This window comes from Tenrec ecaudatus, chromosome 14 (assembly GCF_050624435.1).
Source record: "Tenrec ecaudatus isolate mTenEca1 chromosome 14, mTenEca1.hap1, whole genome shotgun sequence".
Lineage (NCBI taxonomy): Eukaryota > Metazoa > Chordata > Mammalia > Afrosoricida > Tenrecidae > Tenrec > Tenrec ecaudatus.
The window spans coordinates 27,982,266-28,052,969 of NC_134543.1; the positions used below are offsets into that span (position 1 = coordinate 27,982,266).

At 53.6% G+C, this 70,704-nt stretch overlaps 1 protein-coding gene across 4 annotated transcripts; it reads right to left on the reverse strand.

Moving 5' to 3' along the window:
- Window positions 1-2,987: 2,987 nt before the first annotated feature.
- Window positions 2,988-41,236, reverse strand: ESRRB (estrogen related receptor beta). Of its 4 annotated transcripts, none has more exons than XM_075531404.1 (6): window positions 40,830-41,236; window positions 28,227-28,343; window positions 19,153-19,203; window positions 18,447-18,698; window positions 10,412-10,681; window positions 2,988-3,232 (listed from the first exon to the last, which is right to left on the reverse strand). In XM_075531404.1, exons 1-6 carry the CDS (start codon window positions 41,224-41,226, stop codon window positions 2,988-2,990), a joined length of 1,332 nt encoding a protein of 443 aa, XP_075387519.1. In that variant the 5' UTR covers window positions 41,227-41,236. The 4 variants fall into 4 exon arrangements, with proteins under 4 accessions (XP_075387519.1, XP_075387520.1, XP_075387522.1 ...); XM_075531405.1 differs by having other exon boundaries at window positions 18,447-18,608; window positions 19,093-19,203; XM_075531407.1 differs by having other exon boundaries at window positions 18,447-18,608; window positions 19,051-19,203.
- Window positions 41,237-70,704: the final 29,468 nt, after the last annotated feature.

Here is a 70,704-nt window from a genome sequence, read left to right on the forward strand (position 1 = left end):
AGAAAGGCTTGTGGTACTTAGACCCTACCCATGGCTCCATGGGGAGAAGTCTAGCAAGCTGACCCAGAAAGCCTACAGCCCTGAAAGCCTAGGAGACAATTCTCTCTGTGATGCATGGGATTGCCCTGCCCTAGGAGGGGACAGGGGTGGGGTGGGGGTCAGCACACCAGGACCATCTCCTCAGACCTGCATCACACGTTCTACTTTAAATGCCACGTGACCCCACAATGACCTCTGCTAGCATGCCCTGTGTCCGGGGAGCCCAAAGATGTTAAGAGTCTCCAAGTGACCTTTCCTTATTTATTAGATTCCAGATACACAGGACCAGGGTGCTCGATTTACACGGGGGTCTTTGGGAGGACATGTACAGAGGCAGGGACAAATACAGGAGTGATGCTATAAGGGGGAGGAGGGGCGTCATCTTAAAAAATATATACATCTAAGAAGCCATTCCAGCTGTATCATTATCAGAAAATAAAACAATCTTTCCGCATAGAGCTTTTCTTTGGTGCTGCTCCGTGGGCATGGGCTCTGGGCCCTTCCGGCTCTGCAGAAGCATGTCACTCTCTCCTTTTCCACCTCTAACGAGGGGGCAGAGTCCGAAGGCAGCGTTGGCCCCTGATCGGAATTTCAGGGTCTGCTCCCCCTAATCCTGCACAGCCTTGTCCCACCCTCTGCTCCACCCTCCAGAGCCTCTGGCCTGGGAGACACCAGTCTCCTATATGCAAAACATGGAAGACGCTGCTGGGGATCAAGTGACAAACCAGTCTGGAACCTTCAGGAGATGGGGGTGAGAGGACCACACAAAACACAGCCAGTGTCATCATCTTTCTCCGTGGTTGGAGGTTGAGATCTTATTTCCTGGTTGGTTTGATGGGCGGCCTCGTGAGAGTTCAACTGAGAAAAGTCAGTTTTCGCTTTACATGGGGGTGGGAGGTGGGGAGAGGTGTGTGAATGGAAAGAACTGTACCAACTCACTTCCCTGTCTCCACCTAGGAAGTCAGTCCCTCACCCTGCCCCAGGGGTTCACACCTGTTTCAGCTTCCTCCTTCTTCTCAGGATGCATTCCAGGTCCCCCCCACCCCCGTATTGGCCAACTGTCCCCAGCACTGCCAGCGTTTGCTGTAGGGGTGCTGTGTGTCAAAGTAGCCTCCACCCCACACCTCCAAGCCGCGGGACCGCTGCACCCTCTCTGGTAGAAGCCCTCAGTCCCATAAGGCTAATTTGCCCAGTGCTTGGACTCCCACCGATGCCACCCTACTGACTGGGTGAGGACGGATAAAGATGGGGCCAGTCTCATGTTTGTGTCGAAGTGGTACTAGATCCTACCAGCCCCAGACCTAGGCTGAGCTCAGGTCCTTGGTGCTGAAGGCTCTGCCTTGCATGTGTTCCGCCTACTTGGGGACTAGGCGCTTGTGGGGGCTACAGAGGAGCTGGGGAAGGAGGCAGCATCCTGGGCTGTGGTTCCGTGTGGACTCCCCACTTCTTCGGGCCTTTGGTGGGTGAGAGGAATAGGGAGAGGCCACCTTCCCAGCAGTGAGGAGTTCTTGAGGTTGCTGGCCCATCTAGCTGGGAAGGCCTTAGTATGAAGCTCATGCCCAGTGGGCAGGACCAAGAAGACAGCTGGGAACTTGGAGCTTCCCCCCTGCTGCCCACATGCGAGTGGGGTGAGGATTTCCCTGGAAAACTGCTCCCCCTTAGGCTGTTCTGATCCGGGTTTGGGAGGCATCTCTCGGAAGAGATGTTTTCCTAACCCGTGGCCTGGTCCCCCTTCCTAGGCCACCTTAAGCCTCCTCAGTCAGCCCTTGACTACCTGACTGGGAACCCCGAGCTCCTGAGGGGGTGGCTAACACTGGTTTCTGAGCTTCCCCCTGCAGCGCTGTGACCAGGGCAAACCAGAATAACTCTCACCCACAAATTCACCAGGATGGTGGGTCCAGATAGGGAGCTGTGCCGACCCCTAGCCCAAAGTTCCACGGGCTGACAGCAGCAGCACACCCTCCCTAGCACTCAGGCCAGCCCGCTGGTGTCCCGTCTCCACATGTCAGTGTGGAGCAGGCAGACTGGTCAGCGCCCTCCTCCCCTCCCCGTTGGTCTCTGCTTCTGGACTTGCGTGTGCTCCTCAGAGACTGGTTCGGACCTCACTTAGTCCTGCCTGCCTCCTCTGGAGCTGAGTCTCCACCCGGAGCCCCAGGGTGCCTCTGGGTGGGGCCAGGCTTAGCTGACCTACACTGTCCTGGGACTGGGGGGCTGAGAAGGGGAAGAGGTAATAGGGCAAGACAAGAGCTCTGAGCCACCCCAGTTTGAGTCAGCTCTGAGGTTAAGGGTGGGGAGCAATGGGGGTTGGCGTGGGGAGGGGGGTACTCCTGGGGGTGCAGAGGATGACAGGCAGGTCACCAAGGAGTGGCGTTCCAGGGGAATGGGAAGGCCCGTAGGCCTGGATGGGAGCTGACCAAGTCAGGGAAGGGTCTTGCTTGGACTGGAAGGACCAGGGCACACCTCCGGCAGGCAAGTCCGTTGGGGACTCAGGCTGCTGGCCTCTGAGAAGCCTTCCACGTGGTACCCGGTGGAATTCGACAGCATCCGGGGCCTGAGCACACCCCTCCCACCCACCCCCACCCCCAGCCTTGGATGGGGAGGCGGCCAAGGGAGAGAGGAAAGGTACATGCTGCCTCTCTCAGCTGTTTATTGGGGGACCGGGACATCTCCTCCATGTGGTCACTAGTCCCAGGGGCGTGCACCCTGGCGTAGCGCCCCCGGGAATGCCCACGGAGAGGGGAAACATACCAAAGAAAAAGCAGCTTACAGATGAGCCTCGCCCCTGCCCCCCACCCCCTGCCCCACCCCCTGCACCAGGAGTCTGCACACACAGCCGAGCCAAGCGCCCTTCCCTGGGGCTGCGCTGAGTCTCCGAAGGGCGGCGCTGGTGGCTGTGGAGGTCTCCTCGGTGGGGGCCGTCTGCCCGTCCGTCTGTCCGTCCGCCGCCGTCAGACCTTGGCCTCCAGCATCTCCAGGAAGAGTTTGTGCATGGGCACCTTGCCCTGCAGTTTCACGCTGTAGAAGTGCTGCACTGCCTTGGCCGCTGTCTGCCGCAACAGGGGCAGTGTCAGCAGCAGCTTGCCGGTCCTCCGCGGCTCTTCGTGGCGCTGGCTCAGCTCGTAGTCCTGCAGCGCCTCATGCAGCAGGTCCTGCAGCTTCTGGACGGCCTCCAGGTCCTCGATGTACGTGGAGTCTGCAGGCGCAAGGGCGAGCGTGAGCGGGACAGCCAGGGAGGTGGCCGGGGGCCTCTGCTTCCATGCTCCATGCCCACTTGAAAGAGGGGGGAAACCCGGACCCTGCGCGGGGGGAGGGGGGGATCTGCCACATGGAGGCCCCAGGCTAGTGGGAGAGCTGGGCTCAAACCCACAGAGACCTGCATCTAGGGTGAGCACTTAAGAAACCACCCCAGATGGCAATGAGACGCACACACCCCCAGGCCCCTGAAGGGCAGGAACAGGAGCAGACCAGTGGGTCACCCTGCAGGGTGGGGGGGTTATCGAATCCTGCTTTCCTCACAGGCTGTGTGGCTTTACATAGTTTAACTTCTCCCTGCCTCATTTAGGAAATGAAACCATAGCCACCACGCCCCAAAGGGGTTAAATGGTGTAACAGAACACAGGTGGTCAGGAGAGTGCATGGCCAAAAGTCGATGCTTGGCCCATGGTGGCAGCAGCACAATGTCCCCGTGGCTGCTCCTGCCACATGCAGTGAGGGCACTGAGGTCCCATCGAGTGCCCTCTGGTGCCAGTCACGGTGCTGGAGGGGGCTGCTGGTGGTTCTCGGGAACTTAAGGGTGGGCTAGACTCAGGCCGACAATTAGGGGTCTAGGTCAAATTTACCTAGACCTTGGGAGGGTGGGAGACACCCACGACAAATGGGTTACAATGAGGTTTGAGCCGGGCAAGGTGGGTGAGTGATTGAGCGAGCCAGCCAGCCAGCCAGCAGGTAATACACATGCGCACTACCAAGTAGTCTATTGCCATTCTCTAGTGGTCCTGCAAGGCAACGCCCAGCGCCGCCCCTGCAGAAGGCGGGGTGTGGGTACGTGGGAGTGGGGAGACTTTGAAGCAGGAGGGTTGTTGCCCGAAACCCTGGCAGCGAAGGGGCTGCTCCTCTCTGCCTGCTGGGTTGGTGCAGTCGCAACCCCTTTGGGGGTCGAACGACCCTTTCACAGGGGTTGCCCAATTCCTAACAGTAGCAAACTGACAGTGATGAAGTAGCAACGAGAATAATGCTGTGGTTGGGGGCTCACCACCACATGGGGAACTGTATTCGTGGGTCGCAGCATTAGGAAGGTTGAGAACCACTGGTGTAGAGGGATCCCTGGAGACCAAGGGCAACTACAATGAAAAGCCCCAGGTGCCCTTGCTGCAGGTATGCCTCCGCCCTACACATGCCTCCTCCAGCTTCTGTTGCCAGATGGAAACGTAGTCTGGCTCCATCCCCAGGCGGCGACCCTTTCCAGAGAACTCACTTAAGAGGGTCCTACAAGGCCCCCAGTGGCCATCCCCACCCCCTGACCTCCACCAGCTCCCTCTCCCCGCCCTCCCACACCTCCTCAAGTCAGGGCCAAATTGGCAGCTGCCTTCAACAAAAATGAAATAAAATAACATCTCAAGATTAATTTCTTTGTGATCCATCAGCGAGTTTGTATCGATGGCATTGATAAACTGTTAATTACAAAATCAATGGCTATGAATTTTTCAGCTGTCAGGGAGCCTTGCGATAGGGGTGACAGACGGCCAGCAGGCTTCCCGAGGGGCCAGGTGGGGGCCATGGCCTGTTTCTGCCTGCTGCTCTTCCGTGGAGTATCAAGCACCTTCAACCACTCTGTCCCATTCTTGCAACCTTCGCAGTGGCTCCCACAGGACCACCTCAGTGGTCACTTGCTCCACCACCCCCCCCTTCCTCCAGCCTCTCCCTCCAACTAACATGCTCCTTCTTTGACGGCCTGGGTGGTGATCTTGCCCCGGACACAATCCTATCCCTTATGCATCGGCCTCGGCTCCCTGGCAGTGGACAACCTCCCTGCACAGCCCTGAAGTCCCGGGTCTGACAGCAAACTGCTTGTCCAGAATGCTCTCTCCACGCAGACACATCCCTTCCCCATTTCCTGCTGTAACTGAATTATTGACTGTCTTTTGAATTTCCGTGGATCCCATGTGTGTTCAATAATAGAAGGCATGCTAAAATCAAGAAAAAAATTTGAGGTAATATGGATTTTCAGGGATATATATGTATGTCCCAAGGGGGCAGACTGATGGAGTGAGGCTCTTTTTCCCCCTTCGATTCTTGCAGGACCTTGCCAGGCAGTATCACATGCTACAACCGGGACAGCTATGTCCTAAGAAAGCTGCAGGACTGAAAGTGGTCGTGAGTACCAAATGTCCACTGGGTTATGAAAGGGTTAAATGGGTGACTCCATTATGAAATCTGGCCCCACTCTTCCCTGGCACGGATCGCCCTTGCTCTAAGGTCCAGTTCAGCATCCATCCCCTACCCCATGGCCCACCAGCTGAAAACCATTACTCTCTCCTCGATGGCACCTGGACCCTGACCTGAGCCTCCCTTCCAGTTCAATTCGCTGCCTGTCTTGCTGCTTATGTTCATGCTCGTGTCTTAACCCCTACCCCAGGGGCCACCAGCACGTCCCACAGGCCACCCAGCATCCTGCCTGACAGCTCCAAAAAGTTATTTTTGGTAAATTCCACTCTTTGGAATTCATATAGTTGTGGAATCATATGGTGGTAGGCATTCCAATATACCGACTTTTCAATGCTGTGTGCATACTCATGGAATGTGCACATGGGGGCCAGTTACAGAAGCTACTTAAGTCATTGGGGCTGAATAACTGGCCTTGAAGGCCAAGGGCCACAGTCTCAAGGGGTCTCTAAGACCAGTGGCAAGACACAGCTCATAAAGATCGTGTAGTCTGGCGTGTGCTCTCTGAGGTCTAAGTTTGTGGGTGGTCCCGTCTGGCCTGCAGCAACAGGCAATGAGGAAAACCTACTCTCATGGAAGCAATGAGTCCCAAGCTTCCCTCTCTGAGAGCAGTGGGGCCCAGCTCCTGCTGCTGACCACTCTGAGCTGGACCAAAACCCAAGGTCCCTGTTAGAACAGATAAAAATATATAGAGAGAACAAAATTCAAATTAAAAAGCTAAAAGCAGACTGATTGGTCTGAAAGAGACTGACGCCCAGGGATGATTACCCGAAGACAAGCTTCTACCTCAAAACTCAAGAGGGTGCAGCGGGGAGGTGGGGGGGGTGGGTTGGTGAGAAACAAAGAGGGCAGGCGGGAGGTGGGGGGAGCAGCTGATAACAATGAGTACAAGAAGGAAGAAGATGCTCCAAGACGGACTATGACGATGGTTGTACAACTCTTCTGGATGTGACGGAACTACTGACTTGTTGGATATGCGAATGAGAGGCCTATAAAACAGGTTACAAAAATGAAGATACTTCCAGACACCACCATGCAGCCAGTTACTGGATGGGCCTGAAAAATAAAACACGGACTCCCAGGAAGAATGTGCTCCTTAGAACGATCTAGTATACGAGACAAGAAGGGCAACATCTGCCCCTACCAAAGATGAGGAGGAGCAGGGAATCCAGAAGAATGGACATGGGGGACCCCGGGAAGAAATGGGGAGCACACTGGTATATTGCAGGGATTGCACAACCAGTGTCATGAGCAATTGATACACGATTTTTCAATGGAAAACAAATCTATGTAAACGTCCACCTAGAGCCGTCAACTTTCACCCAAAGCATAGTACAAAGTTGAGGGAGGAGGAGGAGGAAGAAGAGTCAAACCTAACCTCCCACTGAGGCAGTGAGTCTGGATTCCTGGATGGTTGATCCCCACGGCAGAGCATGACCCCGGCAAGGCTGGACCCTGGCTAGAAACCGCTGGTGAGTTCGACCTACCCAATCCATGTGTGGCATGTGCTGGCGGGAGAGGGAGAGAGAACCAGAGCTAGAGAGGGGTTGGGAGGGGAGGGGAAGGAGGTGCCCTGAGGCTCAGAGGAAGAGAGCTGCTGGTTGAGCCAAAGAGCCATGGGAGAGCTGGGGCAATTGGTGCAGGCAGGGAGGGGTGGGACAGAGGGCCTGCCTGGCCTCCTGGGTCTTGATTTTCTTTGCCAGTCTGACCTTATCTGGTAAGAGTTGAACCTAACCAAACCAAACCACTCTGTCCCCGAGTCCATTCTGACAGGACAGACCTGCCCCTGTGGGTTTCCAAGGCTGTCACTCTTCACGGGAGTAAGAAAGACTTGTCTTTCACCTTCAGGTGGCTGGTGGTTTCAAACTGCTGACCTTGAGGTTAGCAACCTGTGTGACCACTTGCAGGCCTCCATTTGCCCGCCCCTGGCTTTGCTCACCCTGCCTCCTCAGCCGAACTGCCTGCCTGTCCTCCTGTGCCCCTGAGTCTCAGCCTCTCTGTGACAGCTGGCTACAGCATCCCTGAGGCTGTGAGGGAGAGGGGAGAGATCTGTGAGGATCCGCCTAGGATGTGCCACCCTCAAGGCACTGGCAAGTGGCGGCTGACTCATAGCAAGCCTTGGTGAGTATAACTGGATTCCTTAGGGAAGCAGTGAGCCTGGTCTTTCCCCCAAAGACTCCCGGGGGCAGGCTAGAACCACCAGTCTCTTTGCAGTAGAGAAAGCAAAGACAGACTCCATGCAGACGACAGGCTTTTATTGAAAAACGCATCGCTACGGGCTTGCTAACTGTAACAAATGCCTAACACGAACTGGAGCTGTTCATGAAAAGATGCGCACATACAAAGTGTGCCCGGGTGGGGAGGCAGGGGGAGGCGGTTATAAAACTCATGTACTATCTGCTCGGTTATTCTGTAAATCTGACACTGAGCTTAAAAAGCCATGAGTCCATTACTAGCACTCTCCAAGAGCGAACACACTACCATTTCCTTCCTAAGAAGGGAGACTGAACACCAAACCGAACTGACTGCCCTCAAGTCAATGCTGGCTCAGCGACCCTACCGGACAGGGCAGAATTGCTTCTGGGAAGTTATAGAATAGAAAGCCTGTCTTTCTTTGTGGAGCGGATGGAGGCTTAGAACTACGGACCTAGCGGTCAAAAGCCCAGCTTGTCACCACAGTGCCAGCAAGCCCCCCTAGAGAAGCAACTTGTCAGTTACCTTGTTGTGGGCTTTGCCTTGTAAAAGGATTTGGACCTAAAACAATAGTTCCCTCTGTGGACTCAGTCCGGCCATGGGCAGGAGCAGAGCCTGCCCCCGTGCATGTGGTTTATTGAGGGCGCTCTCTAAGGAAAGGGGGCCTGAGGGAGGCTGGGTGGGACAAGGGACGGGACAGCAATGCTGGGGTGGCGCCTCGGCATCACAAGTACTTGGCCTTTGCTCTGTGTTGGTTGAAGGCATGGAAAGGGGCCCTAGGACCCATGGGGCAAAGCACAGCACGGAGGCTGGATGAACAAATCCCAGAAAGAGCAACAGGGCTGGACATCCTGGTGTCCCTGTGACAGGTGGAACCATATCCCCAAATCTATGTGCAGTCGATCCTAAACTCCACCTGGAGTTTAGAGCCCATTTGGGAAAGGATCATCTTTATCATGCTGATGAGGCAGCTTGGTGGGGGCAGGGGAGTGTCTTGGAGTCAGTCTCTCAGAGATATGAGAGATTAGCCGGGAGATGGGGGTCCGGTGCATGCCAAGGCACTGGTCGACCTCAGAGACAAGGTCAGAGTGTGTGTGTGTGTGCTTTTCCCCTCCTTCGCTGTGAGAAAATAAATGTGTCTGCTAATGCCACCCACTTGTGGTCCTTCTGCTACAGCCGCCCTAGACATCTCTGCCAGGTGTGTACAGGTAGCTACCTTCTTTGTGAGCCAGACATTCTGGTCTCCTGGGGACTGAGGGTTGTGCTAAGAACAGGATAGTAGTGGACAAACCAGTTGGCTGTCCTACCTGCACTGTTTCCATCTGGAACCAGCTCTCCCATTTCCATATGCAGCGAACCAGGTCCGCTAATATTAATATTGATAATAATTAATATTTATGGGACATTTCCTCTAGGCCAGGCACTAGGCTAAGTACTTTATCTCCAGTCAATCGCTGATTACGCTGGGATAGCCTCATTTCAGGCACATGGACATGGAGCTAAGAGGTGAGCCAATGTGGCCAAGCCATAGTATTTGGGAGTGTCAGAGTGAGAATTTGAACTTGGGACCATCCGATCCCAGGGCTGAGCCTGCAGCAGTGCTGAGTGGGTACATCCTGATATCTATTTCAGGGTGGGAATATCCCCCCACAACCGCCCTTCTCCTGCACCCCACACTCCAATACCAGTGCAGAGCCCAGACTTGATGCTGAAGGCCATTCAATTCAAGCTCAGCCCAGTCTCTCTCTCCCCAGATAATCAAATATTGGTGCTAAAGATCTGCAGTGAGGGCCCCCTTTTTATACCAGATTAAGTAAATTTTGTTTAGGAGAGAAAAACATCAAGGAGTAGGCAAGTCTGGGCTTAGATTGATTCAGGTTTGAGTCCTAAGCTCTGACAGCTTTAAGCTGTGCTTTCTTTCCCAGCCGCCGCTGCCACATCTGTGCTGCTGGTAGGAACTCAGTAACCTCATCGCCTTGCCACGGTGGTGATTCCGACTCATGGCAAGCCTGAGTGTCAGGCTCGAACTGTGCCCCGTAAGCTGTTCAGGGGGGCTCCGTTTTAGATGGCCAGGCCTTCCTTTCAAGCTGCCTTGGGGTGGCCTTATCCTTCAAACATTCCGTGAGCAGCAGAGTGTTGACTGTGTGCACCCTATGAGGGACCCCAAAATAAGCCCATAAAACCAGCTCTCAAACTCATTGCCATTGAATCGATGCTGGCTCATGGAGACTCGATTTGACAGGACAGGGTACAACTGAGGCTGTAACTCTATGGGAGGACAAAGTCCGTCTTTCTCTCATGGGGATGGCTGGTGCAGCCCCATCGGTAACTGCTTCGGCGCCAGGCTAACCCTTACTGACCACTTACTAGGTGTCAGACATGTTCTATGCATGTTATCACTATGTAGAAATAAGACCCGCTTCATCTTGGGGGCTACTGAGGACGTGAGGCACAGAGTGAGACAACTTGTCCAACCAAGCGGGAGTCGCCTCTGGCCGCCTGGTCCCCGAGGGCCCTCCTTCACAAAGTGCTGGCCTGCACCCGCAGGGCACAAGCAGGTGCCTCGTCAATGAAGTACTTAGAAGAAAATAGTCCACCCACAGTGGCCATCCTGGCCACCTCGGTCACTCCAGTCTGGACCCCGCATGTCCGTCTGTGTCGACACCTCATCCGGCAGCGCCACTACTCTCCGCGCCCCTCCCCCTCGGACTGCCCCCCACCCCCCAGCTGCCCTCACCTGAGTTGGCGAGTGCCAGGGCCTTGAGAGTCACGAACTCCTCCTTCTCCACTTTGAGCTTCTTGTATCTTCGGACCAGCTGCAGGATGGCGCGGTAGAGTTCTAGCAGCCCCACCAGGCGCGAATGCTCCTCGTCCATGATGTAGTCCTCCGCATAGACCAGCTTGTCCTCGTAGGGCAGCGAGCGGTACACGATGCCCAGGATGAGGATTTCCATCCAGGCGCTCTGCAGCAGGCTCATCTGGTCCCCCAGCGTAAGGTTCGAGAAGCCTGCGGGGAGAGCAGGGCCGAGGGGTGACGGTCATGTAGGCGGGCCGAGGGAAGCCCGGAGACAGCTCAGGAGTCTGCTGGGTACCCTTGCTGCTCCTGCTGGTGAACTGAGCCCGACCTGGAATTCCCAGGAAAGGCTTCCCTAACGAGAATACAGTCAATGTTTACAGTTATTATATTTTCAAATGTCAGTGATGACACTCTGATGAATTAAATACTCGTGTCATTAAGCAGCTCCTGGATTCTGAATAGCATCAGGAGACGGTGGTGTAGCCCCCACCCCTTCCCACTTCCACTCTGAGAGTTCCCAGGCCCCCCGCCATTCTGCTCAAACAAGTGACACCTGGACCTTAATGCAGCATCTCTGTTGTACTGAGACCCTGGTGGGATCCCAAGGTCCAGTTGGGTGTTCTGGGCCAAGGTGGAAGGATACATCACCACTAAGCAAATCCTGAGACTGTTAAGAGGGCCTCCTCCCCAGACAAGCAGCAGGCTCACCCAGCAATCAAAAAGGTTGGGGTAGGGATGACACCAGATAGCCACAGTGCCCTGTCCAAAGTGCTCTGGAGAGGACATAGGTTTGGGTCCCTACTGCCCCTTTCCCAGCTGCAGGCTGACTTTGTCTAAGTCGTGAAACTTCTCCAAATCTCAACTTCCTTGTCTGTGAAATGGGCATAGCATCAATTTGGGGTTGAACGTGAGCTAATTTAAGACAAATCAAACTCACTGCCATCAGTGGACGTCGCTAAGTTCTACCGTATAGGACAGGGTAGAACTGCCCCCTGTGAGTTTTTGGGAGTAGAAAGCCCATCTTTCTCCCTGGGAGTCGCCGCCGGTGGCTCCGATATGCTGGCCTTGCAGTTAGCAGCCCAACGCCCAGCAGCTCAGGGACACATCCCGACGACTAGACAACAGAGCTGACCTTGGGCATCCTGCTGGATTTCCAGAGTCAAGCTCCCCAAGTTAGACTTTTCTTCCACGCACTGGCTGGCTTCAGACCTCAGCCTATCTGCCCCATGGGGGTGGTGGGGAGTGGGGGGTGTGTGAAGAGCATGCTCAGCACAGCCCGCCCCCCTCAACACACACATCTGAGCTGGTGTGGCAGGAACCACTCCTTCTGCAATCCTGTCCCCCGGCCCTGGATGTGCCTGCAGGCCATCCAGCCTCTCACCTCTCACCCTGCGGTTCCCCCTTTTCCAACAGCACATGACTGGTCTACTTAGGGGTATATCCCTGAGGTCCAAGCCCTCTCCCCTCAGCTGGCCGCCCTCCTAGTCTGACCTGACCTTGTAGCTCCCTGGCCCACGGTGCCCCACCCGGGGCTTGGTAACCAGCTGGCAGCAGCTACTGGAGAGATGGCACCGGCTGGGGAGGAGGGTCTGGGGAGGTGGATGGAGGTTCTTGTCCTGATTTCACACGTGGGAGAGAACGTGTGTGGCTGGTCATGGTGGGGGAGCCGGAAGGTAATAATAGATAGAAACGGACATCCAATTTCTGTTATCAGGCCTCTGAGGGAGCGAGGGGCCTGGGGCAACATTAATTAACAGATACCAATCAGCCAGCACGTGTGTGTGTGTGTGTGTCCGCGCACACACACAAGCGACTTGGAAAGTGGTTACGAGGAAGGGAAGGGAGGACCCAGCCTTCAGAAAATGAAGAAAGACCCCTGGGGGTCCCGTGGTCCCTTAGGTGAGGTCGTGGGAAAACTGTTACTGGTGCGTCTGGCCCTGCAGTCACTTGGCAAATGCTCATCCAGCACCTGCTCTCGCCGGGCTCCGTGCTGGACGCCGGGATGGAGAGGGCCTGCCTTCAGGAAGGTTAGGATCCTCATTCACTCCCAATTACACCCGCACGAAGAGCCACGGTAGAGGAGGGGTCCCAGAACACACGGCAGGGCACTTGAGATTGGAGGCCTGCAGGGCCTCTGGGGAATTGTTACCTGGCAACTCCTGTCCCTGTGCCCTGAGCCGTGGGGCAGGTGGATACCAGGTATTGGGTCTTGATCCCAGAGGCCAAGGAAACATGCTCACAAGACTCAGAATGAAGCAGAGACCGAGGGCTCAAATAGAAAGGAAATGTTTGGAACATGATGATGGCAACATATGTACAATTTTGCTTGACACAATTGACATATGGAATGTTATAAGAGCTCCCAATAAAATGCTTAAAACAATAACATCAATAGGGGAGATTTCCAAAAGTACCCTTACTGACTTTATTGCTATACTCATCAAAATTTGAGATATAACACAAAATGTTTTAATATTCTTACAACTTGTAGAGTGTTCATATTTTTTAAATAAAAATTTAATTAAAAAAATCTCAGCATGACCCTCTCAGGCCCTGGGCTCAGCTTGGGCGTAGCTACCAATCGTACGTACTATGGATGCATCTGTAAGAGGCAGCCCTGCTCTCGGAGAGGGGTGTGATGGAGAACATGCCTGTCCCTGTCAGGCGTGTGGCGAGACCTCTTGGCCAGCTGGTCTAAATACCTCTCTCTCCCACCTGACCATCTTCAATCAACAGGAGCTAGAAAGAGCTTTGAAAACCCAATGTCTGCTCCACTGCACTGCCTAGTGGCTACAGCCTGCTTCATTGTGCGCCAGAAAGGGGGGAGTGCTGGTGTTTCCCACTACCTTACATGAAGAGCCCGCTGACCCTGGGCGAGTGGACCGCTCTGTGCCTCAGGTTTCTCATCTGTCCTATGGGAGCAGGAATAGCACTCGCCTCCTGGGTTTGTTTGGACTACGCTGTGGAGAGGGTACCAGTGATAACACAACACCACTTAGCACAGACTAAGTGCTACCACCTGATCTCATTACGGGGGGGGGAGACAGGCTTTAACAGTGTTTCAGTATGACCATACCCCCACTGGGGGGCAGGGGACGGGGCACAGGACCAGGAGCCCTGGTGGCGTAGCGGCTATGAGTTTTAGATTGCTAACTAACTGCAAGGTCAGCAGTTCTGAACCACCAGCAGCTCTGCAGGAGAAAGATGGGGCTTTCTACTCCGTGCAGTTTCGGAAACTCACAGGGACAGCTCTAGCCTGTCCTGCATCCATCTGATGATGGCAGCCAGTTTGGTCCTTTTGGTTGTGGGGTGGGGAGGAGGTAGAGAAACAAGCAGACGTGTGCTTATAACGAAATTAAAGGCAGCTCCACTTGTCAGAGCACACCTGTGCTCCATGGGGTTTTCAAAGCAGGGTGCCGGGCCTACCTCCTGAGACACCTCTGGGTGGATCTGAACCTCCACAAGTGCCCAGGAGCTCCATGCACCTTTCTTCACTAGAAGCACATGTTCTCTTATTTCTAACCATCACACAGGCATGCACCCTTCTGGCCAGCACCCTCATTGTGCATGGCAGGATCTCTTTCCCTATCCAGTTCCTGGCATTTCTGGGACAGTGGGGCCCCTCTCAGAGGCTGACAGGCTGCCCATGCCTAGCTGAGCGCAGCCAAGCTGGCTGCTGTGTCCCAATGCGTGCCCCCCATGGCCTGCCTGGGCCCTGCTGCCCCAGGAATACTGCCTTATCTGCACCAGCTGATCTCCTAGCACCAGGCCCTTCCAAGCCCACCCCTCCCCCAATGGCTCGGCAGCAGGAGCTCCTAGAATTAAAAAAAAAAAAGGCATGTAATTTGTGGCAAGTGGAGTTCATAATCTGTTAATTTATTATCGTTTCTGTCGACCTGGAGGGCCATTAGCAGAGGTAATAAAGGGAGATGTAATTATAGGATCTGAGGCCACTCCAGACACAGCTGCTGTCACTCGGCACCCCATATTTCATCGGCCGCTGGCGGTCCCCTCTTCCCAACATGAGCCACATAGTGGCTACCTGGGACCCTTGGTGAGGAGGCCGCTGGGTCCCCTGACAAGGGCCATGCCAATGTCACCCAGACCTGGCAGGAATGACAGAGACGCTCGGTTGGACAGCCTATGGGCTGCCCAGGAGGACAGCGAGCTAATAACGTGAGAAGCCTGCAATTCAACACGTGACACCCCTCACCTCGTAACAGGCTCTGGGTGTAACCCTGCGCTCTTGGGGAACAAGGCTAAAGAGCGGGGCCTGCCCTCTGGGTAATGCGGCACTCCTCCCTCAGCAAACTCAACCTGAGGACAGGGCAACGTCGGGCTGGCTGGAGCGGAAGAGCAGCTGCTTTCTGGGGAATCACGTGAGGCCCACGTTCCTGTGGCCGCACCCTGTGAACTCGGGCTCAGAACTGTGGGTCCCCAAGACAGGAAATGCATGGGTGCTCACAGGGTCCAGCACGCTGACTAAGCTGGTCCTCTCAGAGCTCATTCACCAAGACCCTGCCATCTTCTGTGCAGAAGCACCAGGAGCTGCCACCCACAGCGTCCGAATGTCCTTCTGGACTTCACGAATTTGCTCACTGTCTACTAGTCTAGACTCACACTCTGCTCTTTCTTCCTGCAGCCCTCTGAACACCATCCTGTGTCTTATCATGTGTGGGGGCCGAAGAAACCCACCAGTCATCTGTGTGTCCGGATGACAGTGGTGGCTTATGAGTCACTATGATGCCTGAAGTCATGCCAGCAAATACTAGCAGGGTCACTAATGGTGGACAGATTCCAGCGGAGAATCCAGACTAAGAGAGACTAGCAAGAAAGACCTGGTGATCCTATTTCTGAAAACGAGCCAGTGAGATCGCTATGGACCATACTAGGAGATGGTCAGATAACCAGGATCGTGCCAATGGATGATGAGTTCTCCAAGTTGGAAGTCCCTAAGACACGCACTGGCCATGACCACGAGACCTGAGCTTACAAAACCAACAAGCGTGAAGATGGTGGAAGCCCAGCAAGGTCTTATTCTGGTGCACACGGAGTTGGTGTCAACTGGACACTAAACAGAGAGGGGTCGAGGCTGGAGGCCTCGCGGCGCAGTGATGAGAACCGGCACCACGAGTTCTTCGATGCGCTGAGAAGTTGAGTTTTGGTTTGTGTCCGGCAGCTTGTTCCCAAACTGGACCCTTGGCACAGACACTGTCTAAAACTCTTCCTGGCAACTGCCACTCCTCACAGGGCACACTCGGCAGAGGCGTGCCCAGACCGAGTATGGCCGGCCCCTTGTGAGCCAGGCCCTGGTTGGAGGCTGGAGGAGGCTGTGGTATGGGAGGTAGCCAAGGTCCTCCTGGAAGTTCGGTCCCTTAGCAGTCAGAAGAGATAAGTCCTGTCTATCCAGGAACCAGGGCCAAGCAGAGCCCACACAGGTCCAGGGCTCAGGCCACCTTTCCCTATGCCACCTGCCAAAAGGCCTTCCCCTGAGCTTTCCATCCAACCTGGGGCCTGATTCATTTATGAACATCAGGCACTTGATGTATCGCTGCCCTTCGTGTGAGGCTTACATGCAGTGGCAGGAGACACTACTAATTACTTTCACCTTAAACACTGAATTCCATATGCAGATTTATGCAAAACAGGCAAATTAGCACTTGAGACAGACAAAGCCCCCATATTTTGTTTCCTTTTTAAACAAAAAACTCAGCTTTGGACCAGGAAGAATGATAAACCCTGCTCCCCTCCGACAGGAGGCTTTTTCTTTGTACCCGCCTGGGCTACTGATCAAGCACTCCCTATGTGCAGGGAGGGGCGCTAGGCCCTCCCCCCAGTCCTGGGGACACACAGGGCTCCACAATTATCCCCATCTTACAGATGAGGCCACAGAAGCTCAAGGGAGTGACGCCATCAGGGCAGAAGTTAGGTAGACCAAGCCCAGGTCTGCAGGTCCCCAAGCCTGTGTTCTGCGAGCTCACTGCTGAGAATGTGCTACTTGGATGATGGGGGGGAGGGGACGATGGGGGAAAAGAGGCAGTGACCCAGAGGCCCACCAGCAGCCGCTCTTGAGCCATTGCTGGGTCCAAGGTCGGCTTCCCCGGGCGGGCGGGCGGGCCGGTAGGGGAGGGCTGGCTCTACCTGATTTGGCCCTGGGTCACTGGAGCAATCCAGGCTGAGGGGTCTTAGCAGTGGCCTGACCCACAACTGTGCTGAAGCAGCACGGAGCAGATTCAGAAAGTACTGAGTGCGTAATCCTGGGAGACTGAGCTCCTTAGTGAGGGAGGGCACACTGCTGCTCAGGTCCAGGCGCCCGCCCCCAACCCAATCGGAATGCCCAGGGGCCACTAGGGACTCCCTGCCAGCGGAGTTTTGCCAGTCCCCTGTAACTGTAAGCCCGGCCACCTGGTCTCTCTGAGCAGGTCCCTCTCCACGCAGGCACCCCGGTCCTGTGCGCTAGACACACAGGAGGAATTCTTCCAGACTTGCCCCATCAACCACAGGCCTTGGCTGGCACCCAGCTCGCAGCATGCCTTTGTTTCATGATCACGCACCCCGTGCAGGCAGACTGCAGGTGCCAGACCCCTCAAGCCAGCAAATTCCGAATGGCACATGGATGTTTTGGTTCCTGGTGGATGGCAGTGTAGCAGAGTGTCCACATAACTTCTTGGGAAGCGGAAGAGGCTCTCTGCTCCCCCAAAGGCTGACAACCCCGGAAAACCCACAGGGGCAGTCCTGCTCTGTGCTATAGAGCTGCATGCGTCGGCGTCGACTGGGGGCAGTAGGTTTTGATAGTCTATCGACAGGCAGGAAGGCAAGCTGCCCTGTGTCACACAGCTAGTGAGAATCTGTGGCCATGGCAGGATGTTTCAGAGGGGAAGCGAGCTCGAGAGCCTGGGAAGGAGTCGCGGCGTAGTCAGAGCAGCAAGGTCCCTGTGGTGTGCATCAGGTCGACTAAGAGGTGCCACAAACGGAAATACACGCTGGCTCCCACACCTCCCAATACGGGCCAGAAAGGCTGATCACAACTCCCTAAGGCAGGGTAGAACCGCCCCCGGGGGTTCCCCAGCGGAGTAGCCAGTCTCACCTTTGGCTCCCGGAGCAGCAGGTCCTCTCACACTGCTGACTTTGCCATTGGCAGCAGCCTGCCCTGTGGCCTGCCACGCCCCTCGTTGGGGTGGAGTTGCATTGTTCTGGGTTTGGGTTCTCGCCCCACATGTGTGCTACATACACTCTGAAATGCTCTGAAAGCTCAAGAACCACAAGCCAGCCACAGGCCTCCCTTGGGGACCAGGCAAATGGCAAGAGTGTGATCCCACAATGGCTGTGAGCCCAGGCCAATGTGCCCCACGCAGGGCCTCACCCTGCCTGCAAATCACCCCATGCGGGAGGCACGAGCGCTACACCCTTGTGACAGACAGGCCGAGTGACGCCTCCCTGGGACTGACTCCAAACGCCAGGGCTCCTCACTACCTGTCTCCTGGCAAAGGAAGAGACTCCAGCGCCCTCTAGGTTATAAGTCAGCAGATGATTAATAATGAACTCTACAAGAAGGTACTACCTCTGGGACTCTGCGAGTTGGAGGAGCCTGCTCTTTGGGGGTTACAAACCCAACCGTACAGATCGGAGTACCTGACAAGGCACATGGTCAACATACTTGGCGGCTAACAGGAAGGTTGGAGGTTCTAGTCTGGCCATCTGCTTACAAGCCATTCAGCACTCCTTCCTCTCACACAGCATGTGTGGCCACCAGCCAGAGCGGACTCAACTCCTGTTATTTCATGTTCATGTCAATCATAGGCCCTTCAGGAAGGATGGCTGCACCTCATAGACATCCTCAGGCCTCCCAAACACCTGCCCCTCCAAGCCCACCAGGAGAGGAAAAGATCCCCCCGTAAACCAGGCGAAGCTCCATGGTGGGCCCCAGACTTCCACTTGCGAGACCCACGACCACCGGTCAGGTTACATGACTCACCTGGGATGTGCTTGGCCCAGCCAATGATGACCACGAGCTCCCTGTCTGCCAGGTCACAGAGGGTGGTCAGGGCCTTGATGTCCCCATCAGGCATGCCAGGGGGAGGCATGGCATAGAGCTTGTCCGGCTCGGCCACCAGCAGGTAGGAGACAATCTTGGTCACTGCCAGGAGAACAGAGAGGGACAGGTAAGTGTCCAGGAATGGGGGCCAGGGCATGTGTGGCCCAGGATGGGAGAAGGGCACACACGTGGCCATCAGGTCCCCTTTCTGATACCATGGAGCTGCCAGCAGAGGTGGCTCGTGCTGCTGAGAAACCTCCCTGAGGGAGGATGTCCTCCAAGGGGGTGACTGCTGAGCGGAGTGTGCCAAGCAACTCTGCGGACATGTTCTAGTCAGTGGGGCCCCTGGCCTTCTTAGAAGCAAATGTTTCATCTGGGGCCACGTGGACCAGCTCTGAAGGAGGTGCACCACGCCAAGGCCCAACATTGTCATCTCCCCCAAGATCTAGCACCCAACACTGATGTCATCCCCCCTAAGATCTAGCACCCAACACCCAGCACTGTGAGGGTGGCACTTCCCCAGGTGAGGCTAGGTTCCAGGAGCCAGCAGGCACTGGCCAGCAACAGGCACTGCCCAGACACTCACATGGCTTTTTGGCGGGCGGAGAAATCTGTAAACTCAGGTATGGGCTGCTCTCTGAGTCCAGCCGCCGCTTGTACTTCTGCCGACCTCCACGTACTCGGTCGAGACGCACACCTGTGGGTGGCAAGGGAGACAGTCTCAAGAGTCATGCAGCACCTGCCGGGTGATACCCGTGTCTGAAGGCCAACGCTGGCCGAGTAGTTGAGGGCCGTGTCATTAGTGGCTGTGGGGCGAGCCGCAGGCCAGGTGGCTGGAGGGTTTTGAAAACAACTGTTTAACAGAGGCAGCCCATCACACCTGCCCCAGGCATGGCCCTGCCTCTCTGGACTCAGCATCCTTCTGAAATCCCTCCTCCAGTCAATTGGTGAGGCTGTTTCTAAAGGGGAGGCACAGCAGCATGACCCCCCACCCAGGTGTGTTGGGGAAGAAGTCACATTCCTATAGACCAGTGGTTCTCAACCTTCCTAATGCTGCCACCCTTTAATACAGTTCCTCCTGGGGTGGTGACCCCAACCATGAAATTATTTTCATTGCTACTTTTATAACTGTAATTTTGTTACTGTGATGAATCATAATGTAAAATATCTGATAGGCAGGATGTATTTTCATTGGTACAAATTGAACATAATTAAAGCATAGTGATTAATCACAAAACAATATGTAACTATACTGTGACATTTGTTCAAACCGCCCCCCCCCCCAAAGGGGTCGCGACCCACAGGTTGAAAACGGCTGCTCTAGACCCAGGAAAGGACTTGCCAAGAAGGATTGGGAAACCCGCCACAGAAACGCATGCCATTGCCAGGCATTCACGAGAGCCAACCCCAAAACAAAGGCATTGCCATCGAAGGGATGCAGACTTCTAGAGATCCTATAGGACAGGGTAGAAATGTGGGCTTCCAAGACTGTAACTCTTTGTGAGAATAGAAGCCTCATCTTTCTCCCGAGGAGCAGCTGGGGGTTTTAAACTGCCGACCTTGCAGATAGCAGCCCAATGTGCCCAGGTGGCATACTGGTTCTGCACTGGGCTGCTAACCGGAGACAGGAGATTCCAACCCACCAACCGCTCCACAAGATGCAGCAGTCTGCCTCTGAAGGCTTTCTATGGGGCTCTCTCCAAGTGACAGAGGAGCCCTGAGCCAGGGCCCCTTTGCACACCTGCAGGGGCCCGTGCACCTGGGAAGCCAAGCTGAATGGTGCTCCTGTGATGCGCCCCATCAATGCTGATCTCCATGGGACTCGGGGGAAAGGGGACTCCCTTGCCACCAGTGGGATGAGCCTGCCCAGAGCCTGTCTGGAAATGACACGTACGTCGTCTACAACCAGTCGCCGTCGTTCTAATTCGAGGTGATCTCACATGGGCAGAGCAGAATCTCCCATGGGATTTTCAGGTTGGACCCTTCGGAAGCAGATTGCCAGGCCTTTCTCCCCAGGTACCTCTGGGTAGATTCAAACACCCAATTTCATGGTTTATAAAACCCACAAAGCCAAACTCACTGGTGCCAAGTCAATTCTGACTCACAGTGACCCTAAAAAACAGAGGAGAGCGACTCACGTGCCTTTCTGAGCCTATAAATCTTTACGGGACTAGAAAGCCTCATCTTTCTCCTGTGGAGTATTTGGTGGTCTTGAACTGCCATCCTGGAGGTTAATAGGCCAGTGTGCAACTCAGATGCTACCGAGGCTACTGCAGCAGGACATAAATATAATTATCATCACTCTCGTGTGATAGCAACAGAGGGTCAGAAAGGTCAGGCAACTTGCTCAGTGTCACAGCCAGGAAAAGTTGGCGGAAGGATCTGAGCCTCCATCTATAATTCTCTAAGTCCTGAGCACTTTGTCCCACACTTGGGACCTGTACAATCCCCAGAGACCCGACCAAAAATAGCAGAGATGCCTCAGGGCCACCATGGAGCAGAAACTTCTTGGGAGCTGAGGAGCAGGCCCCACATCTCTCCAGCCCACGCTTCCCCGGCTGACCTCTGTAGCCCACCCTGCAGGACAGCAGAGCCACCTGCAAACGTGGCTGGGCTCAGATGTCCACTGGCTGACTTGATAAGATCAGGCTTCTGGCTTTTTTTTTCTTAATGGAAGTAAAATAATTCCCGCTTCCCCTCAATTCCCTCCTTCCTTCTCATCCCCCCACCCCCCCCTAAGTTGGACCGGGTCCCAGGCTTTCGGAAGTAAAAATAGCCGTGTGGGCAGGGTGTAATTTCTTCCTTTTGTACCCAGGTGCTATAAATAACCGGCTAAGGCCTTTCGATGCCTGGTCTCCACCTGGACCAGCCTGTCTCAGAGCTGCCCTGGCTCATTCTCTCCCAGGAAAGGGTCACACTGGGCAGGGGTGGGGTACAGTCCTGAGCACGCCCTTCTCCCGCCACTTCTGCAGAGCTGCTGCCCGCTCACCATCACAATGTATGGTGGTCATGGCCAAGCTGATCTTCACCCCCCTACCCAGAAGCCCCTGCCCTCCCCGGGAATCCACTGTGCAGGGGCGGGGGGGGGGGTTGCTGACAGAAGTAGGCCTACATGAGTACCACAGTCCCATCTACAAAGCTGTCTCATGCTCCTGTCTCCTCTGACCCCCATGATAGTGCCAGGCAAGGGGCACACACTTACTGCCCATGCCCCCTCCTGCAAGCAGAGGCTCAGAAAGATCGCTACAGGAAACATCATAGATCTGAACCTTGATCTGCAGGTTCCTGAGTGCTACCCCCAAGCATAGTGCCACCCTGCTGCCCGGGAGCCACCCCATAGAGGTTCTGGATCAGTCGAGTCAAAACCACCAGTAGCGGGAGGAGCTGAAATATATTTTAGACACTGGGCATCTGCTTGAGCAACGGGTGACGTGCCATGCCTAAGACGGGGACATGGGCAGTGGCCAAGGGGAGGGGTGGTACAAATCTAGAGTCCCTCTCTAGACTCTTCACTTGTGACACTTCATAGGAACCCACGTGGAGATGTCATTGGTTAGACACAAGCACTAACAGTCAGGGAAGAAGCTGGAAGGTTAAAATCAAGAGTCGTATCTCTCATCGTGGGTCTGGAAGAGAGCCTAGGTGAAGAAGACGGCTGGGTCCCCCTCAGGCCCAGGTCACTGCAAATTGCAAAGGACGGAGAGGAGGACGGCTTTGCCTTGGCGAGGAAGAGGCACGGCCGAGCAGTGAGCAGCACACAGGTGAACAGGATGGGACAGGTGCAGGAAGGAGGGCAGGTGAACTGGAATATTTACTGTTCAGCAGCTCAGCTGACGGCAGAGGAATCCCAGGTTTGATGGCTCTGGGGCTTCGGGGTGTCTTAAAAAGCAGGACAGTGACAAGGGTGTGCTCAGGATGGAAGGACTGGATGATCAATTTATCACACTCAAAAAGGAACCCCAGGGTGATTCAGGACCTAAATAGGTAAGGCAGCCCTGGTAGTGCACGGAGTTAAATGCCAAGGTTGCCAACCCAAAGTGCCAGCCTGCAGGAGAAAGCTGGGTCGGCCGCCTCTGTACGGAGTAGCCTTGGGAACACAGACTGAGCCACTTTGAGTCAGAAACGGCTCAGGGAAGATGAGCTGGGCTGTGGTTTTGATTTTTACTTTTCTTAATAAGCTGTAGGAAAACATAGGAACAGTAACAAGGTAGGAAAACAGGGTTTTTAACCAGGCACGGAAGCAGAAACTATACAAAAAAATCAATGAACATCCGTAATGTCTGTCATTGAAAGAGTCCGTGACAGGGAGGAAGAAGCCAGTCAAAACCAGAAGACACTTGCAGCACGAGCAGAAGAGGCGCCGTGAGCAAAGACAGACAGCTGAGTGAGCAGGGAGGTTTGTGGGTGCAGATGTGGGTAATAAGGAATCTCCCATCTGATCAAGGAGCAGGGAGGGTTGTGGGAGATTCAGCCCCCACGTGCGTGTGCATGCGTGAAGGGTGGGGCACCCAGGGGACACAGACAAGACATCCGAGTTCTCGCGTGGGGTTCAGAAGCTGTCCTCCTCCGCTGCAGGCTACAGAGCGGTTTCTTTCCGAACACGCATGGAGGTTGGAAAAGGAAAAGTGAGCACAGTAAGGCACAAAGCCGCCGAAGGAGTGTCTGGTGCGGGCTGGAGGCCGAGAACGCTATAAAGACGAAGCCATTAAATCCCACGCAGTGCAAACCTGATCGGGGCGTGCTTTTAATTTCCTGACATGAGCTGGCCACTAACCCAATTACCCAGATCCCCGGAGGAGCCTCAGTCTGCCCAACAAGCACAAAGCGGGAGTGAGAGCGTATTGCACGGACGTCAGCCCAGCTTTCACTGCGATTGAATATCTTGTAGAAAACACTGGGGGGGGAAGGGAGGGAGGAGCTGAGGGGGAGGGGGAGGGGGAGGGCAGCCAGTGGCTTGAGGACAGGGTGCTCCGCATGGGCTGGGGGGCAGGTGAGGTGTGCGGGGACAGGTGGACTGGGGAGAGCTGCTAGACTCCCTCAGGGAAAGGCAGCAGGTGACATGTCAGGTTCTTAAGTTCAAACTCAGCCTGGCTGTGAGCCCCCTCCCTGGGGCGCACTTCCCCACCATCTTCCCAGAGCAGCCTCTTGATGGGCCAGCCCACGAGGGACACTCCCCTCTCAGATGCTCACTGGCCAGCCCCATGCACCACCTCTCAACACACAGGCAGCCCAAAACAAAACACACAAACACAAAGCATATCAATGGGAATGAGGGGGAAGGCAGAGTGGAGACCCAAAGTCCATCAGCAGTCCATGGGACACCCCCTGTCAGAATGGCCACAAGGAAGAGAACCAGTCAGGGTGCAGGATAGCATTAATGAAATACACAACCTTCCACTAGAGTTCAGCGGTTCTCAACCTGTGGGTCACGACCCCTTGGGGGGTGGGGGGAGTCAAACGACCCTTTTACTGGGGTCACCCAATTCGTAACAGTAGCAAAATTACAGTTATGAAGTAGCAACAAAAACAACTTTACGGTTGGGGGGGTGGTCACCACAACATAAAGGGTCACAGCACTAGGAAGGTTGAGAACCACTGCTCTAGTTCTTTAATGTTCCCCTCCCCCACTACCATGACCCCAATTCTATCTTACAAATCTGGCTAGACCAGAACATGTACACTGGTACAGATAAGAGCTCAAAACACGACTCACTTGCTCTCACTCTCTCTCTCACTCACTCACTCTCACTCTCTCACTTGCTCTCACTCTCTCACTCTCACTCACTCACTCTCTCACTCTCTCACTCTCACTCACTCACTCACTCTCTCACTCATTCACTGACTCACTCTCTGACTCACTCTCACTCTCTCACTCACTCTCACTCACTCATTCTCTCACTCTCTCACTCTCACTCACTGACTCACTGACTAACTCACTGACTCACTCACTCTCACTCTCTCACTCACTGGCTCTCACTCACTCTCACTCACTCACAATCACTCTCACTCTCTCACTCCCTGACTCACTCACTCGCTGCCCTCACTGACTCACTCTCTCACTCACTGACTCACTCACTCTCACTCACTCTCACTCACTCACTCTCTCACCACTCACTCTCTCACTCACAAAAGAGCTCAAAACACAGGGAACCCGGGATAGATAAGCCCCTCAGAACCAATAAGGGGAGCAGCGATACTAGAAAGGTAAGGGGGAACCGGTCACAAGAATTGATGTATGGTCCCCATCCTAGGGGGACAGACAGCAGAAAAATGGGTGAAATGAGACAGCAGTCGGTGTAAGACAAAATAAAGAATTTGTAAATTATCAAGGGGGCATGGGGGAGGGGGAGAAGAGGAGCTGATGCCAGGGGTTCAAGTAGAAAGAAAATGTTTTGAAAGAGATAATGATGACATATGTTCAGATGTGTTTGACAAAATGGATTGTGATAAGAGCTGTAAGAGCCCCCAATTAAAAAAAAAAGAAAGACGATCTTTGAATCTAGTGCCACTGGAATGCCCCAGGAGGCTGGTGCCGTGGAGCAATTTCTCAGGGGCTTCGTTGAATGGATCCAGCACACATGGTCCCCACCCCTTGACCTGGTGATGTTGCCTAGGTATCAGCAGCACCCCTGCTTTTGCACAAGGAGCTCACGTGTGAATGAAGAGTTCACATTACAAGACCATCTAAGAGCCAGGAACAGAGCGCAGAGCCCCGACTCCTAACCAAGTCCAGAGCGTGCACACAGTTCCACCAGATGGAAATACAGGCTTTTGTAGGCTAGACACTGCCGACACCGCACAGCCTACTTGAATGTCCAAGGGCAGTGCAGGGAGCGGTGCTGGAAGCTTCCATATGGAACATCGCGGAAGCTTCCGTGGCAGGATGGAGAGCGTCTCCAGGGACAGGGCCAGTTCCAAGAGGCTCACCTCTTCCCTTGGACATTGCTCGGCTCCCCAAATCATAAGGTAGGCCCTCTGACTATCTACCTTAAGAGGGAAAATTAGGAACACGGTCTGGAGAGGAGAGGAAAGGAGGCACCCTGGAGGGGCTCAGTGAAGTGAGGTGGGGGGAAGAGGGAGGCAATGGTGAAGGCTGGTGAAGAGGGAGGAGAGGTTCTCCTTTCAGAGAGAAGTCAGGGCCTGCCCATGAGGAGGCGGCAGGGAGCCCAAGCTGGTCCCAGGGGCCTGGGACCCCCCAAGCTAAAGAGGGGAGGGGACACCCAAACAAAAGCAGGAGCCACAGCAGCTGCCAAGAGTCCCATCCTGGCAGGGACCCAGGCTCCTAAATGAGGCTCGTGCCTTCTGGGGGGAGGGGGCAGTCCCTGTGGAGCTTCAGATCCCAGTATCTCGCTGGACTGCAGGGGAAACAGACGAGAGATAGAGGGGCTCCGCTTTGTGCTCACTAGAGCTTTGTCACCTTCCCCCTTTGGATTTCGGGCTGCCAGAACGATAGTGGCGGGGAGGGCTATGCCAGTGGCTGCCAGTCCTCCTCCAGGCTGGGTCCCTGCAGAGCCTTCTGGAGGAGGGCCCGGGGTGTCACCAGAGCATTAGCAAGTGCACCTTAGCACCAGCCACCTCCAGGCTTCCACCCAAGTGCCAGGCCTCCCTGCTTCCTCAAGCCCTCTGGTCCCAGAGGAAGATGCGGGGCGGGGGATGGGGGGATGGTGGTGGGGTATGCAAGGTGCACCTGGGGTTCAGCCTGCCCGCTCTCACTCAAGGCAGCCCCCACCATCATCTAGGACACAGCACGAGCTCACTGCTCCCACAGGTGACCAGGCTGGATGACTGATCCACCACTGCCCATCCACTGTCCGCTTGGCTCAACCTCCCTCCCTGACTCAGTGCCTCCTGGGTCACGCCCACCCCCCTTCGGTGGGCACCCCTACGGTCCTCCCTCCTGACACAAGGTAGTCCCCACTGCACAGTCATCAAGCCAGCTCCAACTCAGTGTCCGTATCGGGCAGGGTAGAAACGCCCCTATGGGTTTCTATGAGCGTAATTCTCCGGGGAGCAGAGAGCCTGTCTTTCTCCTATGGAAGGGCTGGTAGTTTTGATTAGGACTCCTTGGTAGGCCCCCCACAAAGACCCTTTCTAGACAGGGTGGCAAAAGGCTCAGTTCCGGGAGGTGGCCCCTCTGTCCACTCTGCTCCCTGCATACCGCTCCTCCTGGCCCTGCTCCTGGGCTCGTGGGCCTTCTACAGGGGGGGCGTCGGGCCCGGAGCTGTGGAGAACTCTGGGCTCTGCCAAGCCAGCGGGGACTGAGGGAGGGAAGGAGTATCACCTCTCCCCAACACGCCTGGCCTCACTTTGCTCAACTTGGTGCCCTGGTGGCACAGTGGTGACCACGGACGGCCACCTGAGAAGTCAGCAATTCAAAGGCACCAGCAGCTCCGTGGGAGATAGGGCGGTTTTCAGCTCCTGCAGAGCTTCACAGGCTCGGAAACTCATGGGAGCAGTTGGACTGGGTCCTGTGGGGCTGCTCTGAATTGGCATTGACTCGAGGGCTGTGAGCTTGGTTTCCTGGTTTTAGCATTCAGGGCATATTGCTGGCCAAGGAAGACTCCTTCAGACACTGCCAACAAGAAACCATGAGCCCAAGCCTGAGCCACGGTCCTCACACCCCAGCCTCCCAGAATCAGGGGCGGCTCTGAGCTCCGTACCAAGCCTTGCCCTTGGAATCCTCCCCACGCACCTCTTTTCCGGCCTGACTCGTCTCTGGAAGGATCCCAAGGCCCAGAAGCATGAAGCGATCTACAGAGCAATCCTGGGGCTCTTCTGAAAAGCCGAGAGGAGGTCTATATACCCACACGCTCCCCACCTCCCAGTGGCACCACAAGCCTGGATCAGGGGTACTGAGGACAGAGACCTGGGCAAGGTTGCCCCAGGACGTGAGCCAGATGGGCATGACGATAAGTTTTCTAGTGGCCTCGTTCTAGGAGGTAAAGCGAATGTGACAGTCATCTCATAACAACCCCCCCCCCCCACAGGGCGTCCAGAACGGCTGCTGGGTTTGAACCACGGACCTGGTGGTTAGCAGCCCAGCGCCTAAGCCACAGTGCCACCAGGGCTCCAGATGAACCACCTTTCAAGTGCCAAGTAAGTCCCTTTCCCGGCCACATCTCAGCCACCATATTGAAGGGCACAGCTTAAGAGGAGGACAGGAGGTGGAAAGATGGAAAAGGGGAGAGAGAGGGAGGGAACCAGGAAACTGGCAAGAGGGAGACAGGGCACCACCCGCGGGGACAGAGGCAGCGCTCCACAGGTTTTAGCCTTTCTGGGCCTTAATGTCTTTCTTTTCACTGAACCCTAAGGCTGGCTGGAAGTAGAAGGGAGGCAGAACCTCAAAATGGAGTGGGGCTTCCCCAACACAGCAAGCCAACTTTCTGGGTTCTACCTGTAGTCAGGAGTCCCCAGGCTACTTCCCCACAGATCCAATGAGGAACTTCCCAGGCCTGCCTTCTCCAGCCTATGCCTAGCCTGGAGGAGAGTGGTGTGGAGCCATCAGCCCCAACAGACCCTGACAGCAGGGCTAGGGAAGCGGGAAGGGAGCCACCTGGGGTAGCATCCTAACCTGGATGCCCATCGGTGGTCTCCAGGGTCATTGATCCAAGGAGCCACTTCCTGGGAGCAGGTCCACACTCTGCTGGGTGTTCTGTCATGAGGGTGCCTCCTCACCCAGGTGTGCCCCCAGCCCCTTCCCAAAGCCTGTGGGCCTCTTACCTTCCTTCAGCATCCCCACTTTGAGGCATTTCATGAAGCGGCAGGCCTGGCAGGACTTGCGCCTCCGTTTGGTGATCTCGCATTCGTTGGTGGCAGGGCAGCTGTACTCGATGTTTCCTGCAACCAGACACACAGACAGTGTTGTCAGGGTGGCCCGACTCCGGCTGGCCTGGCTCTGAGGAGGATGGGGAGCCAATGGGTGGGTCTGCAGCCCCATCGCCAGCTCCCCTGCTGCAAAGAAAATGCTCTGAGCTGTTCGATTGCTTGCTCGCTCTCACTCACTCTCTACATACACTCCCAGAGGGCCCCAACCAAATGGTTCAGATTCCCTTCTTCTACAGGTCTAGGTGGGCCAGTGGCCACTTGGAGACACTCTGCAGAGAACAGTCACCCACAGCGCTGGCACTGGGTCCCAGGAGCAGACTGAGCAGCTCCCTCTGCCACGGATGGGGCCGCCATGGATCAAAGTCCACTTGGAGGCCCCTTGGTCTAGCCATCCCTTAGGTCAGTCTGGCTCATGCAAGCTTTTGCAAAAATCCTTTCAATGCTCACGTAAGCATGGTAAAATTAGAGGCCCCTGGTCTTCTTTTAAGGATTATCTGAATGGGCTGTAACGGAGAACAAAGATATAGCCCGCAGAGGGCAGGAGTTCCTTGGGTATGTGCTCGAGGCAGGAAAGGGACTGAGAATGGAGTCGAGGCTCCAGGATTACATCCAAGGCACTAGAGGGCACACTGAGGGCCCAGGACATGCTTTCTCTTTTTTTCTTTTTTTTTTACATTTTATTAGGGGCTCATACAACTCTTATCACAATCCATACATATACATACATCAATTGTATAAAGCACATCCATACATTCTTTGCCCTAATCATTTTCAAAGCATTTGCTCTCCACTTAAGCCCTTTGCATCAGGTCCTCTTTTTTTCCCCTCCCTCCCCGCTCCACCCCTCCCTCATGAGCCCTTGATAATTTATAGATTGTTATTTTGTCATATCTTGCCCTATCCAGAGTCTCCCTTCACCCACTTCTCTGCCATCCATCTCCCAGGAAGGAGGTCACATGTGGATCCTTGTAATCAGTTCCCCTTTTCCAATCCACTCACCCTCCACTCTCCCAGCATCGCCCCTCATACCCCTGGTCCTGAAGGTATCATCCACCCTGGATTCCCTGTGCCTCAAGCTCCCATATGCACCAGTGTACAACCTCTGCCCTATCCAGTCCTGCAAGGTAGAATTTGGACCATGGTAGTTGGGGGGAGGAAGCATCCAGGATCTGGGGGAAAGCTGTGTTCTTCATCGGTACTATATCGCACCCTGACTGACCCATCTCCTCTCCTAAACCCCTCAATGGGGGGGATCTCCAGAGGCCGACAAATGGGCCCTGGGTCTCCACTCTGCACTTCCTCCTTCATTCACTATGGTGTGTGTGTGTATATATACACACACACACACACACACACACACACATATACACATACACACATATATACATATATCTTTTGTGCATGATGCCTTATACCTGGTCCCTTTGGCACCTCGTGATCGCACCGGCTGGTGTGCTTCTTCCATGTGGCTTTATTGCTTCTGAGCTAGATGGCCCCTTGTTCACCTTCAAGCCTTTAAGACCCCAGACACTATCTCTTTTGATAGCCGGGCATCATCAGCTTTCTTCACCACATTTACTTGTTCACCCACTTTGAGTTCAGCAGTTGTGTGGGGAGGGTGAGCATCATAGAGGGGCATGCTTTCTTATGTGCATTGTCACCAACAGCTTTTAACAAAAGACCTCAACACTCCCTCCCCCACCCGAGTCCTTATCTTGGCTGAAAGGGCTCTACCTGGCTCCTTTTCTCTGGCACTCTGCATAATTATCGATTCCTGGAAGGCCCAGGCTTCCAGGCTCCCCCGAGGCTGAGAGGAAGTTCATTGTGCTGCCCCCATGCCCTGGACTGGCCCACCCGAAAGCCCCCTAGATGGGTGGTGGCTGAGCAGCCCACCCACTGGCTTCCCTACTGTCTTGTCCCTAGGGGGTCTCCTCCACCTCCACGGGTACATCTGTGTCTCAAGCAGATGGCACACAGTAGGGTCTGGGTACAGTCATGAGGCTGCCTGTGGTTAAGTCTACTGCCATCTGTCAACTCTCCTTGATCCTGGGCTATCCTAAGAGGCGATCCCAGGGCACCCCCCTCGGCTGGGCATGGAAGAACACATGCCACGGGAGCAGCAGCCCTGCCCTGGGGGCTGGCTCCGGGCGGAGGGGAACCCGTGAGTTCAGAGGAGGAATTGACATCCAATGCTGGGAAACAGGTATACCTGCACAGTGTTTTCTCCTCTGGTCCCTAAAACCCATCCCAGTTTGAACCCATCCCCACAGGCACTTCGGAAGACAGGTCCACCCTGACACACAAGGCCGCAATGGGTCGGAGTTGACTTAGTCACGTAGTAGCCTCTGGTTGATTGATCAACATGTGAAAGTCTAGAGCAGGGGTCCTCAAACTTTTTAAATGGGGGTCCAGTTCACTGTCCCTCAGACCATTGAGTGGGCTGCTAAGCAGAACGGACAGCAGTGGCAAAACACCCAGTGGGCCAGATAAACGTCCTCAGCAGGCCGCATGTGGCCCGCGGGCCGTAGTTGAGGACCCCTGGTCTAGAGGAGTCGGGCTTGCTCTTGAACACACACACACACAGTAACCAAAGCAAAGAGAAGAGACGATGTACAGAAGATTTCAAAGGGTGATTTGAGAAGACAAATACCATAAAGAAATGTGCAACAAAGCCCTGGAGTTAGAAAATCCAAAGGCGTGACGAACACGCGTGGCATTTCTCAGGCTGGAAGAGCGGAGAGAAGACGTCGAGCCCGCTTGAACTACACGACTGAAGGATTCAACACTGAACAAAACAAGTGTAGGAATCATCCAAAGAAGCCGGAGGAGTACAGGGTCACAGCACCAAAATGAACTGGCTAACGTTCAACCAGTTCAGTAGGCAGCACATGATGAAGGACCACTGGGACTGAAGGAGGGGCCCAGATGCACTGCTGGCACTGCCGGGAAACAAGGTTTCAGAATTGACAGGATACCAATCGAAATGCTTTACCAAACGGATGGTAAGAAATATGCCAAGAAATATGGAAGACAGGTACCTGGCCATCCGAGTGGGGGAAATCCCCATTTGTGCCCCTTCCAGAGAACGGTCATCTAATGGCTTAAAGATATTATTATTATTTAAAATCATTAATATCACACAAGTGAGATTTTGCTGAAGGTTAACTGAGCAACAGTTGCAGCAGTACATTGACAGGGAGATGGCAGAGACCAGGTCAAGTTCAGAAGAGAACATGGAGTGAAGGTAAAGTGTCCTGATGTCCATAAGGACCCTGGCTAAAAGCCGAGATCCCTGTCCCATGTTGACTATTCAGAGGCATTCCACTGCTTCGCCTCACCCCAAATTCTAGGAAACATAGCCAAGAATGAGAACCCCCAAGCACTTCACTGTAGATGTATGGAATCGGTACTCATACGCAGAGGAGGCAGTTGGCACCAACAAATCCAGAGGATATTGTGAGGTTTAGAATCAGCATAGACGTGTCGGGGCTTTATCCTTTCACAATCCTTACCGATCTGTATGCTGAACAAGTAATTGGAGAAAGCGCCCTGGAGGTGTCGTGAGTTACAAATTGGATCGCCAACCAGGTTGGCAGTTTGAAACCGCTAGCTTCTCCTTGGGAGATAGAAATGAGGCTTTCTACTGCTGTGAAAATGTTGTTTCGGAAACCCGCTGGGCAGTGCCACTCTGTCCTATAGGGTGGCCGTCAACATCGGCAGCATTTTGATGGCCATGCAGTTGGGGTTTTGAACTATGAAGAACATGCATCAGGGCTAGAGGAAAAGCAAGGGCAAACACACACACACACACACACACACACAATCTAGTCTATACAACCCTGCTTGTTTAAAAATGAAGACCACTTGAAGCTCTTACCACTAAGGAAGATGAAAGACAGTAAGCCTGGTGTGGATTACACCTCAACAGAAAGAAAATAAAAACTCCCACAACCGACCCATTCGCAACACCACGACAAATAGCAGACAGAAGTTGTTGAGATGTCATTGTCTTTGGGTCCACAATCAACACCCAAAGAAGCATCGTCAATAAACCAAATGATGTCTCGCACTGCGCCCGCCAATCTGCTGCCAGTGGCCTCTGTAGAGTGGTAAAGAAAACAGTGCACTTTGAGGGCAGAAGTGTGCTAGACCTGAGCCGTGATGTGCCACCACCACCCCGCCCCCACCCCGGTGTGTGGAAGGGGACACAGAAGAAGGAAGATGGAAGAACTGATGTTCTGTGTTCTAGGGGCTGGCAGAGAAGGGTGAAAGTACCACACATAAACTGCCCAGAGATGGGAAAAGTACAGCCAGAATGCTCCTTAGAAGCAAGAATGGCTCATCTCGTGGACTTTGGCCATGTTGTCAGGAGAGGCAAGTCCCTGAGAAAGGATGATGCAAAGAATTCAGCACTTGGCTAGTTATCAAGAGGTTCGCAGTTCGAACCCACTCAGAGATGAGACAGTCAGGCAATCTACTTCCCTAAGGTCATGAGGCCCCTTGAAGCTCCCACATGGGGGCGCCAGGAGTCCGGATCAGCTTGATCAAGCAGCTAACAATAGCAACGACAACAGGAGCTTCAAGCACAGAGAACTAAGGCTGAGAGCTGACCATAAAGCAGTTACACACATAGACGATTTCGTTTTCCCATCAAGGTTGGCTGTAACTATACTCCACTCCAGTTTTCAGGTGACAACAGTGGGGTGGTGACAGGGTTGCCGCAGAGCAGGGACAAACGCACCCTGGCAGTCTGGCTCAAGAGGCTGGAGAGGTAGCTATGGCGCTGGCCCATGATCCCAGGCGACTGCCACTCAGGCAGCCTAGGATGCTATTTGCACAGTGGGAACTTCCCGTGTCCTGTGCTGACCACCAGTCATCCCGGGGAAGGGGGAAAGAGTCAGTCATCCCGGGGAAGGGGGAAAGAGTCAGTCATCCCGGGGAAGGGGGAAAGAGTCACGGCTTTGTAGGGTCAATCAGGTCTGTGGTTTGAACTCTGTTGCTCTAAGGAACTAGTGCTAACAGCAAGAGCTCCGGCTATGTGCCTGACCCTTTGGGTGGGTGAGAGAGAGAGAGAGAGAGAGAGAGAGAGAGAGAGAGATTTAATTTTATTTATCTTTTTGTCCCTTTCCATTTGTTTTATGGCTCCCGCGGCTGGCTGCCAGCTAGGCCAGGCTGGTGGCCTTGTCTTGTAATTTCTCTAAGTGCCTCCTTGATAAAGTGATGAGATTAATTCATCAGAATTCCTGTGGGCTCCCGAGGGCAGGCCAGGAGAGCTCAGGAGCAGGGAATGAATGGGGCATGTGTGGAACACACTCATGTTCTCTCTCTCTCTCTCTCTCTCTCTCTCTCTCCAGCTGAGGTGTGGCTGATGTGGGGTGGCCTCTCACAGGTCAGGGGCATGGTTAAGGCTAACACAAATTCTGGGTTCTAACCCCGAAGTGTCTACCATATGGACAAGCAGACTCCACTCTGGGCAAGTCTCCTTGTGCCTGAGTGTTTCCTCATCTGTAGGCTGGGTACGGACCACGCTCCTCTCATCCAGCTGACAGCACGTGAACTCAGGTGCATTGAGGCTACTCCGCTTTGACCTCCGACAGGGCTGCCGGCCGGCCAGCCAGCCAGAGGAAACAAGGCTGTCTGCTCTGGGTGGCAGGCTTGCGGTGGCCCACCTGTTCTGAACTTTACAGCATTAAGCTCCCTGCCTCCCACCTGCTCTGATTTGGGTTATCCTGGGGCTCAGGGGCTGGGGCTGCTGAGCCTGAATACACAGCTCTCGGGGAAGGTGTGGGCTCAGGAGTGCTGGAAACTGGTCCCTGCAGTAAGGTTGCTGGAGCACATGAGCTGAATGGCCACCCTTTGAAGCTGCTGGTGGGAAACGACTGGGCTGACAGTTACCTGGTTCGGCTCTCCTGTGGGTCACTCCTGAGGACACAAACTGAACCTTTGTCTGCTGTCCCCTTTCCCACTTGCTGCCAGCTGCTGGTTGATCAAACATTCAGCTTCGGCCCACAGCAAGAAAACTCACTGCCCATCCATCACACCCTGAGAGCCACTTGTCTGCTGGGCAGCACCCCTGGGCCTCTTCCCACTTTCTCAGCCTGGACTGATCCTCAACCAGATTCAACAAAGGCCACTGGCCACCCCACTGTCTTGACGGCCTCTCCATCTTTCCATCAGCCTAAGCTAGAGTTCTGAGTCTTCTCCTCTGGTGTCCACAAGCCAAGCACCAGGCCCTTTTAGTCCTGGAGCCACTGTCACACGTTTCTGAAGCCTAAGCTTACTCTTTAGGCCTTCCATCACTGCCCTGGATGCTCTGATCAATGTACAGAGGGTTACTGAACTTGACTGTGAACTGCAAGGTCGCTGGTTCAAGGCCGCGTAGAGGTACCTTAGAAGGCCTGGTCATCTACTTTCAAAAAACCAGTCCTTGAAAACCCTGGGAGTGCAGCACAGCTCTGCTTTTGCACACGCCTGGGGTCACTGCGAGTTAGAATCTAGTCCACTAGGTGTTTTGGTTGTCACTGGTTAACACCGTCCTGGTTTGGACACCTTTAACCATACACTCAATTGGTTTGCTTCACTATTAGTCCCCGTCACCCCTACTGGTGACCTTAAACTCCTCTGAACTCCATCTTCATCTCATTGTTGGAACGGAACCCCGCCTGGCCCCGCGCCACCCTCCCAGTCGTTCCTCTGTGGGGACCTCCTGGGGCAGCCACTGTGCCAACCCAGCTCATTGAGGGTCGTCATCGCCTTTGTTTTTGCAGAGCTTCTATTTGACGAAGCATGAGCTCCTCCAGGGACTTACTTGTCTCTCCTCATCACGGGCCAAGTGCATGACACCAGATCTCGCCCTGCTCCCTTCTACGGAGCATGCTGGCTGGACTTCTCCCGAGGCTGAATGGTTCCTTCTGCCAGTCAGCCCGTGGTACAGTCAATCTTCTTGGCCAGCACCAGCTATGAAGATCACAGCCAAGAAAACCCTGCAGGACGGTTCTGTCACACGAGATCACAGCCAGTACCTGTCCACTCAAGGGCACCTAGCAACGGCCACTGCTCAGAGAGAGAGCTGATTAATTCTCTGCTCAAAACCCTCCATGGCTTTCTGCTGCCAGGGATAAACAGCTGTAAACACTGAGGTAAACACTGTACACTGGCTGCCTCCTTGAATTCTTGCAATAACATTGAGACAAGAGCGATTGATAAGGAAATTATGGCCCAGAGACACACCCAACAACCTGCTCAAGGTGACACCACTAGCCAATGAAACAGTTTACTTTCAAAAAAGCCTCTATCCTCTCCTGAGCTCTGAAGCCCTCCTTGCCCCTCCCCCAACCCCCCAACCTCTGGCGGCTTGTCCAGCCCTCCCTCTACCCAGGGGCAGGTGCCCATTTGCCATGCTCCCAGGGCCCTGGTGAAGCTCTTCTTTATGCCAAGCAGGTTCACCTTCAGCACACGCTTCTGTGTCCCTCCTGCCCATGCTGGGCTCTGAGTCTCCCAAGACACGCTCTGGCTGTGTCCTGAAGGGACTCCCCCTTGCACTGAGCATGGGACTCTTTCCTCCCTTTCAGCCCTGTAGGTTGAAATGGCTCTTTGTGCAGAGATGAGACTGAGGCCAGAGAGCAGCAAAGTCCCTGCCCAAGGTCGGTAGTCTGGTGGTGGGAGCTCAGGGTTTTGTCTCTGCAGGGAAGCCAGGGTCTACTGGGACCCCTGTTCTCGGTGAGAAAGGCCTGGAGATGGCCCAAGGCAGCGGTAACCCAGCAGCCATCCCCCAGCCCTTGTAGGAAGCTTCCATCAAGTCTGCATCTGCACCCCAGGGGAAGCAGGTGCTAGGCCTGCCGCTACTCATCTGGAGTCAGAGACCCCAGAGCTGCCTGAGGGGCGGCCCAAAGACCTGCAGAGTTGGCCCCATGCTGGAGCACAGGGTGTCTAGGGTGGCGCGCAGAGACGTTTGCTTCCCATGGCTTTCACCCCACTTGCAACTGTCACTGTGGACCCGAAGCACTAACGACCTCACCGCTCAGTCACCCTGGGTCTCTCTGTGGCCCTGAAGCACGTGTCTGGGCCTGGAATGCTGGCCCCCCCACCCCCATCCCACTGCTCCCACCATCTTTACGGAATTTCCTGTGGCTCAGCTGGCCCCAGCAGGTCTTCCCTAACTTCTGAGAGAGCCCCCGCATCATCTTTGGCTTTGGTTCTCATCCTTTATTGGGTCTACCACATGCCCAGGTTACGCCTTGGGCTGCTGACCCCAAGGTCAGCAGTTTGAAACAACCAGCCGCCCCACTGGAGAAAGGGGAGACTTTCTGCTTCCATCAAGATGCAGTCCCAGAAACCCACGGGAGCAGTCTGAGCAGGGTTGCTGTGAGCCAGCATCAACTGGATGGCAGTGGGTTTCCTTGGGGCTGGGGTTTGTAATTCTTCTGCCCAGAAAGATCTTAATCAGGTTGATGTAAAGTTTCATGATGATCTGGCTAAGACTACCTATCCTAAGGAGGAAACCCTGGCCCAGGTCAGCCCTTCTTTTGCTATGTCCCCAGGGAGACCCATTCTTTTTGGGTGAACATTTTTCCCTGTGATAGGCTCGCCGTTTAATTGGGTGGCGGGCTCTCTCCCTGGGTAGGGAACCGTTCTGCCCCTGCAGGAAGGTGCCTTTGTCGCTTCTCTCTTGAGCTCATCTATTCTGAGAGAGTATGGCCCCTCACTCTGGCAATTGGGGCAGGAGAACTGACCCAATGGGAACAGACCTTCACAGGGCACCTCAAGGACAGTGGGGTAGCATCTTGGTCAATGCTGCAGTGGTGGTGGGGTGGGGGGAGGACACCCACTGCCATGAGTCCATTCCAATTCACAGTAACCCAGGACAGGGTAGAAGGACCCCCGTGAGTTCCCAAGATGAGCTCAGACAGAGCCTCGTCTTTCTGCCTCGGAGCATCTGGTGGCTTGGAGCTGCTGATCCACTGCCACCAGGGCTCCTGGTGCAGAGAAAGGTCAACGTGGAACTAAGCCCTCACCTGGCAGCTGCAGAGCCACAGACATGCCAGCAGCAGGTGCTACTGCAACATAACTGAAAGTTAACTGACAACACCGGATGGTGCCAGCGCCTGCTGCAGACCAGCGGCCGGTCGCCAGGGCCTGCAGAGAAGAGTGCTTTCCCGCCAGGAACACCCTGCTTCCTGCATAATTCCCGTTAACTGGGTCTTTTCTCCCCTGGTATCACTGGGTGGGTTTGAAGCACCACCCTTTCGGTTAGCAGTCACCAGCTTAACCTCTGTGCCACCTGGGTGGGCTCCTCTCCCGCACTGGTGGGAGCCCTGAACTGCGTGGGCAGAAACAGGGGCAGGAGCGAGGCGGTGTGGTGTCGTGTGCGGCTGGCGTGATTTTCAGAGCTTTGCCTGTCTCAAGGCCTTGCACTTTTTAGGGATCGAAACATTCCAAGCCTCAAGGCCCTGGGGCCAAGGCATTGTTAGGGGATTTTTTTCAAAAAGAGCTTGGTCTCTTTGGCGGGTGGAGTAGCTGTGTAGGAGACTGCACCCTGGAGCTCGGGGCCTGGTACTGCGCTTGCCTCCACGTGCACTCCTCGCTGGATCCTGTTGCAGGAGGCCCCGTGGCACCATGGCTACAGCACCCAGCTGGGAAATGAAAGGTTGGCAGTTCAAGAGCCCCGCCCCCCCCCACCTTGCTCTCTGTTCCCAGAAATATCCAGCCTATAAACAACTCTATGGGGAAGTTGTGTCCTGCAGGCTGGCTGGGGTTGGGAACAGGCGCGGCCCACCAATCCTCCTGGGCGCAGGGACAGTAAACGGGTCACTCTGGGCCAGGCCCATGATGGGCACAGCAGCCGATTTGGTTTGGTTTGCTTATTGCTTTTCCTATTTCTCTACAACTATCTGGTCCTAAAAGTTCCTCTTCGGTTTTGTTCTTGCTCCTTCTTGAACTTAAGGGGTTTGTTTGTTTGTTTTTAATCACGTGCTAAAGCAGCAAGACAAGCAGGGGGTGATGACTAGGACCAGAGCCCCCCACACACCCCCCTTTCCCTGCTTGGATACCAACCTCTTTGGGGTTAGAGGCACGGACCCTTCCTGTGAAAAAGGGCAGGGCCGGCATCAGGTGCGCTGACAGTTGCTGCCATTTGCCTTTCGACTTCTGTGAAGAGATCCTTATCCCGTTCATGGCAGCCGATCACCAAGATTACTCACGAAAATCCTTCGTGGGGCTCCTTACTGCTTCAGAACATGCCCAACACCTGGGCCTCTGCCTCGGGTGCAGCCGGGTTTCTAAGTAACCTCAGCTGCTGTTCAGGAAATGTGAGCCTGAAAACTACCAGCCCTTTTAAGACCACCGTAGACTACGAAACATTCCCAACCCAGGGGGACCCCGTGGACACAACTTCCCTACAGGGTTTTCCAGGCTGAGATCCTTCTGGGAACAGAGAGCCAGGTGGGGACTCTCTTGAACTGTCAACCTTTCAGTTCCCAGCTGGGTGCGTTAGTCATGGTGACCCGCGAGTCCTGCAGGACCCGGCGAGGAGAGCACGTGGAGAGGGCAGGGACAGCAGCAGGCCCGTCGCCCCAGAATTCAGTCTCCTGCACAGTTATCCACTCTTGAAAAATCAACTCCCTTTTAGGCCCTGGGGGCTCCAACTCCAAACTCACAACCTCCGAGTCGATTCGACTCAGAGCGACGCTAGGGAATGAGCTTCAGAGGCTCAACTCTTTATGGGAGTCCAAAGCCTATCTTTCCCCTATGGAGTGGCCGGTGGCTTTGAACTGTTAACCTTGAACTTGTTAACATGCCAAAGCAGGTTCAGTCAATATTTGCTGACACACACCGTGTGTGGCTTCTCCCGGGGAGAGTACCGGGAACCAAAAGCTTGGCTTTTATTGGAAAACTTGCTTTAGGCTGTTGATTCCTGCACTTTTCATTTCACCTCATGTTTATTTTGACTTAAGGGTTTGTTTTTAAAAAAAAGAATTAATACATATAACTAAAGAGCTCAAACCATCTAAATCATGTTGGGTCAAAATAGGCCACGATACTGTGCCGTTTAAAAGATGTCATTTACAAACGCTTGCTCTGGAAAACACAGCAAACTGCCTCACGGCTGTTTTCCCAGATTTGTGTGTCTTGAGTGGGAAAAATGATGACAAAAGTAGCCGGCAATGATGTGGCTCTTACAGGGTGCCAGGCCTGCGGCTCCGGGCTGGATACGCCCCATTCATGTAGTCCTCGAGGCCACCTCATTTCACTTTAGAGGAAGAAAGTGAGGCAGCAGGCCCAAGGTCACTCGGCTCTCCCAAGAGCCCAGGTAATTAACCACTTTGTAGCACACCATCTCAAAATGCAGAATTGGGAACTTGTCCCATCCTAAGCTCGGCCCTCAAATTAGTTTCATCAACAGGTTGATAAACTGAAAAAATTTAAACCAGGAAGTAGCTGCTGAATGAATAAATTGGGAATCATCCCAGGGACGCACACCTACTTCTTTCCGATTGGGATTGGGGTGGGGGGCCCATAAGAGAAAGGAGTTACTCCCCGGGCAGTCAGCCAGAGCCCTGAGCCTGCGGATTGGGCAGCGAGCGGGACCAGGCTCCCTGAGTTGTAATCAGCTTGGGGTTAGTGGAGGGAGAATTGCCTGAGCAGCATCTCCTGGCTGTGCGCTTGCTCCCAGTGGATTCCGAACACCTGGACGATGCCCGGCTCTCAGCAGACCCTTGGCTGAGTGAATGAGGCACAGACTCTGCTCCCGCTAGCCAGGCAGCGGGGATCTAGCCTCATGGCTGCCTCTGTGCCCAGCTGTGGGCTCAACCATGCTCTGACACCACTCCCAGCGAGTCCCCGCCCAGCACATTGCCTACTGAACTTCAGGACAGCTCTAGGAGGGACATGGTCTGGCACCCACGGAAAGAGCAGCCAACCACCTTCCCATCAAATTGTGACTCGGTTTATAACTGCAAACGCACTGGAAAGGCCTAGAACCCTGGCCAGGCCGGGCCTGGGTGCTCCAGGGATGTCCCCTTTACCATCCTGTCTGCCTGGCTCTTCCAGTGAGAAGACACCCCAGTTCTACTTGCATAATTTAAAGGTTTTTTTCCGTTTTTACTTTTTTTTTAAGACCAAGGGCCCTCGAGGTTTCCACGGATCTGGAAATCGCCAGGTGAAGGGGGAGATTCTTTCTCAAGGCTTTTGAAGGGATGCTGTCGGCAGTGAGCGGCGCACGTGTGCGGAGGCATTGGGTGGGTTTCTCGCGGTAGGCGGGCAGGGTGAGGTGCACCAGTGCGGGGTCCGACAACAGGCTCGCATTGATGATGCCTGTCCGGACCCCACGCAGGCAGAGAACCCCCAGGAGAGCTGGAGCAAATGGAGGCACCTGAGAAGCTTGGCCCCCACGGGCCCAGACCTGACAGCTATGGGAACCCACCTGGGCTCCAGGTCAGAAGGTTCGGCGAGGCCCCGCCCACCGCCTCCTGCGCCCAGGCTCCCGCGCCCGCCACTCACCTTGGATGGTCCTCTTGAAGAAAGCCTTGCAGGCCTCGCAGGAGGCCACACCGTAGTGGTAGCCGGAGGCGATGTCCCCGCACACGAGGCACAGGCGCTTGGGGATGGCGTTGAGCATGTACTCGCACTTGATAGCCGAATCTTCCATGATGCCGCCCGCACAGTCCTCGTAGCTCTTGCGGCACTGGGTGCCCCCCAGGCCGGCGCCCGCAAACATGGGCGGCGAGTCCAGGCCGCTGGCGTGGGCGCCCAGGGCCATGCCAAAGCCGCCGCTGGCGTCGGACGAGCCGCTGGGGCTGTGGTGGCTGAGGGCATCGATGCCCGAGGACGGGCTGGACGGCTCCGTCTTGATGAAGGAGCCGCAGCTGGAGCCCAGGTGCCGGTCGTCAGCGGACATTCTGTTCAGCAGCCTGTGGACACAGGGACGGGGGAGTCAGTTCTGCGGAGGGCGGGCTCCAGGAGTGTGGCTTTGGACGCCACACCGAGGGGCGGGGCCTGGCGGCTGGGCGGGGCTCCAGGTTAAGACCTTGAAGATAAAATGATAAAAGGAGAAGGTTCCAAGAAAGAGAGAAAGAAAAAAAAGCAAAGCCCCGCCAACGCGTTCCTGGCGTTAGAACCTTCTGAATCATGAAAGAAATCCCGGGCTTTTCTATAAATTTCAGAAAGGCGCCCCCACCCCCGAGAATGGCACCCCACACTCACCACAAGACCGGAACTCTATTCAGTCAAAATACTGGGGCCAACCTTCTTGCAGAGAAGGAGCTCTGGTAGGGAAATTGTTAAAGCGCTTGGCTGCAAGGTTGGTGGTTTGAACCTATCAGCTGCTCCTACAGAGACAGAGGCGGCTGTCTGCTTCCTCCAGAAAGACTGAGAGTCTCAGAAACCTGAAAGGGGCCGTTCTACTCAGCCCTATAGAGTCGCAACTGGGTTTGAGTGGATCCTGACTCCACGTGTCCCAAGCTCCCGGGCTTTTTTCACCAGGCGCTTATCAAAATCAGATTGCCAGGCCTGCCCTTCTAAGATGCCTCTGGGTAAACTCAAAGCTCCAATCCTTTGGTTAGCAGCCTAGGAAGTAGGCTACCCCTTGCAACCCCCAGGGAGTACAGCCCATTCATGGAACGCTGATGAATGCTTGGGAGGGTCTCTGTGTTCCAGGGCCTTCCAGGGCCTTCCAGGGCCTTCCAGGGGTCGGAGCCCACAGAGCCTTCCCCCCAACCCCCGCTCAGAGGTAGCAAAGTGTTTGCAGTTTGGGAGAGAGATGGGGCCGTAACAGATAGTCTCAGAAACACACAGGGACAGTTCCACACTGCTCTTCAGGGTCATGATGAATGGGCGTCCACTTGACGGCAGTGGGTTTTTTACTTGCAATGTTTTGTGTACTTTTAGTGAATTTTGTGAGGAAAGGGCTGGTCACTACCCACCAGCTCTTCCGCTGGAGATTCACAGTCTCTGAAACCCAATATAGGCTCACTGTGAGTCGGGATCATCGATTTAAAGACAGTGGGTTAACCAGAAAATTGTTCCCATTTTCCCCCTTCTCTCTAATGATCCAAGAGGAGTACCTTGGGGCCAACTCAACATACAAGGGAGGCTTCCAAGCATTTGGGGGAGTGGAAATCCCATTACCTTTTGATTCTATTTGTCCATAGCTTTTTGAAGCCCCCTCATCTATGAACCCCTCTTCCCCCACAGTCCACCAAGTCCAACATTTATTTAGCAAAATCACTTACTGAGCATGGACTCTGGGCTAGAGCAGGGTGTTCTGGGATCAAAGATAAGAGAATCTGGAATCTGAGGCTCCTACTGCCTCTAGGGTTATCGTCTACTGGAATGTCCTGTTTGAACGGAGGCCCGGCCCCCAAATCTCCCCTGCTCTGAACTGAATGTCCCCTTGTCATCTGAGACACCTCCCCTACAAGCACCACCTCAAGATGGCCTTGCATTGGCAGAGGGCCCCCTCCCTCTTGAGGGGCCCCCTCTGAGCCCATTCAGGACTCTGGCTGGGGCTCTCTCCGGAGCCTGAGTACCACACTGCTGCCTCTTCCCCTCAAGCCAGCAGAGTCTTGGTGTATCCACAGGAAAAGCCAACATTCTCCAGGGAGCCTAGGAGAACTCCCTCAGCCCCTTGGGGGCCTGGGAGCCTGAGTCTGAGCTAGTGGTGCAGAGACAGGGTACTGCTGGACCTCCTCCCCAGGGCTGACCAGGTAGGTGCGCTCTTATTTTCAACCCCTTCCCATGTGCGCCGAGTGGCTGGGTGGTGCGTGCTTTTAGGGCACGCACTGCGATCCGACAGGTAGGAGGCTCAAGTCCACCCTGAGGTGCCTCTGAAGAAAGGCCTGGTGATCGAGTTTCGAAAAAGCAGCCACTGAAAAGCCTACAGAGCACAGTCCCACTCTGACACACACGGGGTCGCCCCTCGTCGGTGCTCGTGCCACGGAAGCTGGTGCATGCGGTCTTTTCTGTTTGAGATGCTGCGGTTCCCGCCATCCCTGGGAATGCTGGGCCATGCCTGGTGGATCAGGCAGCTCCTAAGACCCTGGGCTTGCAAACCCCCCTTCCCTCAGGCTCAGGATAGCTTCGGAGATTTCCAGGGATACACTTGAATAGCAGCTGCATTCGCTCGTATTTTTCTCCCCTCCTTCAGATCTGTAGGGGGACCTACCAGAAGCCTATTTTCCCTGGGATGGAGGTGGGGAGCCCCACCACCAGCCGCAGAGTGCAGACCTCAATTGCCCCAACTGTCTTCCCCCAGCCTCCTAGCTCAGGCAGCCCTGAGGGCATGAGGTTCTGTGGCCCAGCCTTGCCTTCCCGCCCTTCCTGGATGGAGGAGGGAAGTACAAAGTACTCTGCAGGGGCCTTGGAGAGCCCCGGCCCTGGTTCTCCCACCCAGCACTGCTGGCTTGCCTGCTGCCCGGGTCCAGCGGATGGCACAGCTGCTTTCTGGGTTGAAATTCCTTTCCAGGGGCTTCTGGTTGCCTCTCCGTTCTTAGGAAAGGCCCCTTCGCTCACACAGCTGTTCATCAGGAATCAGTCGCATGCCCCATACCTTGCCCTCTTTCGACCATCTTACTGAATCCTCACGACCTGTCCACCAGATGCTCACTCATGTCCATGAGTCAATGCCAACTCATAGCAACTCTACAGGACAGGGGGAACTGCCCCTGTGGGTTTGAGACTGTAGATCTTCATGAGACTAGAAAGCCTCATCTTTCTCCCTCTGCCAGGCACGAGTTTTACAGAAGAGGGAAAAGGTGGAAGCTGAAGTTCAGTTGGTCCCAGACCTCCAGGGTGATGGAAGAGGAGACGCTGGGATTCACACCAGCTGTCAGTCCGCAGCTCCAAGCTCCCTGCAACGAGGCCTGGGCAATAGCTCCTCCCAGCAGCCCTCTAGGAATGCAGGTCCAGCTACCTGCCCTGGCCCAGGAATGCCTGACCAGCCCTGCTGTGCTAAGCCTGGGCTCCTCCGAACTGCCCTTTTCTGACCCACAGGGATGAGAAAGGAGAACTCCCTGGGAGTGGCTCGATAGGGTGGGCACAGGCTCTTTGGCCGGCCTGGCTCCCAATGTACCCACCAGTGGGAGGGGAGTTGCTAAGACCATCTGAATAGCTGCCCTCTGTCCAGTCCCTCCAACTCAGCGTTTCTCAACCTGTGGGTCATGACCCCTTGGGGGGGAGGGGTCAAAGGACCCTTTCACAGGGGTCACCCGATACATAACAGAAGCAAAATGATAGTGATAGAGTAGCAACAAAAATAATTTTATGGTGGGGGGAGGGTCACCACAACATGAGGAACTAGAAGGTTGAGAACCACTGCTTAACTGTACTTAACCTCAGTCACCCAATCATCAAAGGCAACATTTAAATAAACAACTTTCTCACTGCCTTCAAGTAGATGCCGACTCAGCAACCCTCTAGAGAACTTCCCCGTGGGTTTCAGAGGCTCTAACTCGTCACGAGAGTAGAAAGCCTCATCTTGCTCCTGTGGTTTTGAACTGCTGGCCTTGGGGTTGGCAGCCTAATGTGTAACTCACTACACAACCAGGGTTCCTTATGAAAATTACCTAACCCCAAACCAAATTCTGTGCCATCGAGCTCATGCCGACTCTTAGCGACCCTCTGGGACGGTAGAACTGCCCCTGTGAGTTTTTGAGGCAGTAACGCTTAATGGGAGTAGAAAGCCCCAACGTTCTCCCACGGAGCGGCTGCTGGTTTTGAACTGCTGACTCTGCAGTTAGTAGCCCAAGTGTAACCACTACACCACCAGGCCTCCTAAGGAGATGGCAGTGGGCAGGGAATGCAGGAAGCGGCCAGAGGCATGCTCCTCATTGGAAGAGCCTCCCAGATATGCAGGGAACATATCTAAAAGTCAGGGGAAGAAGGCAGGTCAGGGAGGTTCTTGGCGGGCGGTGGGCCTCTTTCTGTTCCTCCAGGCAGCACCACCCACTCGGAACACCCTGGCCAGGGGCCCCGGAGAAGGAATGTTCGGTAGTTATAGTCCTTTGGGTGGGTTTCTTTGCTGGGGGAGGGGCAGCTTAGGAAAGGCAGGGAGTTCAGGTAGCTGCAGGAGCCATACATTCCAGTTCTCCGTGGGCAGTCTGGCTTCCACCCACTAACCAGGGTGCTCTACCAAGCATGCATTCCTGTCCTTAAATCCATGTGATAAGAAGCCAACCAGAATAGACACCCTGAGGAGACAAAATGTAACGACTCAGGCCCCTTTCCTCAAACTGCAGTTCCACCTTCACCCCAGTTGGCTAGTGATGTCACCAGGGCCAGTGTCACCCAGTGCATAACTTATGGTGTCACCAGCCCAGACCCCGCAGACTCTCGTGCCAGGCCATGTAAAACCGCGGAGAATGTTTCACCACAGAATAATATGCCCAAGGTAACTGTAAATTACTTCAGTGTAATGTTTGTTAGATGATGTGACTAAAAAACCTTCAAAACCAAATTCTCATAGCGATCAAGTCTGACCCAGAGTGACCCAATAGGGCAGTGTAGGGCTACCTCTTGGGGGGGTAGGTTCCCAAGACTTTAAATCTTTACAGGAGCAGACAGCCTCACTTTTGCCCCCCAGGAACGACTGGTGGGTTTGAACCTCTGGCCTTCTGGTTAGCAGCTCAATACGTGCCCCACTACACCACCAGGGCTCCTTGATTATATTAACAGCAAAATTGTGCTGTGAAATCTCTTCATCAAATTACATTATTAGTGACATTAGCCCTAACTATGAGGAAGCCTTTAAAATTTTCTCTATTGTTTCAATTACAACTTCTTTCTCAAAAGAGATTATTGATTCAAGTTCACACTTTTTAATGGCCATTATATTGCAGCCAACACACCTGAACATTCGACAAGATCAGCCACTTTGACAACACCGGCAGTAATGAGACCAGCGGGTGCGTATCGTGCATGCAGAGGAAACCATGATTTGAAGCATAATTAATAACAGCTCTGCCCGACGCACATGTAAAGGCTCAAACAGTCAATGCGCACATAGACTTGTAGCCTCTGACAGATACAAGCTGAGCTTGTGGAAAATGTCTTTGTTACAACTAAGGGGATATTTTTAACTAAAAATGATTTCTGCTGAAACAGTGCACAGAAACGTTATAGACAGTCATTTCGGGGTCACCCCATCTGTTACCCAGTACAGCCCACAGCCCTGCACCCCTGGACTCCCTCTGAGATTAGCCGAGGCGCTCTTTGAACAGGTAGAGCTTCCTGAGCACGTCTCTGCGGGTGGAACCCAGAAGGCAGCAAGGGACTCCTCTCTGAAATGTTGCCAACACCACAACCATAAAAAGGTAAGCAGTCCAATTTCTGAAATGGGCGAAGGACATGAACAGACAGTTCACCAAAGGAGACATTCAGGGAACTCACAAAATCAAGAAGAAATAACACCCCCCCACCCGATCCTTAGGCATTAAAGATGCACGTCAAAACAACCAGACAGGTGAACAAGCGGCCATCTAGCTCAGAAGCAAAAAAGCCCACATGGAAGAAGCACACCGGCCAGTGCGATCACTAGGTGCCAAGGGACCAGGTATAAGGCATCATGCAAAAAAAACAACAACGATATAAGTGTGTGTATATATGTGTATATGTATATGCATATATATACCATATTAAATGAAGGGGGAAGTGCAGAGTGGAGACCCAAGGCCCAAGTGTCGGCCAATGGAGAGCCCCTCATAGAGGCGTTTAGGAGAGGAGATGGGTTAATTAGGGTGCGAGGTAGTACCGATGGGGAACACAGCTTTCCCCCAGATCCTGGATGCTTCCTCCCCCCAACTACCGTGATCCGAATTCTACCTTGCAGGCCTGGATAGGACAGAGGCTGTACACTGGTGCATATGAGGGCTGGAGGTACAGGGAATCCAGGGTGGATGATACCTTCAGGACCAAGGGTGTGAGGAACGATGCTGGGAGAGTGGAGGGTGAGTGTGTTGGAAGGGGGGAACTGATTGCAAGGATCCACATGTGACCTCTTCCCTGGGAGAGGGACAGCAGAGAAGGGGGGAAGAGAGACTCCGGATAGGGCAAGATATGACAAAATAACGAGGTATAAATTACCAAGGACACATGAGGGAGGGGGGAAAGGGGAGGGAGGGGGAAAAAAAAAGAGGACCTGATGCAAGGGGCTTAAGTGGAGAGCAAATGCTTTGAGAATGAATGGGGCAGGGAATGTATGGATGTGCTTTATACAATTGATATATGTATATGTATGGATGGTGATAAGAGTTGTATGGGTCCCTAATAAAATGTAAAAAAAGAAAAGAGGAGAAAAAAATGATTAGGGCAGGGACTGTACAGATGTGCTTTATACAATTGATGTATGTATATGTATGAACTGTGATAAGAATTGTATGAGCCCCTAATAAATTGTTAAAATTTAAAAAAAACAAAAAAAAAACAACCAGACACTGCCTCACTCCAGCAAGAGCAGTGATAAAACTTAACAACAACAAACAGAAGGCACGCCCTGGTGGGGGCGTGGAGAGACTGGAACTGCTGATGGGAATTCAGAGCCACTGCAGTGCTTCCTTAAAAAGTTAGAACTAGAGATATCATATGATGCAGGATTGATTCCTGCTGCTCACTGTCTATCCCAGAGGAAGACAAGAGCCAAGGCACACCCACAGTCTTCACAGGAGCCATGGGGGGTGGGGGGGCAGTGATCATGAGCTGCAAGGTCAGCAGTTCAAAGTCACTCCTTGGGAGAAAGACGGGCGATTTCTACTCCCCTAAAGAGTTGAGTCTCTTCCCCCTGGCACCAAGCCCCCAGATTTAGGGTAAGCAGAGCTCAAAAGAACGGGAGATCACACCGGGGGGGGGGGGGGGGCAGCAGCTCATGGACCGCAGCTCAAGGGAAATCTGGACTCCCACAGATCCCCTCAGACCTACAGTGTCCTAGTGCTGTGTCACTGGGGAAATTGATGTTATCATCATGGCAATCGCCTTATACCCCAGAGGGGTTGATTGACAATGTTGTGGTTTTTTGTTTATATGGGTTTTTGTTTTCTGCCTTTCGCTTGGTGTCTTTTCCCATTTGTTTGTTTGCTGGCTGGTGCAGTGTAGTTGGTCCTACAGGGGTTGATTTTTCTCATCAGATGATCAACAAAGTAAACCTCAGGCATGTACATCCCGTGGACATGCAGATGGAGTCCGGTTCCTCCTTAACTCTAGCCCCAGTCCAAAGAGATTAGTTCTGATCACATGGCCCTGCTAGATACTGGCCTTCATGATGAGATCACTGAAGATAAGGGTGCTGGTGCCCGGCTATGGCTGGTAATCAGTATAGTGCCTGGGATCTTGAAGCCTTGTATTCAAGCAAGCAGCGACCTGACGAGTCCACCAAGTCCACACGGGAGAGGCACACCAGCTTGTGTGATCCAAAGATGACAGTAACAAATTCAAATATAACAAAGGGAAAAGTATCAAAGCTGAAATCGTGAACACCCAATTTCTGGAGGGCAGTGGGAACCTAAAACCCATCTGCAGACTATCTGGTCAGATGAAGCCCCTGGCAGATCCCCTCTAGCCCCAGGCAAAGATCTGGACCAGACTCACTATCAAACATAGATCATTGTAATCCTGATGATGCTGTGTCAAACTTGATACTTGGTCAATCCAGCATCCTCTAGACCAGTGGTTCTCAACCTGTGGGTGGAGATGGCTTTGGGGGTCCAATGACCCTTTCACAGGGGTTGCCCAATTCACAACAGTAGCAAAAGTACAGTTACGAAGTAGCAATGAAAATAATTTTATGATTGGGGGATCACCACCACCTGAGGAACTTTATGAAAGGGCAGCAGCATTAGGAAGATTGAGAACCACTGCTCTAGACCCAACCTGTATTTGTTCTAGGTCCAAGGATCTCTTGCTTGTTCCACAACAAAAACTTCACTAATTTTTAATTTAAATATTGATGGTGGTCTTTTCTTTCTTATTCGTTGTTTGTACTTTTATCTTCATATTGTTTTATCTTACCACTTTATTTCATTTTTGTTCTTTTTTGTTTCTGTTGAGTTTACCAGTTGGTGATACACAGGAGTGGATGCATAGAGATAATGCAAGGGTGTGTAGGGGGGTGTAGGGGTGGAGGGTGGGGGAGATGAAGGTGAGGGGGTTTGGGGAGTAAACAATGAAGGTGGGAGCGAGCACCAGAATGGAAGGTGATTATCCAACTCATTTTAATCATGAGGGGAAAATAAATGTTCTAAAATTGATTGTGGTAATGATTGTATAATTCTTGATATGATTGAACAATTGAATTGTATGATATTTGGATTGTGTGGCCATAAAGCTGTATTAAAAAAAAAGTTACAGTCTCAGAAACTCACAGGAACTGTTCTCCCTGCCCTACAGGGTCGCTATGAGTCAGCATGGACTTGAGGTGAGTGAGTGAGTGAGTGAGTGAGTGAGTGAGTGAGTGAGTGAGTGAATGACACCCATCACAGCACAAGTCATTATAGCAAACAGCTGGAAACAATCCAAGTATCCAACAACCAAACCCAACCCCCTAAAACTCATTGCCATCAAGTCAATGCCGACGCGACTCTTTGCTGCCCTGCAGGACGGGCTAGAGCTACCCTTGTGGGTTTCCAAGACTGTAGCCAAGCCCTGCCCTTCTGACCTTCCAGTTAGCAGCCACCTCGGTCCCCACTCTGCCCCCAGGGCTCCTTGTCTAGTGACAGGTGGATGGATAAACAGGTGATGGTACGTGCACACAGTGGACCACCACGCAACACTCAAGAAGACTGACACCTCTGTGAAGTGCCACAGAGCACGGGTGAACCTGGAGGACAGGATGCTGCGTGAAATCAGCCCATCACGAAAGGGTGACTATTGTATGCAGCTGCTACTATGAAAAATCAAAAAGATTTAGCCATTGAAAGAAACACCCTTTGGATGGTTCCCAGGGCTGGGAGGCAAAGAAAGGGAAAACCACTTGCTAAAGATTAGACACCTCTTCACCTGAGTGAAGGGCTAGGGGATGTTCTGTCAGCGGGGAGGTCGGCATAACATGCAGTCCAGGTGGTACAGTGGGTTGGTTACCTGTTGGGCTACTAACCACAAGGTAAGCAGTTCGAACACCTGCTGTTCTAAGGGAGAACGATGAGGCTTTCAATTCCCATAAAGATATACAGTCTCAGACACCCGAAGGGTAAGTTCTTCCCCCAGTTGAGGAGAATTCCCAAAGGAACCTGCCATTGCCCAGGAAGGAGAGGGACTGGATAGGCCAAGGAAGAGGACAAACCAGCCTGAGGCAGGATTCCACTCACCAGAAGGAGAAGGGTTTCCAAACAATTAAGGGACACAGTGTCCTTGCTAACCAGAGGCCACCAGAGACTTCCTGACAGCAGGCCTCAGCGCCTCCCGCAAGCTTTTACGTGTCTGGGATTGGTCCTCAGGCACCTGGAAGCAGCACAGCCAACCTCCGCCTCTGCAAACACAGCAGCGCCTTGAACAACACCGGTTTGTACTGCGGGGATCCACTTACACTCAAGATTTAAAATTTATATATATATATATGACCCTTCCTTCCAGGACACAGGCACAGAATTGAAAGCCAATGGTGGAAGGAGGATTGGGGCCACAGAGAAACCTTTTTAGAGAAATGAAAGCTAAAACCGTGTGATGGAAGCGACCGTGTGTTTCCATAAAGCGACCCCGAGTTTGCCTGCCTCCCTCACCGTCTCCTCTGCCGGCCCTGACACAGCAAGGGTAACCCATCCTCCTCCACTAGCTACCCAATGGGTTTCAGCTGCTACTCAAGACCAGAAACCAAACATGCTGCCACCAGGACAGGGCAGAATTGCAACTTCCCATCTTGATGGGGATAAAGAGCCGCCTCTCTCCCACGGAGCAGCTGGTGTGTTGGAACTTCTGGTCAGCAGCTCAGTCTATAGCCCATCACACTGCCAAGGTTGGCATCGGCAAATACCGTACAGGATTGTGAATTGTCTTTCTCTTCTTTCTGGTTTTCTTAATAACATTTTCTTTCCTCTGCCTTTCTTTCATGTGAGAACCTAGTAGACAATGCCGCAATGCAGTTCATTACATATATGGCTCCTCTAGCCATACCCCCCAACTTGAGGTTGAGTCCAGCCTCTACACCTATGGTCAGAATCCAGTGTGGGAGGGAGTTGGCTGTTATGCTAATGAGATGGGATTAAGGTGGTCATATTTTGAGCCCCTACCCTAGAGAGTCTCCGAATTGGGATCTACACTATGGCAGTGAGACCTTACTAGAGGGTATGGCTCATGTATCCACCCCTTGTTGTTCCCTTAGGGAGATGGGGTCTTTTGTGAACTCACATTAACACATACACAAAATGTTTCTAGTCAAGAGTAGGCTATCAGTAACAAAAGTTTTAAAAAGCCAAAAGCTATATGAAAATTTTCAATTGGGGGTGGAGGGTTGGTCAAAACCTGTAAGTCCTGAATTCCTCAAAGTTCAACTAGACTATTAAGGAGAGTGGGGGTGGGGGATGGGAAAGATCACATGGTGCCATGTAAGTCATGGTCAAGGCTGCAGCCTTCTGTGGGAAGAGGGATTCATGGTGCTTATCACATGGAAGGCCGCCTCCCAGTTGGTTGTGGTGGGATTTGCATGGTACAGTGGTGGTGGAAGCTATGCCCCTGGGTCTTTCAATACCATCAGGGTCATCTCATGCTGGACAGGTCTCGGTGGAACTTCTAGACAAAGATTAAACAAACAAAACAAACCTGATGGACTCCTTCTGAAAATCAGCCAATGAGACTTGAGGGATCATAGCAGGGCACTCGCTTGCTTTGGACATGGCCTCAGGAGGAAGCCTCCTTGGAGAACATCGTGTTGGGTGACGTACAGGGCCAATGGGGACAAGGAGACCCTCGAGATGGTGTGGTGGCATTGTAGCCTCGGCGATGGACATGAACGTGCCATCAATCATGATGACAACACAAGAGAACATTTTGTTCAGTTTATTCGGAGGCAGCTACAGGTCGTTACATGGAAAGGAAGAGGTGGGAGGAAAAGGAGCGGGTCAGAAGAGGAGCAGAGAAAGGAGGAAGAAGAGAAGAAGGTAGGGTCGGTCACTGACGAAGAGTTTCGTGAACTCCAATGAATCCAATGTCTGGGGTCCATTTGTGACATAGTTTTCTACATTCCGATGTCACTCATTCAAATGGGCCTTTCTGCCACATGATCTGAAGTGCCTATTTTATAAATGGCGGCATCTTTGTTTTTCGTTTTGAATGTATTTTGTTTTTTTAATTTAATTTATTTTTATTTTTCCTGTTTTGTTTTTTAAATTAGGGGCTCATACAACTCTTGTCACAGTCCATACATACATCAATTGTGTAAAGCACATTTGTACATTCATTGCCCTCATCGTTCTCAAAACACCTGCTCTCCACTTAAGCCCCTGGCATCAGGTCCTCATTTTTCCCCTCCCTCCCCACTCTCCCTTTCCTCATGAACCCTTGATAATTTATAAATTATTATTTTGTCATATCTTTCCCTGTCCAACATCTCCCTTCACCCACTTTTCTGTTGTCTGTCCCCCAGGGAGCAGGTCACATGCAGATCCTTGTAATTGGTTTCCCCTTTCCAGCCCACCCTCCTTCTACCCTCCTGGTATCACCACTCACGCCACTGGTCCTGAAGGGATCATCCACCCTGTATTCCCTGTGTTTCCAGTTCCTATCTATAACAGTGTACATCCTCTGATCTAGCCTGATTTGTAAGGTAGAGTTCGGATCATGATAGTGGCGGGGGATGGGGGGAGAGCATTTAGGAACTAGAGGAAAGTTGTATTTTTCATCGTTGCTACATTGCACCCTGGCTCATCTCCTCCCAAAGATCCTTCAGTAAGGGGGTGTCCAGTGGCCTACAGATGGGCTTTGGGTCTCCACTCCGCACTCCCCCGGCATCTTTGTTTTCCTAATTGTTTAATCATCCCTGGGTGACTAAAATCTATAGGTGAACACTTTTAACTTTCAGCCATTAGCCTATTTCTCTAGATAGACACACCAGGCCAGCTGGACTCTCGAGTCAGAAGCTGTCAGAGTCTCTTCTCTGCCATGGTGTCTCTTCAGTTGATGGAACCAAGGGCTCTAGTTGGGGACTTAGAGACACAGTGAGTTAAGTGACCTTCCCAGGAGAAATGAGCCCGCTAAGGTAGCAACCTCCCAAGACACTCCATCACCATGCCCATACCACAGCCCCTTTCTGTGTAGCAGTAGAATTTTGTTTTCCATGATGGTAGATGAGTGTGCAAGAAAACACCTGACATTAATCTTCACAGGTACAGTTCAGTGACCATGATGATGCTCATCATTCTGTTCAACCATCACCCTGTCCACGCCCAAGTCAGACTATGCCCCTCAAGAGAAGCTCAGTTGCACATGTAAGTAGTGAGCCCTCCTTTCTGCCTCCCTTCCACCTTCCCTTGGTAATCACATAGACTTTAGAGTCTCTAAGACTCTGCCCCATCTACATATCCCGTATGAAGGGGATCACGTAAGACTTGTCTTTTGTGCTGGACTTAACTGACAAAGGGGATGTTGTAGCATGCAACGGGCCTTCATGTATGGCTGAGGAATATTCCCGTGGACTGTACTGGGACTTGGCAGAAATAATTTCCTCACACTTCCTTTCTCCTCCTCTCTTTGGGGTTCCCTCTGGGACCCGTGGCTGAAAAATGACCCAACAGCAAACTGGCTTTAAGTGAGCGCCTGCCTCCCTCAGCACATGCCAAAAAAAAAAAAAATCAGTAATTAAACATCTTGTCATTAAGAAAGATTAGTCAAAACCAAGCTGACCCCACACAACTGATGGGAATCTCATTCCACACATGGAAAATAATGATGGGTAATTAGTTCCCTTCAATCGGGGTTTTTCATCCATGATTTTCCAGGCGGCATCCATCACACTGAGGACAAGAGGCTCTGTCAACCTGGAAGGAGACGGCCCGGGTGACGAGTGGCCGCCCAGGAGAGCTGGGAGGGCCCAGGCCACCAGCCGCCACCAGCAAAGACTTGAGCGGAAGCTCACAGGGGAGGATCAATAATGGTATCCAAACCGACACCACAATGAACTGGCTAAAAGATGCCATTCACACAGTTTGGTGAGTGACAAATGGAAGTCCTACCGGACCAGCCACCTCAGGTACCCTTGTGTGTCTCGTGGTCGGGAAGGAACATGGGAGAATGGGACAGGGAACAGCTCTAAGAAGACTTGAGGGGAACCGATTACAAGGATCTACATGTGACCTCCTCCCTGGGGGACGGACAACAGAAAAGGGGGTGAAGGAAGACGCCGGATAGGGCAAGATATGACAAAATAATAATAATTTATAAATTCACAAGGGCTCATGAGGGAGGGGGAGTGGGGAGGGAGGGGAAAAAGGATGCAAAGGGCTTAAGTGGAGAGCAAATGCTTTGAAAATGATTTGGGCAAAGAATGTACAGATGTGCTTTATACAATTGATGTATGTATTTGTATGGTTTGTGATAAGAGTTGTATGAGTCCCTAATAAAATGTTTTTTTTTAAAAAAGGAAGCACGAAAAAAAAGAAGAGACTAGAGGCACACAAGGACCACTGTCTCTTCTACCCAAGATCAGAAAAACAAGATGGCGTCCTGCTACTGCCACTGACCATTTCTGACCAGGGACACCACAGACGGTCCTGGTGAAGATGGGAGAAAAATGGAGAAATTCAATTCCTAAAAATGGGCCAGACCCATTGGACCAATAGAGGGATACCCTGCCCCGCCAAACGATCACCCTGACACGCTTGGAACTTAGCTGTGTCTCCTTTCAGCCAGATGACCAGTTGACTGATAAAATAAACATATTCCATGTAGGAAACGGACTCCCCCAAACCACCAACTGCCTGAGGGTAAGTGGTAAACCGAGGCCAGGAGGGAGGCAGTGAGGAGAAGGCAGGGCGGGGCTGGCAGGCCAGGTGGGTGGGAAGGAACAAAGAGAATGGAAGGTCTGAGAAAGAGCACATGGTGGGAACTGTAACCAACTGCCTGGGACAACGCGGATACAATGTGTTTAACGAGAACCCAAGTTGCTGTGGACGTTTTTTACCTGAAACGCAGCAAAACATTAAAGCAAGAAAGAGGCGCCCCCTCTGAAGAAAGCAGTTGTTTCCTAGTTTAGCCGTCGGCTCAGTCCTGTGCCCACCTGGGCAACCTGCTGCCTTTGACTTTGACCCGTCCGGCAGTTTGGAGCTGTGGCCCCTACACAGAGATGCGCGGGCGGGGATAAGGGTGGCATCCGAACTCCAGCCTCCCATCCCGCCTCTCCGTGACTCTAAGCGCAGGCTCGAACTGCTCCTCGGGTTGGTTTCCCTCTGTCGGCCTCAGCGGAGTCTTCCCTTGCCGAGTTTGGGCATCAGTGCTACCTCTCCAGGACAGAGACGGGACGACCGATGGGCAGCTCACAGCTCCCCGCCTTGCCGCGCGAGAGAAAACCCAGAAGCGGCAACAGGGGAAGGAGAGCAAGGACCAGAGGCAGAGGGTCCTGGGAGCCTCTGCTGCGGGCCTGGTGGTTCTGGGCCCCAGGAGCATCTGTCCGGTTCTCAGAAGCCTTGGTTCATCAAGGGGCTTTCGGGACCGACGGGGCTTTCTGTCAGTGGTCCCCAAGAATGACGCCCACGCCATCTCATTCCTTCATTCACCCACTTACTCAGATATCCGCCCAACAATTATCCCTGGAATAGCAGACACTTGTAGCCCCGAGGCCACATGGAGGAACAAGGGGGCCAGGGTCCTCGCGAGACAATGCCATATTTTAGTGACTCTAACCTCCACCACGGTTTCACATCTTGGCAACCAGAAGGCATCTTAAGTGGATGGCGCGCCATCTCTTAATTTAATGCGTGGTTCCTTAAAGAATGGTGTGGCTTACAACCGATGATGTCATAGACTCGAAGGTGGATGATAAATGAGTGTGGCAAGGCTGCATGAAGTCACCCAAAGCCATTTCATTTTCTTCCAGGACCCCAGGAAGACTACAATTCCGTCACCCTTGCAGGGGCTCCAAGACCCTGAGGGGCAGTAGAGTCACAAGTTAAAAGGAACCCAGGCCTGCAAATCACCTGTGAAAGACTTCTTCTCAAACCAAACCAAAACCCAAACTCACTGCCATCGAGTCAACGGTGACTCAAAACCACTTTACAGAACAGGGTTGGTGCTTGGAAAACCCAGATTGGTAATTCCAAGACTGTAAATCTTCATGGGGGTAGCAAGCCTCCTATTCCTCCTGTGGAGAGGCTGATGGTTTTGAACTGCTAACCATGAGGAGTAAAACCATAAGCCTAACGTGTAACCACTGTACCACCTCGGCTCCTCCCTGCGGAACACCTTCACCAAAATATATGGGCAAGGTGTAAACTTCGATTGCAGTTATACACAGTTGCTGTCAAGTTTGATTCTGACTCATGGCAACCCCATGTAGATGCGCCAGGCCTTTCTTCCAGGTACCGCTGGGGTGGGGGGGGAACCCCTCCTTTCATCCTTTCCAGATTGTTAAAAAGGAGCTGTGTTGGCGCACAGGAAGTGTTTGTCTGGAGCCTACAGTCTTGGAGCCCCCACAGGTCAGTTCTTCACCATGGACTCAGCTGCGTTCCTTGTGTTTTGCTGTGGAGGCCCAGGCTTCTTACCCCATAGGAAGGAGCCCTGTGGTGCAGTGATTAAGCGTTGGGCTGCTAACTGCAAGGTCAGAAGGTCAAAACCACGAGCGGCTCCACAGAAGAAAGAAGAGGCTTTCTCAGTCCTATGAAAAGGTACAGCTCAGAAAAGAAAGGAAGAAAGAATCCACAGGGGTAGTTCGACCCTGTCCTCAAGGGTCACTATGAGTCGGAAAGGACTGGATGACAGTGCAAGTGAGTGACCCCTCAGGACCTGCGGGGTAAGAGGAAGCCCCTCTCCCAGGACAGTCCCCAAGATCTTGAAATGCCAGATGCATCCCGGGCTGCATAAGCAGAACAGTGTCTGGGATGAGGGTGGTGGCACCTCTCTCCTGTGCCTGTCATTGCGGAGACCCCTCCTGTAAGGAGTAGGGGGCCCATGGACTACTCTTCTTGGGGGACAGTAAGTCTAAGCCCTGGGGGTGCCAGTAGGGTGCATCCTACCCCTAATCATTTCTGAGTTAAATAAGGAAATTAGACATTCATATTCTCTCTCTCTCTCTCTCTCTCTCTCTCTCTCTCTCTCTCTCTCTCTCTCTCTCTCTCTCTCTCTGTCTCTGTTTCTGCCATCAAGTTCAAAGCCAACTCACAGCAACCTTACAAGACTGAGTAAAACTGCCCCAGCAAGTTTCTGAGACTGGAACTCTTTACGAGAGTAGAAAACCTCTTCTTTCTCCTGAGGAGTGGCCCGTGGCTTTGAACTGCTGACCTAGTAGATGGCGGCCCAACTTGTAACCGCTACGCCACTGGGGCTCCCCACAGGCAGAAGCAGGGGGCACGTGCCGCATGAGAATCGTCAAGAAGCCAAGTCATGAATGGTTGTACACAGTCAGCATGGGGGGCTCAGCAGGCTCAAGATGCTGGTCTGCACTTTTAACCTCCAGAGACACACGCTCTTCACAGCCATCCACTTTGCTGTCTGTGACACAGCAGCACAAGGACACTTGTTACGTGCTCGTGAGCCTGCCCCCACTCAGTGACTCCTTGTACAACAGTGCCTGGTCCTCCACCATCCTTAGAGTCATTGCCATGTTTGAGCCCCTCACATTTGTGCCGCTCCATCTAACTGAGGGTCTTCCTGTTTGACTGGCCCGCCAATGTACCCGGCGCGATGCCCTTCTCCAGGTGCCCCTGACAGCATGGCCAGAGTCCATGAGACTCCAAATTAGGAAATGAAGTCACAGCACAGGCTCGAGTCCTCACCTCCTTCCTGCAGCTTTTGAGGCCCTGTAGGATCTGACCCTGCCACTCTGTCATGCCGTCTCATGCCCGGAGAGCCGGGCACTCCTGTCCAGCCATGCTGGCTTCCTGCTGCTTCTCGGCTGCCTGGATCCTGCTGCGCTCTCAGGGGTCTTCGTTCCCCTAGGGGTTTGTCTGCTGGGCCTCCTGCTGCGTACTGCCAGGTGCATCGGAGGTGCTACGTATTTGCTTAATGGACACATGCACTGAAAGAAGTTTGCAAGGAGGCTGGGCTGTGAGGCCACCAACCTAACCCGAGCCAGGCAGCTCCCACGTCCCACCCCCCAGGATGCGACAGCCCTGGGCCTGAGTCACAGAACGAGACCAGAGTCATCAAGGGAGCCAGCTGGGGCCCAGAAGTAGAACCCCGAGGCTGGAACAGGTGCCCAGGTCCCCAAACGGCCAACTTCACATGAAGCACCAATCTGATTCGAATCCCGCTTTGAGGCCCTTACCAATGGCCTATGGCTGTTTCCCATTTTCTATTAGTTTATGTGTGTGTCTGGGGTAAGAGGCCACGTGATACTGCTGGCCTGCAACTCAGGCTAGAGGCTGAGACCCCCTTATTAAGGAATCTGGTTTTTAAATGTCCGATAGCCAGTCAGGCACAGACATCTGTGAGACCTTGTGGGAAATAGGGTTACCAAAGGAGCCAGAATTCCTAACCATGAGAGACAATGGCTCCCTGTGCATGTGAAAACCGGCATGGTGTACCTCGCTCTCCTGGGATCGTGGGGGGTAGGGTGGGGGTGGAAACAGATGGGACCTGGCATGAGGATTCTGGACCAGACGGCCTCTCACTGCTGTGCAGCCAGTCATTTAGTCTCCGCCTATCTCGTTGTCCCCCGCTGCCAAACAGGTTCTCGAGCTATCTGTGTGGGGTCTCGGGTGGTTCCCCAAGGACTCAGTGACACAGCAAAGCACTGACAATGGCGCCTGCAGCTAGCACGTGCCCCATGAATGCTGGTTAGCCGCTGTCCAGGGGCTCAGACTCACAGCGACTTTAGGCACAACAGGACAAAGCCTTACCGCTCCTGTGGCGCTGCTGTCACTGTGGTGCCCACCCAGCTCACAGGGGGGGGGGCTCTACTTTACCCTGTAGGGTGCCCCCCCTCCCGTCATCCAGCCCTCCCAATGGCCCAAGGAAGTGAGACAGTAGAGGCTCCCAGTGACAACTGCCCCTCATCTGTCTGGGGTCAGGGTGCCGTCATCCACAGGGAGGGCGACTCCTGACCATGAGTGAAGGGGCTTGCACCTGCTTTAGGAAGGGGTGCAGAGGCAGGGTCACTCCAAGGCTCCCTGGCTCAGGAGGGCGAAGGTGGGTTTGAGGTTGGAGTCTCCCTACACCAGCTTGCCCTTGGAAAGGACTTCTCCAGATGGGGCATCCTGACTATTGATCTGATAAATCAACAGCCGGGGCTGCTCAATCAAAATGTTATTTTGCATTTCAACGACCACTCAGGGAGGCAACCTGCATCCCAGCAAGATGCTGCTGCCCTGACACCCACCTGGGGGGCCACCCCAAACCAAAGTACATACCCCCCCACTGCCACCAGGCCAATTCTGGTCCACAGGCTGGAGAAGCAGGGTCCCGAGGAATCCCCAAGGATGGTGCACAGACTGCCCTGTCTCCCACAGCAAGGCTGAGGGGTTCCACCCCCCGCAGTGGGGCACCTGAACCTCTGCACCACTAGATCTCCTGGGGGCCACTCCCGCCAGCCCTGGGGGCAATACCCTCCCTTGTCCGTGGAAAGACAGAGCAGAGGTTGGGGAGAAAGCAGTGGCCTGTGGCACGAGGGCCGGCTGCCACCCAGGGGCAAGTAGAGAAGGGGGCAGGTGCAGGGCAAGGCCAGGGCTGCCCTCCCCAGCTGCATCGTCTGCCACAAAGGCCCTGTGGCTGCAGCTCCCCTAGCAGTGCCCCTGCAGCTGTAACCTGGGCCCAGGGAGAGTACCCCAACACACCCCGTCACCGGGCAGGAGGGGTAAGGAGGCTTTGAGAACGGACGTGAAAGACCCTTTCCGTCCCCTTACACACTTTGAGCCAAGCAAGCAGTCCCGGTGGCACGCCAGCTATGTGAAAGGCCTGGTTCCGCAGGAGAAAAGACCCAGGGAGGTTACAGTCTGGGGAGCCCCGGGAGGCAATCTGCCCCCTAGGTTTCCCTGGGAGCCCAAAGGGGCCCAGCACAGCCACAGCGACGGCAACAGCATGAGCCCGTCTGGGGCAGTGGCACCTGGCCCGCGGAGCCCTCCTTCTGTGAGGGAGCCTCGCTTGGCATTGCTGGCCCCGGTCCCTCCTGCCCAGCCCCCCAGCCCCCTGACAGCCAGTCTTGCTGGTTGCTATGGTACTGAACAGGTTTCAGAGGGACTTCCCCATTAAGACAGACGAGGAGAAACCTGGCCATCTACTTCCAAAAAGCAACCAAGACGAACCCCCGGAGCACCAGGGTCCAAAGCGCAAGGGTGGGGCAGAACCAGGCAGTGTCTGCTGAAGCCCTCATGGCTGGACTCAGGGCCAACTCAGGAGGCACCTAAGGAGGACGTGGGCAAAGGGTCTTGTGCCCACCTACGTGTGTCAAATCTTGGAGCCATAGTCAGCCCTGATTCGCAGACGGGGAAGATCGAGGCCCATCCATGCTGTGCTGCCTGGAACACACAGCTTCGAAAGGGCTGTCTTGAGCCCCAGTCGACCTGAGGCAGATATATGGGGGCTAGCCACTCTGCTCGACCTGCAGAGGACCGAGGGTCATCGGTGGTGAAGTGCGGTGACTGCTGGCATGTAGCTTCCCCCTTCTCCTGGCCTTTCCAGGTCAGCCAGTGGAAGCGTAAGAGAAGAGATGGCGGCTCAAAGGTGCTGGCAACCCTGGGAGATGGAGCCTGGTGCAGAAGCTTGATGCCTCTGAACCAGACCATCCAAAGAGGGTTGATTGGCAGGTGGTTGATGTTATGTACTCCTACCACAGAAGTCAAAGTCATTGTCAGCAAGTCGGTTCTGACTCATAGCAACCCCATACGACAGGGCAGAATTTCCCAAGTGGGTTTTCCAAGACTATCCATCTTTTGGGAGTAGAAAGCTCACCTCTCTCCTGCAGAGCAGCTGGTGGTTTCAAACTGCTGACCTTGCAGTTAGCAGCCCCATGTGTAACCACTATGCCAAAAAACCCAGGACATTCCCGGTGTGCCCCTTGTAGGTCTAGGGGGCTGGGAGAGGGCTGATGCTGCTAGCCCGAGCAGAATCAAGGCAGTCAGGCCTGGGTAGATACTCTGCTACATACACCTGAGGACAGGGACCAGTGAGATATGTGATGGTACCTGCGGGAGTGTGGGGGTGGGGGTGTTACAATGGATGCACTGAAACTAAACATGTAGGAATTGTTGGATTAGAAACCTGCTCTGTAAACCTGCAGCCGACTCACAATAAAACATTCCTTAAAAAGCCTTGGTGGTTAAAAAAAAAAAAAAAAGCCTTGGTGGTCATTTGCATGGCAGCCCCCTGGCTCCTCAGACAAGCCAGTGGCTAATGGGCACGAGCCACGTGGCATGTGGCCCGGGCCAAAGGAAGTACTTCATCTGAAGTAAAAAGCAGCATGCTCCCTGTTCCCTGTAGGATTACCTTTATATATATATATATATATATATATATATTTTAATTCCTTGTTTCATACTTCCTGTAGTACAAACTTTTGTGCGGCTTGAATATATACTGTGCATGGTGTGCATGTGTGCGTGCACACAAATAGCTGGAAGCTGCCTCCCTTGGCGCTGAATTGTGTGTGTGGTTGTTGAACTGGGAAGGCCATGGAGAAACATTCTGGGAATAAAAGGCAGCCCCTCCCACGGTCACACAACCATTTGTACCTTGGCCCCAAGCACTTCACCTTTCCGACCTCACTTTGCAAACTTCTCCCCGGGTACCAGCCAACAGGGCGCCTCAGGGCCTTTGCATGTGCTGCCCCCTCTGTCCAGCCAGAAATCCCCATGATCCCTCGCTTCTGTCTGCCCCTCTCTGCTGGCACGCCAGCTTGGTTTCCTTCAGAGCCCTCCTGGGCACCCCGCACTACAGAGTCCATGTTGGTTTGCTGATGGGCTACAATCTGTCTACCCACCAGAAAGTACACTCAGTTAAGGCAGGGGCTTTATGAAATTATATCCAGAACCGGGGCACACAGTAGGCGCTTCACAAACGCATAGATCGGTGAACGAAAGCCGGCCGGAACATGAGCGTTCTCAGTGAAAAACAGAAAGCGTCACCGCGCTACGCTGGCTCTACATGAAAGGGCCACCCACGGAAACGAGTGTGCGCACCACGTAAGCCTAGAGGTAACAGGCAGGGAGACCTTCAGATGCTTGAATCCTGTCCAAGGAGCCCGGGGGCACAGCCAAGACACCAAGCTCTGTGTCACGCTAAGGATTAGGGGAAATGGGAAGAAATCCCTTTAACACAATGCAGTCAGCACATGGAAGGTTCTGCAGATGTCCCGCCTCCCTCCCCCATGCTGAACCCAAACGTCACGGCCCCTGCAACATTCCAGAGTGAGGGGCGCCCCTCGGAGGAAGGCACGCGGACAACTATGCTGATCTCGGAATGCACGTGAGTTGACACTATGAGATTTGCTTGTGACCAACCCCCATACTCCTAGAAAGCCAGGTTTTTGCTGCTCTGTGCACTTGCTGACATCCCAGTGTCCAAGCCCAGCTCAGTGCCCAGCACAGAGCAGGCTCCCAGGGACATGCCGTGAATGAATGGTGCTCAGATAATGACGTGGGGGGCCTTCGATGGAGAGTTTTCATGAAACACTACAGTGAGAAAGGCTCAGAGATTCATTTAGTCTAACTTCAACTCCTTCAAGGTGAAACTGAGGCTCTGAGAGTGCAGGTCACACAGCCAGTCAAGGCCCAGGCCAGAGAAGGCCTTTCAGGTCCGGGGCAGGAGCCCCAGAAGGGCTGAGCCGTGGGTGCCAGCAGCCGGCTGGGGTCCTCTTTGGGTAAAGGTGCGTGCAGAGGGAGAAGAAGGTGAGCACACCCCCTTCCAATGAGTGATTGTGCCAATCAATCAACTCAATCAAATCTAAAAGGCATAAAAAAGCAGAAAGTAATGACTCATAATCAAGTAAAATTGGATTATTTCTGTGCTGACTGATTGGGGCGGGTGGGAAGTGAGAACATTCATGGGAAGGAACAAACCGCAAACTCAGCAGCAACCAAGGAAGCCCTTGGCGGGGAGGGGGCGCAGGGGTGCAGGGTTGGGGTGGGAAGAAGTGCAAAGGGGCAGGGTTCAAAGGTCGTTACTAACGAAAGCCCCAACCTAGCACAGCACATGATACCTCTAAGCCCTGCTCTAGGTGTGGGGCATACACCCACTCCCTTCACCTTCACAGCCAGCCTAAGAGGTGAGAACAGTCACTACCACCCCTGACAGACGGGAGCCCCGGTGGCAGGCTGGGTGAGCTACGCCTCCGGCTGCTCACTGCAAGGTCAGCAGTTCGAAACCTCCCATTGCTCTGGGGGAGCAGGATGAGGTTGTCGTCTCCCATCAAGGTTTACAGTCTCCGGAGCTCACAGGATCAGTCCCACTCTGTCCTACAAGGTCACAACGACAAGAACTGGCCCCATGGCCACATGTTGGGCTTCTTGTGTTTCACAGATGGGGAAACCGAGGCACAGCGACGGCAAAGTAAGTCTGGCTGAGATCGCACGTCTGGGGTAGAAGCAAGCTCTGGACCCAGTCAACCGTCCCAGGAGTCCTGGTGGTGCGGGGGTGAAGCGCTTGGTTGCTAACTGGTCAATCTGACCAGCCGCTCCTCAGATGAAAGCTGGGGCCACCTGCGTCTGCTGAGATTGTAGCCTGGGCAGCTCTGTAGAGCAGATGCACCCCGTCCTACCAGGTCACCAGGAGGCAGAATGGACCCGACGGTATTGGGGTTCAGGCCTCGGTTTCTACTAATAAGGGGCTTTGCTCGTAACCACACAGTGTACTGGGGCTGGGTGTGTGTCTGCAAGTTCTATATGCATTTGTCACATGCAAAGTAGCCATTTCTTTCTTTAATCTCATTTACAACACATGTATCATCATCCTGTCAAAACATGACAGGGCCTACCCTTCCCCCAACCACTGGCATCGAGTTGATGCCGACTCACAGTGACCTACAGGACAGAGAGAAGGGCCCCTTGGGGTTTCTGGGGCCGTCAATATCTGCCACCATAGGCAGCCTCAGCCTTTTCTCTAGGAGCAGCTGGTGGATTCAAACTGCTGACCTTACAGTGAGTAGTCCAATCACTATGCCACCAGCGCTCCAGGGACCTACCCTTCAACTCAGCAAACAAGTATAGAGACCGAGAGCGAACAGTGTTTAGAGGTGCTGAGAGGAGGTGTCTACTCTCCCCCCACCACACCCCCCATACACCTTGGGGGAAAGTGGTCAGGGAAGGCTTCCTCCTGGAGGAAGGACACCTCTGGAAGGAGAAGGTGTCTGTCATCAGGGAGGGAAGAGAGCAGGGAATGGTGTTCTCGACAAGGGGGCCAGCATACGCACAGTGTAGAAGAAAGAAACAGTTCACATCCGGGGAACTGCTGGTCGTGAGGGAAGTTTGGGACAGGGAAATGTGGCAGGGACCAAGGCCAGGACCACCACATACAAGCGGTCAGGATGGAGAGGTGGGGGTGGGGCAGCAGCTCTAAAAAAATCCCTGGGTGCTAAATTCAAGAACTTGGACAGTGGAACCTCTGCAGACAGAACCAGCACCCGGGGCTGGTGGCATCAACCCTGTACACCACCACCACGGCGCCCGCTGTCCCCACTGCGCCCCACCCACAGTACAGTCAAGGCTCTGCTAACTCAGACCTATGCACAGGCCCATGCAACAAGCACCCTCCGGCGAATTCCAGCCATGAATGGCGGGAGCTATGCAGGGAAACAGGCTTAAAGACAGAAATGGAGGGTCCTACTATGGGCCGACAATTCAGCTTCCCCTCAAAGCCCAGGCTTGTCCCCACCCCCACCCCGGGCCTGCCCTTTCTTTGCAACGCAAATGGACTAGCTCGGGAAAGGAACCCCCGCAGCTAATCCTTGTGTAAACGGAAAATCTTTAAGCAAAGCTAATAATCAGCCCATAATCCAGCTGTTACCTAATTCTGGATTTTCTAACACAGCCTCCGGGTGCGGGTACTGGGGCTCCTACAGAAATCCTCTGTGTAGGGAGAGGAAGGGGTTGGGATAAATGTCTGGTCTTGAGAAATGAAAATCAGAGGGGGCAGGGGGCACGTGGAGAAAGAGCTGGTTCACAGGGGACAGGACAGAGGTAGGGAAGTGGCCCTGTGCTTGCATGCATGTGCAAGTGACGGTGGCGATGGCAGGGGAGGCACCGGAAGGAGCGGGGAAGGCAGGTCCCAGGCTGCCACCCATGTGGCCCCTGCAGCCCTGCGAAGGCACCAGCAAGCCATGGGCTCTGCCGTGGTGGTGGGAGCGAAGAGTGGGAAGAAGAGTCTTCACACAACTGAAGCCCCCTCAGCCAGGTTTTTCTTCATTTTCCAAATACAGAGCCAGGCCTTTGGAACCAGGAAGGAAGATGGCAAGGTTCCTAGGGAGGAGAAACTGAGGCACAGGAAGATCTGAACTGGGAAGTGCATCCCCTGGGAACGCCCAGGCTCCCGTAAACAACTGGGACTTGGCTTCCTCCGTTCTTCAGTGAGTTTCCTGAATGACTATCAACTCCTGGAGGGCGGGCCTGTCCTGCTTTGTGCCCTAGTACATAACAGAGAGCACCGCAGGTAAACAGCAGGTGATCATAAAAGTGTTTTGTGTAAGCAACCTTCTGATATGGGATTGAAATTCTTTCCCTTTATAGAAAACAGAATCAGAAAGAACAGGGAGCGGGTGGAGAACTGGGATCTCGATTGAAATAGTTCGGTGCATGGTCTGCCAAAAGAAAAATAAGAAACCTGGCTTTGAAATATAGCCAAAATGCTCCGTCGAGGCCAGGATGGACAGATTTTGTCTCACGTCCTTGGGACAGGTTGCGAGGGGAGGCCAGTCCATGGAGAAGGACGTCCTGCTTGGTGCAGTAAAGGGACCGTGAGTAAGATAAAGGAGGGCTCACGAACAGAAGGATTGAGGCAGTGGCCACAATGGGCTCGAACCAAAGGACAATTGTGAGGATGGCGCAGGACCAGCCGTGTTTCGTTCTGTTGTAGAAGGTCGCTATGGGTCAGAACCGACTCCAGGGCACCTAAGGACACCATAGAAGAGCCAAACCAAAACACCAAAGTCATCACCATTGAGCCAAATCTAATTCTTAGGGACTCGGGACAGAGGAGAGCAAGCCCGTAGCTTCCTGAGGCCATACATCTTCATGGGAGCCTAGTCTCTTTTTCCCTCACCTGAGGGAAGACTTGTGGATTTGAACTGCTGACCTTGTGGCTAACAGCCCAACTCCAGCACCCACTACACCACCAGGAAAGGGAACAAACATGGGAAATCACACCGATGGAGCCTTTTGGTGTGCCCAGCATTCTAATTCTCTCTTGAAAAACATAACATACTCTTCTATTTCGTAAACAGATTACCTTAAATAACAGGAGCTATGAAATAACAGCAGATAGAACAATATTACACTTACATTCTGATTGAGGTAGCTTACAAAGGGGATGAGGTTACCCTACCCACCCAGTGGCATTAGGCAGAGCGAGTCTCTCCCAGGGACTTGCCCTGCACCGGGTACCATGTCGTGTCATCCAGACCTCCCACCAACCTTCTCAGTGACGCTGGGCACAGACTCTACATTCCTTGCATGTCACAAGCTGCCACCTGCATCTCAGACACACATGGGCACAACCCCCCTTGGTGTAGATTCCAGTGTACAGGCACCCTAAAGTCCAGCTTCTCCACACGGTCTCCCAGGCTGTACCGATGGCAGAACTAGTCTGCCTGTCTTCCTCCTGCTGGTGGCTTCCGGCCACCGGCCTTTCAGACAACACCCCATTGCTGAGCACTGTGCCGCCAAGGCTCCATGCGGAGGTCTCCGTGAACAAAAAGGATGGTGCTTGGGCGGGAAAGCCCCCATGGTTCCTCTGCAGCTGTGCCCGCCGCGTTCACAAGTGTCAGTACAGGGGCGTTCAGGAGTCCACGGGAAGGTCCCAGGAATCTGGCCCAGACCTAGCTGAGATGTAAGAGGCCCAGGTGGTGTAGTGGTTCTGCTTTGGGTTGCTAGCCACAAGGTCATAAGTTCGAAACCACCGGCTGCTCCAAGGCAGAAAGATGAGATATTCTGCAGGAACTCACAGGAGCAGGTCGACCCTGCCCTATAGGGTCACTGTGGGTCAGAATCGAATCAATGGCAGTGAGTATATATGGACTCTTTGGCCCCTGGCTGTGCCATTTACCAATCTAAGCCTTAACTTCTCCATCTGGAAAACAGGAAGCCCCAGCTTTCCATGCTTGGCTGGGATTATGGAAAACTGCACGGGCGTGTGTACAAAGAAAAACAAAACTAGAAAACATGGCAACAGTGGTGACCTTTGGGGAGGCTGACCAGGGGGCCAAAGACTAGGATCATGTGCCAGTTAGTGTCTGTCCTCTTGTTCTGTTTGCCTTTTTAATTCCACTTGTGAAACGCCCACCCCCTGGCAAGCTAAAGAACAGCCCACAGCCTGGAGGGGCACCGACACTCAGTCCTTTCTCCTGAGCCCCTCCCCGAAGCAGCCCCCGCAGCTTGTTTGGCTAATGTATTCCCAAACCAAATTAGGGACCCTGGCTCCCAGGGAGGTCCGCAAGCCAGTGGCAAAATGCAGGGAATTAGATACCATCTCCTGTTCAAATCAGATTAAGTCCCACCCCCACCCCACATGCAAAAACCCACTTTCTAATCAATTTGACAAAGGGCCCTGTGCAGATACGCTAATGGTATTGAGCTGAGATCTTTAAACTAAGTCTGCTCAAAGTCTGCTGAGATAAAATGTACACACCGTATTCAGGAGGAAGCCTGTCGCCAAGACGTCCTTTCTCTGAGCGAGGGAAGGGGGAGCGGCGGGGGGCACAGGCAGAATGACTCATACAGACAAATGCCATCTCTATTCCAGGAACATTGCCTCAACTTCTCCTTCTCTTTCCAGACCCAGCCTGCACCTCAACTCCTGCCCGGAGCCCTCAGCCCTATTAGGATTTGTGATCTTGAATTATTACCCACTGATAAATGCCAATAAATGACCCAGTTTAGCATCTGACCCCCAAGTCCCTGGGTGGTGCAATGGCTAAGCACTGGGCTGCTAACCCAAAGGCTGGAGGTTCAAGTCCACCCCAAAAGCCCTCAGAACAAAGGTCTGGGGATGTTATCAATCATCAGGTCACCAGGCGTTAGCCAAGGGTAAGGAGTTCTGCCTTTTACAACCCCCAACTCCAATGACCTTGGGCATGAACTTAATCTCTCTCTCTGTGCCTCAGGTCACGTTCTGTGAAGCAGCAGGATGTTTAGATGTTGGGGCAGAGCAGAGAAAGACCTCTTGCACAGGGCTGCCGAGGACAGGCTGAGCTCACGTGTACCAAGGGCTCCCCACAGCACCTGGGGTTGAGTTAAGCTCAGGAGCAGTTAGCTGGACTTCGCCACACCTGCCCCTCAGGCCAACCGCTCGGAGTCTGAATTGACTCAGGGGACTCCTGGGTCCATTCCAACTCAAAATATTTCAGGAAGAGGCCTCTCACGTTCCCCTCAGGCTCCCACAGCCACGTGTGGATTCACCAGAGATGCCACCATGCATCAGAAGGGCCCGGCCACTCTGAAGCATATGTGTGCATTGGGGCAATTAAAGTTCCCTGAAGACAAGGGCTGTCTCACTGATCCTGTTGGCTGCTAAGTCACTCTGGACTCAGGGTGACCTTGAGCAAAATGACAGGACCCCCAAGGGGGGGGGGGTTCTCATGAGTTTGGTAGGGGCGTCCCTGGCTGGCTTTCCCAAGGAGGTTGCCAGGCCTTTCTTCCTAGTCTGTCTGAGTCTGAAAGCTCCACTGAAAGCCACGTGCCAGCCTCCACCTGACAGATGGGTGGGGGCCTCGGCTGTGAGGACGCCCACACAGGTGAGCACTGCACGGGCCACGGCCACAGCCAGTCCTCATCCACGCATTCCACCGGCTTCTGAAGTAAGTCTCCAGGCCTTCCTTCAAGGGGGCCCTCGGTGGACTCCAAACACCACACCTTCGCTGAGGAGCCAAGCGCTCAACTGTCTGTCCCCGAGTTCCTGAGAAGCGACTCCAAACCACCCACTCATCCTGACTCATAGCAACCCTGTCGGACAGGGCAGAATTGTTCCAGGGTTCCCAAGAGGAACTATTTGATGGGAACTGCCATCTTTCTCCCCCCTCCCTCCTGCTGAGCAGCTTGTGGTTTGGACCACTCACCTTGCAGTTAGGAGACCAACACCCAACCCACCACGCTACCACCACCAAACTCAACCAAGCACACTCACACCATCAAGTGTGTTTCCAACTTAAGAGTGCCCCCAGACAGGGAGTCTGAAACGGCACATCTTTCTTTTTAAATTTAATTTTATGGGGGTGGGGGGGCTCTTACAGATATTCCAACAATCCACAAATCAACTATGTCCAGCAAACCTGTACATATGTTGTCATCATCATTTTCAAAACATGATCGTTCTACTTGAGCCCTTATGATCAGCTCTTTTCCCCTCCCTTCCCCACCCTCGTGAACCCTGGATCAATGGTATCTCCGTAGCCCTCTGCACCCCACCACCCCATGTACATCTTTTTACAAGGACAGACAGCCTGCTCTTTCCTCCTCAGAGCTGGTTGGTTTGAACCTCCGACTTTGCGAGTTAGCAGTGGAATGCTTTTTAGACACCATCAACAGCACCTCCCAGGCTGCCTGCACGGCCAGCCAAACCCAACCACACTCATTGCCCTCAGTGCTTGCTCACTCACAGAACCCTGCAAGACACGGGGGAAGCGCCCTGTGGGTTTCAGACACTGACACCCCTCTTTCTTTCATGGGGCAGCTGACCTTTCAACAGTAAACACTACAGGACCTCACCTCCATGATACGACCGCTGAAGACAAATGGGTGCATAAGCAAATGTGGCAACGAAAGCTGATGGTGCCCGGCTATCAAAAGAGATAGCATCTGGGGTCTTAAAGGCTTGAAGGTGAACAAGCGGCCATCTAGCTCAGAAGCAACAAAGGCCACATGGAAGAAGCACACCAGACTGTGCGATCACGAAGTGCCGAAGGGATCAGGGATCAGGCATCATCAGAACAAAAAATCTTACCATAGGGAATGAGGTGGGGAGTATGGAGTGGAGACCCAAAGCCCATTGATAGGCCACTGGAGATCCCCTTACAGAAGGGACTTGGGGAGGAGACGAGCCATCAGGGTGCGATGTAGCAACGATGAAACATACAACCTTCCTCTGGTTCCTAAATGCTCCCTTCACCCCCACTATC

Excerpts from the sequence above, each read along its gene's own strand:
- ESRRB (XM_075531407.1), bottom strand. The coding sequence starts at position 41,226 with ATGTCCGCTGACGACCGGCACCTGGGCTCCAGCTGCGGCTCCTTCATC. Across the intron at positions 18,609-19,050 it reads TTGCTGGCCAGTGCCTGCTG|TGACCAAGATTGTCTCCTAC; the intron begins GCTCCTGGAACC and ends TTCTCCTGGCAG. Across the intron at positions 10,682-18,446 it reads CTGGGCCAAGCACATCCCAG|GCTTCTCGAACCTTACGCTG; the intron begins GTGAGTCATGTA and ends CTCTCCCCGCAG.